General features: G+C 41.7%; 3 protein-coding genes across 3 annotated transcripts; all 3 read left to right on the plus strand.

Annotated features, from left to right (window-relative positions):
* Nucleotides 1–2,567: 2,567 nt before the first annotated feature.
* Nucleotides 2,568–6,316, plus strand: LOC115790003 (extracellular calcium-sensing receptor-like). Its single transcript, XM_030743635.1, has 8 exons — nucleotides 2,568–2,611; nucleotides 3,055–3,349; nucleotides 3,458–3,747; nucleotides 3,863–4,158; nucleotides 4,509–4,714; nucleotides 4,858–5,079; nucleotides 5,190–5,313; nucleotides 5,412–6,316. Exons 1-8 carry the CDS (start codon nucleotides 2,583–2,585, stop codon nucleotides 6,314–6,316), a joined length of 2,367 nt encoding a protein of 788 aa, XP_030599495.1. The 5' UTR covers nucleotides 2,568–2,582.
* A 4,606-nt stretch (nucleotides 6,317–10,922) lies between these two features.
* On the plus strand, nucleotides 10,923–14,944 carry LOC115790450 (extracellular calcium-sensing receptor). The gene is made up of 2 exons (XM_030744265.1): nucleotides 10,923–10,995; nucleotides 14,136–14,944. Exons 1-2 carry the CDS (start codon nucleotides 10,923–10,925, stop codon nucleotides 14,942–14,944), a joined length of 882 nt encoding a protein of 293 aa, XP_030600125.1.
* Nucleotides 14,945–40,352: 25,408 nt separating this feature from the next.
* LOC115789996 (extracellular calcium-sensing receptor-like) lies at nucleotides 40,353–44,171 on the plus strand. The gene is made up of 8 exons (XM_030743627.1): nucleotides 40,353–40,501; nucleotides 40,940–41,234; nucleotides 41,339–41,628; nucleotides 41,768–42,063; nucleotides 42,377–42,585; nucleotides 42,727–42,948; nucleotides 43,044–43,167; nucleotides 43,267–44,171. The coding sequence occupies exons 1-8, from the start codon at nucleotides 40,395–40,397 to the stop codon at nucleotides 44,169–44,171; spliced, it is 2,448 nt and encodes an 815-aa protein (XP_030599487.1). The 5' UTR covers nucleotides 40,353–40,394.
* The last annotated feature ends 15,238 nt before the right edge of the window (nucleotides 44,172–59,409 follow it).

The following is a 59,409-nucleotide window of genomic DNA, read 5'->3' on the forward strand; positions in this document are numbered from 1 at the left end:
GTCACCTCTGCGTAGCTCATGTCGCCTAGCAACGTGAGTGCGAAGCACAGCTGTGTAAAAGCAGCTGTTAAACGGAGAACGAACTTTTTCTCCTTTTTGTGGTTTAATTTTAAGTCTTTAATGCAAAATAAGCTGTTAAAACAAGCATAACACATTTCAACATCAAGGAATACAGCTGAGAGAATGATTGATTTCCAACTATAACAAGTGAGACATTAATGTTGAATTAAACTATCCAGGTATGATGCTTAACTTTAATTTCAGGAGTTTGCTTATCTAAGGAGCACTTCCACCCTTCATTGGTCTGTGTAGTAGACTGGTGGGAAAATAAACAAGATTTTGAAGTTTAAGCTTATGTATATTGATTCATTCATCAACCAAACTTAAATTAATATTTCTCATGTCAAATATTGAAATGTGATTAAAATGCGATTAATTTCGATTAATTAATTACAAAGCTTGTAATTAATTCGATTGATTTTTTTAATCGAGTCCTACCCCTAGTTTAAATGTAATGCTATAATTCCACAGCAACTGGTGGAGAAGCTGAGGATACTGGACACGGACACTGGCATCTGCAACTTTGTCTTCAGCGTCCTCATGCAGCGGCAGCAGACATTCAGGGTGGGGAAAAGAACATCCAGCTCCATCATGGTAAGCACAGGGTCCTCTCAGGGCTGCGTACTGAGTGCCCACCTGTTCAACCTGCACTGCCACCCACCATATCATGTATCCAGACCTAAGTATGCAGATGATATGACTGTGGTGGGCTCTATTAAGAACAATGAAAAGGCAACATACAGAATGGAGGTGGATCAACTAATGTTGCGGTGCAGGTCCTACAACCAATTCCTTAACTTCAAAATGCAAAGGAGATAGCGATTTCAGAAAACCCAGCAGACAGGCCTACAGTCCTCTGACCATCAATGGGGCTGCTGTGGAGAGCGTAAACAGTGTCAAGTTTCTCGGAGTTCACCTGGCAGACGACTTGCTCTTGACCACCAATACTGCTGCCATCATCACAAGGTCCAACAACGGTTCCACCCACTTAGGAGACTCAGGATGGCAGGTCTCCCCAACCTCCACTTGACCACCTTCTACAGTTGGTCAAGTGGATCTACAGCCTTATCTCATGGTTTGGCAGCTGTAAGACCTTTGAGAAACATCAGCTGCATAGGTTGATGAAGATGGCCAAAAGGATCATAGATGCCCCCCTCCCCTCGCTGCTGAACATCTGCAGTGAGTGCTGCAGCCGTAGGGTGTCAGGTATCCTAAAAGACCTTTATGACCCATCTTACAGCCTGTTCTCTCTGCTACCATCTGGGAGAAGGTTCAGAGAATCAGGTGTAGATCCAGCAGATTTTTTAACAGCTTCTTTCCACAGGCTGTGAAAGCACTAAATAAACTGTGACCAGGGACCGTCACTGAACATTTGCAATTCTTGTTTTGCACAAATTTAATTGTGCAGTACAGCATATGAACTTCAACACTCTCACAACTCAGTGTGAATGCTGCTGAGTGCTGGCCTTATTGCTGTTTTGATGTCTTAGTACATTTATGTTTAAGTGAGATTGTTTTTAACTTTATTTGAACTTATTTGTACTGCTTCGTTCCAGGCAAAACACCATTTCATTTCTGTTGTACCTTGCAACTGCAGAAATGACAATAAAGAAATTGATTTTGAATTAAACAGAAATGGCTAGTGTTGCATTTTGCATGTCTATTGTTATTACATAGAAACTACTGTTTCCAAGAAATGAACCAAAGCACCAAACACATATGATTACACTATTACCTTCAAAGGAAGAAAATATTTAAGGTAGGATTAATTATGTCATTGTAATGATGTAAAACTGTCCTAATATGTGAAATCATTAACCTATATTACAGTTTATTATTAGGTTAATAGCAGATGATTGTCACTAAATGAAAAATGTTTATTTTCAAATGGTGCCAGAAAGTACTATTTTATTGTACACAGGTTATCATGTTGTTACCAAATTATTATAATGAGTGTTTTTTCCTCATAGGCACTGTTAACTCTACCTCATACGCAGCATTACATTTCTTTTCCAGTTTATGATCCCTAGTTATTAACCCAAAATTGATAACAAGCTATTACTTGAGTGTTTCCTTGGTAATTATCATGTTATGATATTATGCAATTGATATTATGCAAAAGTAGAATTAGTGCTGTCCTCATGTCCTAGTGAAGACATAAAAAAGAAAAAAACAAACCTTTGTTTAAAGCCATATATAAACCACTAAAATTAAACGTATGTCCATATGCACACACCTGATCTCAGACAGGGATGGCGATAGGAGCTTCTGTAATTAGTCAGGTATTGGCTGTGTGTTTCGTTCACCTGAACTCAGTTGTTGCCTTGACGGTGTGTGTAGATGGTCTGAGCGAAGCAATTAGACCTACAGGGGCTCGGGCTGGTTCTATGGCATCATCTGTGACCTGTAAGCTGCAGGGAAGCACACGTGTACCTGCGTTCTCAAAGGATGGAGACTATGTTATCGGTGGTGCTTTTGACTTTCATGTCTACATGCACACAGTTTACAATAACTACACGAGCATGCCTGAGCCAGTGAAATGTAAAGGAAGGTCAGTAAGTGGAAGAAGAGGGTAATGAAAGCATGTTGTACTGTGTAAGAATAAAAATGTCTTCATATGTATGATGCTACATTGCTTTTGTGCAGTGCTGAAAAGATCAAGAAAAGTATGCAAATAGTAGTTGGTAATTATACTATTTAAAGTAATTTCATGGTGTTTTAAAAACAGTAATGATACAGTGCATCATTTTTATATATATGAAATAGGAAATGAAAAAATTTTATCTATATTTTGTCACTGATTTCTCATAATAATCTTTTTGGGAATTTAACTAGTCAGAAAGTCTTTTGATGTACATTTGATCCACAGATAAACTGTAGTCATTATTTAACCATGGTTTAAACCTTGAAGTCTTCCTCACTATGTTTTCTTTTGAAACTAAACCTGACCTAAATCTGTAGCCTAAATTCTAACAGTGACACAACTGTCTGCAGCATTATCAGCAGTGAGCTGCACTTCTCACGTGCAATGGTCTTTGCCATAGAAGAGATTAACAACAGCACAGAGCTGCTGCCTGGAATCAGGCTAGGTTATAAGATCTATGACTCATGTGCATCAGTGCCTGTGGCAGTGCATGTGGCATTTCAGTTTCTGAATACCTTTGACTCTGTGTTGTCTACCGGTAACAACTGCTCACAGTCTGGTATGGTGATGGCTGTTGTTGGTGACTCTGGGTCTACGACTTCAATCAGCATGTCACGAGTCATCAGTTCCTTTAATATTCCTCAAGTAAATATTTTGCATTTCTGGTAAACTTTACATTTGAACCATGAATGTGCATAATATTTGATTTTGCAGTTCTTTCAGAGTTACACTGTTTGATTTCTTTTGATTTAGGTGAGCCACTTTGCCACATGTGCATGCTTGTCTGACAAACAGCAGTATCCAAGTTTTTTCAGAACAATCCCCAGTGACCAGTTCCAGGCTGAAGCACTAGCCAAGCTGGTAAAACACTTTGGCTGGACTTGGATAGGTGCTGTTAGGTCAGATTCGGATTATGGAAACAATGGCATGGCATCATTTCTAGAAGCAGCACAGAAAGAGGGGATCTGCGTGGAATACACTGTATCTTTTTATCGGACGGATCCACAGAGCAAGATTCAGAAAGTAGCAGATGTTATCCGCAGGTTTCTTTATCACACATATTTATTATGTAAAGATTAGTCTACTGTTGGCAAAATAAACCTTTCATGATGGGATGATGTAAAGAAATAATTCTAATGCACAGTTTTGTCTCTCAAGATCTACAGCTGTGGTTGTTGTGGCGTTTGCAGCTTTAGGGGACATGACAATCCTGTTGGAGGAGTTGTCACATGAGCCTTCCCCACCTCGGCAGTGGATAGGCAGTGAGGCATGGGTAACCACCACAGAACTGACACGGTTCGGTTTCTGTGCTGGGGCCATTGGATTTGGGATTCAGACATCTGTAATCCCAGGTCTCAGAGACTTCCTGTTGAGTCTCTCTCCCTCTCAAGTGGCTGCTTCTGAAATACTTTCTGAGTTCTGGGAGGATGCATTCAAATGCACACTGAAACACAGTAAGGACATTTTCTTGATTTTTAAATTATCTTGTTAATCCTCTGGTGTTACAAAGTTCACTGCTGCTTCATGAGCTGACCCATGTTCATTCAAAAACTACTGATAATGAGCAAATATGAAGTGAACTCAGGTGTCTGCATTGTTTTCTCACTTGCTATGATAACTATTCAGGTCAAGTTCATGCGACTTAGTTCAGGTGTTATAGATTTTATATAATTCTATATTTTTACGTTTTTACAAATATGAGTCATGGTGCTAATATAATTTGCTGAATTTGTCAAACAGATGTCTGAACTCTAGTCTAACTTTCAGTGTTGAAACCATCTGCTCTGTCTTTTTGTATTTTTAGGTGCTGATACAGACAAGAAGATGTGTAATGGAACTGAAGACGTACAGAATCTCCAAAGTCAGTACACTGACACATCTCAGCTCAGAATTACTAACATGGTGTACAAGGCTGTGTATGCAATAGCACACGCCATCCATAATGCCGTGTGTCAGGGGACAAATGCCACAGCAAAGTGTGACAAACTAACCAAGTTAGAGTCCAAACAGGTCAGTTGAAATTAATAAGTGTGCCAATATCTTTTGTTGCCTCTTATATACATTTAAAAAAATGTAAAAAAAAATTATTTCAGTAACACAAAACTGCATATTTTTCTTCTTCTCTCCCTTTCTGTCTTAATTCATTTTCATAGGTTTTAACTCAGCTGAAAAAAGTGAATTTTTCCCAAAATGGTTATGATGTGTCATTTAATGCTGCTGGAGATCCTGTGGCTATTTATGAGCTGGTTAACTGGCAGAAAAGTGAGAGTGGCATCACTGAGATAGTAACTGTAGGAATGTATGATATATCACTGCCAGTGGGCCAGGAGTTCAGGATTAACAGAAACATAACCTGGATGGAGGGTATCACGAAAGTAATGACTCAAAGGACAGGAATCTTACTAAGTAAACTTTAGTAAATAAGATTTTTACAGGTGTATAGTCAATATTTACATCTACTATGCTGCATTAATGTCTTTGACAGGTGCCCGTGTCAGTGTGCACAGGCAGTTGTCCTCCAGGAACTCGTAAAGTGCTGCAGAAAGGAAAACCCATCTGCTGCTATGACTGCATACCATGTCCTGAGGGAGAGATTAGTAATACTACAGGTAAAATGACATGATTTTCATGTCAGTAAAATGTTTTCATTGTACATATGTGCCGTTCTGAAGAACTTACATTTCTTAATTCATTTATTTTCATTTAGACTCACCTGATTGTTTACCCTGCCACAAAGAATTCTGGCCTAATGCAAAGAGAGACACGTGTATTCCTAAGCCTGTGGAGTTTCTTTCCTTTCAAGACATCCTAGGAATCATCCTAGCTACATTCTCAGTTCTTGGTGCCTGTCTGGCCATCATAACTGCGGCTATATTCTTTCATCACAGGACAACTCCAGTTGTCAGGGCGAACAATTCTGAGCTGAGCTTCCTGCTGCTCATCTCTCTGACTCTGTGTTTCTTATGTTCATTAACTTTCATTGGAGCACCATCTGAGTGGTCCTGCATGCTGCGTCACACTGCATTTGGCATCACCTTTGTTCTCTGTATCTCCTGTGTACTTGGGAAAACTATGGTGGTTTTAATGGCTTTCAAAGCAACACTTCCAGGTAGTAATGTGATGAAATGGTTTGGTCCTCCACAGCAAAGAATGACTGTTGTGTCTTTCACCTTTATTCAAGTTTTAATATGTAGTATTTGGTTGGTACTTAGCCCTCCCTTCCCAATAAAAAATCTAACCACATACAAGGAGAAAATCATACTGGAATGTGCTTTAGGCTCTCAAATTGGCTTTTGGGCTGTACTCGGGTACATAGGCCTGCTTGCTTCATTTTGCTTTGTTTTAGCTGTCTTAGCTCGCAAATTACCTGATAATTTTAATGAAGCCAAGCTTATCACCTTCAGCATGCTGATATTCTGTGCAGTCTGGATCACTTTTGTCCCAGCATATGTCAGCTCTCCTGGGAAATTCACTGTGGTTGTAGAAATTTTTGCCATTCTGGCGTCAAGCTTTGGATTAATGCTGTGTATATTTGCTCCAAAGTGCTTTATCATATTGTTTAATCCTAAGAAGAACACAAAGAAATATTTAATGAGCAAAAATCAATCCTAGTTTATCAGAGCTTTAGACATGATCAATATTCCAACAACACACTGAAATCTTACATGTTCAGTGTCAATAATATATTTTTTAAGATCTTAAATATTTACAGCTTTTTTCTTGAGAAAATTACCTAATATATGTACCTGTTGTAGAGTCATTTCTCAGTGTTTTGATACATTTGCTTCTAATATTTCCATTTGCATGGAACATGTTGCCCTGAAGTGCAAATCTAAGTTTAATGTGAAGTGAGTAAGGTCTGTCATAGCTTACTCTTATACACTTGTCTGGAACAACTGTAATCCTTTAGTCATGCAATGTTCTACCTTGAAACCTTTCATTCATGTGGATGGTGCTTTGAGTGATAATGATGTAAATCAGAAGCAAGTACACAGCAGTGACCTCCTGTGAGGATTGTCGAATCTCACCAACCAGAGAAATGCACCCACACCACCAGAAATCTCTTCAGTAACATTTGAGGAACACAACAAAAAGGTTGATGTGGTACTGTATTAATCTGGCCTACACAATCCCAGCATTTCCAGTTAATCAAAGTAAATTCATATGTAGTGCATCAGGCTGAGAAATTATATATGCTTTCTTGTACATTTTAATAACTGTTGCCATGTTTTCCTTGAAAAACTGTATATCAGCAAATTTTCATTTTTAAATCAATTCATTTGCCTTCAACAGAACTCTGAACTTTATATGTTCTATAATAACATTATGATATATTTCTTGAATATTGGTTTGTAAAGAATAATTCCTGAATATTTATTTCCTGTATGATCCTTTGAAAACTCCTGTACTTTCTAGTTTTCACTAGTGGAAGAAAGGGTCGCTTCTGTGTGCCTTCATGCCAGGGAATGGGTTCTGACTGTTGTTTGTGCATATACAGAAAATAACAGTTCTGAGTACCCAGACTAATTCTGAGTGCTCGAGTGTGCTCTGTTTGGTGACTCCATCATCCTACTGGAAGACTGCGATGTTTACGAGGGCAATGATTGTGAGAAACGAAAGGGTGCGATTGGGAGGAACAGTCTGCCTGTTCTGAACCCGAGTGGTGTTCAGCTCAATCCTAGTTTATCAGAACTTTGTGCAAACCACAGTTTGTCCATGATGAACACCATGTTCTACCATTAGGATATCCATAAGGGCACATGGCATCAGGACACTCTAGGTTGCAGGTCAATGATCAATGTTGTAATCGTATCACCAGATCTGGGGTCATATGTTCTGGACACTTGGGTGAAGAGAGGAGCTAAGCTGTCAACCATCACCATCTAGCGTTGAGTTCGATCAGGTGGTGGGGGAGGATGCTTGACAGACCTGGTGCACCTAAACATATAGTGAGGGTGCAATGGAAATGCCTGGACTGGCCCCAATTTGCGAGAGCTTCAACTGAACCTTGACCTCCCACCTCCAGCAGAACTTTAACAGCATTCTGAGGGAGGTTGTAGGCATTGAGTCTAAATGGACCATGTTCTGCACCTCCATTGTTGAGGCTACTGCATGGAGCTGTGGCTGCAAAGTGGTTGGTGCTTGTCATAGGAGACAATGGAGGTGAGGGCAGCCATCAAGCTGAAGAAGGAGTCCTATCAGGCTTGGTTAGCCTGTGGGACTGCAAAGGAAGCTGATGGGTTTTGGCATGCCAAGTGGAACGCAGCTCAGCTGGTGGCTGAAGCAAAAACACGGCTGTGGGAGGAATTCGGTGAGGCCATAAAAGAAGACTTTCTAGCTGCCTCAAAGCAATTCTGGTAAACCATCAGGCAACTCAGGAGGGGAAAGCGATGCTCTGGACCAGCTCTTTATCCTCGGAAGGATATTCGAGTGTGTGTGATTGTTCATCCAGTCTAGATGTGTTTGTGGACCTGGAGAATGCATTTGACCGTGTCCCTCGGGCATCCTGTTGGGGGTGCTGTGGGAGTATGGGGTGTCTGGTCTATTGTTACAGGCCATTCAGTCCCTGTAAGGCTTCTGTCATGGTGGCCTCTCATCTCTGTTTTTTGTGGATAATGTGGTCCTGTTGGCTTCATCAGGTGGTGGTCTTCAGCTTGCTCTAGAGTGGTTCTCAGCTGAGTGTGAAGCAGCAGGTATGAGAATTAGCACCTTTAAGTCTGAGGCCATGATCGTAAGCCGGAAAAGGGTGGGGTGCCCACTGTGGGTCAGGGACAAGTTACTGCCCCAAGTGGAGGAGCGGGAGATTGATTGGGGTTGCAGCTGCAGTGATGTGGACCATGCACCCATCCGCCATGGTAAAGAGGGAGCTGAGCGTGAAATAATGAGATTGTGGATACAAGCAGTAGAAATGAGCTTCCTCCTAAGGGTGGCTGACCCTTAGGCTGAGGAGTACAGTGATCCGGAAGGTGCTCAGAATGAAGCCGCTACTGTTCAACATCAAAAGGAGCCAGTTGTGGTTTTCCGGGCATCTGACTAGGATGCCACCTGGGTGCCTTTTGTGTAAAAAGGCACACCTAAGATGTAATAATGTGTATAAAGTGTTTGGTGAAACTCCCTCAAGTGTGCAGTCTCAGGAAGCTGTCTGAGTATTAGTGTTGTAGTCAAGACCACCTAACCCGAGACCGAGACAAGACCAAGACCAGAGGGTATTGAGACCGAGACAAGGCCAAGACTTTTAGGGCCCAAGACCAGTCGAGACCAAGACCGAGGGAGGGCGAGACCGAGACAAGACCAAGACTTTTAGGGCCCAAGACCAGTCGAGACCAAGACCGAGGGAGGGCGAGACTGAGACAAGACCAAGACCAGTGCCTGACGCTACATGGCCCAATAAAATGTGAAACATGATCAAAATCACTTCTCAAATTGATCTGAAAGATCCACATTCCCATAAAATCATCTTGATATTAAACACTCACAGCTCAAATAAATATAACCATCTTTATTTACTACTCCTGGGTGACTTCCATCATTTATCACAGAATGTAAAACAATTATTCATAGTTCATCACAATAGTCTTAACTTTTCTCTGCCTTTCATAAACAATGCATAAAGTTGTGTTGTTTTTAAACCAACAATCTTTGTAAAAATGGGTGCTTTTTCAAAACCACATAGCTATCGACAGTAAGAACTAAAGCCTTTAATCTTATACAGATTAAAGCTGCAGGATGTAACTTTTATAAAAAATCTGGTTTTTACATATTTGTTAAAACTGTCACCATGGAGCTCCTCCACCTCCTCCTTGAACTGCTCCCAGTCAAAAACAATCAATCAGAGCCAGGAGGAGGGTCTTAGCACTGTCAATCACTCCTCGTGTATGCTGCTCAATGTAGTTGTGTGCGATACTTCAAGATTTGGTATCGATCCTATGCCAAGTAAACTCAGGGCCATTATCACCGATACTGATACCAATACTTTTTAATAATTATGAAGAATTTCCATGACGTTTAACTGGTTTGAGATTTTTTTCCTTTGGATCATTAATTAGTTAAAACCCAGGTTTGAACTGGGCAAAGTTTATATGTAAGTAGAAAATACTTTATCAAAATAAAAGTTATTGTTCTGAAACAATAGAATATTAACAAAACAATTTTCCCCATACATTGATGTCTGGATTTTTTTTTTTCATAAATTAAGTGTACAAAATCATCACTCAAGAACAAATGCAAACTTTTTTCCAGGTAGATCGTTCAGAAAGTATTACAATAAAATTTAATAAAAAATGTCCATTCACTAATTTTCTACAAATTTAAATTTAAATTTGATTTAAATGTTTCATAGCAAAATCCTTTTTTTTCCCCAAATAAAATATGTTATAACAAAACACTCTGGGGAGGGGAGGAGCAAAGTGTGCCTGCTCTGTGCTGTGACAGGAGCAACACTTAGACAGTTAGCTCGCATCTTTGATGAAAACACAGCACTACATACAGGAGAGAAACTGAAGCCAAAGTATCGATCTCATTACACTGATATTGATCAATACCAATACCAATGCTGGCATCCATATTATTGATATTAGGATCAATCTGCCCACCACTAGCTCAATGTACTAATGGCGGAGAAACAACTTAGAATAGAATAGAATAGAATGCCTTTATTGTCATTATACAGGATGTACAATGAGATTGGAGGGCTACTCCTGTTCAGTGCCATGCAACAGAAAATCAAACTCACCAAAATAAAAATAAAATATAATCTAGTATAATCAAGAAATATACAGAAAAGAAACAATGTATAAAATATACAAAAAATAGAACATATAAAAAATATAAAAAAATACATTGGTGCATCTGTACATTGTAAGAAAAGTAAATAAGTGTATACATATAATAATGAAGATGATGAATATTGCACTTGGTGAATGAATATTGCACTAGTGAATGAATACTGGATATTACACAATATAGGAATGTTAGATATTGTTCAGTATGAATAATATAATATTGCACAGAGATGTGGGTGTTGCACAGTTACGGTGGGTGAGTGTGAGAGTTCAGGGTGGTGATTGCTCTGGCGAAGAAACTGTTCTTGAGTCTGTTTGTTCTGGCTTTGATGCACCTGTAGCGCCTGCCAGAGGGCAGCAGGTCAAACAGGTCAAAGCCAGGGTGTGAGCTGTCCTTGATGATGTTCCTGGCTCTGCTGATGCAGCGGGAGGTGTAGATGTCCATCAGGGTGTCACGGCTGTGTGCGGGCAAGGCAGGGAGGACCCCAGTGCAGGACACGGCGAGAGCAGGTTCGGAGGGAGGTTTATTGGATAACTCAAACAATTACAAAACAGAAAACTCAAAAGCAGACACTAGGAACTCGAAGACAAAACACACAGGCCAAAACTGACGAGGACCCGAACAAGGAACAGAGGGAAAACAAAGGGCTTAAATATACAGAAGGGGATTAGGGCAAGTGGAAACAGCAGGGGACGACAGGTGAACCAAATGAACCTAATGACAAGGGGAAGCAAAACTAAACACAAAGCACAGGAAACAGACCGTCAAAATAAAACAGGAACTGAGTAAACATAACAGACGCAGACCTAACACTGAAAACTTAAGGGAACATACACAAAAACAAGGGAGACTAAACAGCATACTCAAAACAATATATAAGAAACACAACCTGAAAAATACAACAAAAGAAAGCTACACAAAAGAAAACTCAAAACGCTGGGCCACCGGCCCAGGATCATGACACAGGGAGGGGAGAGGACAGCCAACGATTCTTTGTGCTGTCTTGACTACCCTCTGAAGCCTGACCCTGTCTGCCTCAATGCAGCTGCCGTACCATACTGTGATACAGTATGTCAGCAGGCTCTCAATGGATGAGCGATAGAAGGTCAGCAGCAGGTTTGAGTCCAAGTTGTTCTTCCTGAGGACCCTCAGGAAGTGAAGTCGCTGCTGAGCCTTCTTGATAACAGCCGTGATGTTATCTGACCAAGAGAGATCAGCAGAGATGAGGACACCAAGAAACCTGAAGGTGTGGACCCTCTCCACACGCTCGCCGTTGATGTAGACGGGAGCTGGGTCAGTCCTGTGCTTCGTGAAGCCGCTGATGATCTCTTTGGTTTTCATGGTGTTCAGTGCCAGGTTGTTCTCTGAACACCAGGCACTTACTTACTTCTCTGCCGTTACCATTGGTGGTGGCCATGGTAACTTTAGGGTTCTAGCAAGAAATATTTCTCACCCCAGCGCTAACGCTAACGCTAATTAGTAAGCTAAGGCTAACCTCTAAATGCCGCTCCAACTTGTTAATTGAGTGATGGGGCCTAAGATGTAACTGGAAAGCAGTAATCAGTAATGATTGTTCTGTTTGTCTTCTTGGATGGGTGTTCTGTTAACTGTAATTTCCCCATTGTGGGATCAATAAAGTATCATCATTATCATCATCATCAGTTTTTTTGGACGTGTAGTTACATTTCTTGAGGTGCATGTCAGGTTTGGTTCAGAGAGGATTTTCAGTTATGCACAAAGGATCAATGCAGAACTCTAAATCAGGCCTTATTAGATCGATAGAATGAACATTTTTGCATATAATCCAGAAAAGTTACATTTATATATCACGCATTTAATGTGTCCCAGAGTGCCCTTCCACTGTGTAACTGAATGACTGTTAGTGCTAATGGCAGCCCCCCTTTCCCCAGTACACTTTAGTTATAGGTCTGTTCTGGTGGCTACAGCTGACGTAAAGAAAAAATAACAGCTGACATCCTCTGCGCATCACACGCACACACATTCAAACATGCGCACTCACAGCACAGAGAAGTGGGGACGTGGAGAAACATCTCAGCGATCCACTCGTGTTAAAGGATCATTTTTAGTTTTTTTTTTGTTCTTTTCCAAATGACGGAAATCTGTTACAGCGATGGAGAACTAATGTGGAGGAAATGCTCCGCCTACACGGAGACACCTGAGCTGCATAGTTGAAACGAAACATCAAAGCAACAAATTTGTGTCGAGGATTTTTAATAATCAAATTGCGTTAAAAACTTGCATTAAATTTTTAGCTTGTGTATCAAAATACATGATGGTTGGTATTTACCTTTCATGCTGGGATTTTTTAGTTGAATTGGAAGCCTGAAATTTTCCTTTGATCTTCATTTTCCCTCTTACTTCTCTTCATGTTCATGCCGGTTATTTCGATTTATGCAGCACACGCATGACCATAGTGAGATCAAACGTACACATTGTGAATGAAACTGTCCGTGCTCTGTGGCAGATTGCAAACTGCGGTGAAATGATACAGGCGTAAGCAACGATAATAGCAGCGACCTAGCCGGGGCGGAGTCTGCAAGGTGCGCTCCTTTGAGAGGCAGAGGAGCGCAATCTTTGTTGGATTTGAATCAGTACATTTTGCATCCAATAAAAGCAAAGATGTTAACAAATAAATTGGACAGTAATCTGGCAATTTAGTGATATTTCCACAGCTGTGGTCTTGACTGGTCTTGAAATAAAATCCCAAGTCCGCAAGGTCCGAGTCCATGACAAGACCGAGACCAAATGTGGTCGAGTCCATGACAAGACCGAGACCATCAAAAAGCGGTCTCGATACCAAGACCGATCTCGAGTACTACAACACTACTGAGTATTATTGTTACTTCTTGCAAGAATAAAAACTTGGGTCAGCTGAAAACATTCTTACAATTGTAACCCTGCTTTTTATTTAATTATATCTTTAGTTAATCACATCCTTAGTTCTTCATGCATATCCATATTGACCACTGAACTATGCCTTTTTTTTTTTTTTTAAATAAATCAAATGTTTGTTCGACTTTTGTAAAACTTTGCGTAAATATATGTATTTGTGCATATATGTATTTGTGCATATATGTGTACATGGGTGTTCTTGTGGGAGTGCGTGGGGTTGTATGTTTGGCTGGACCTGGGTCTGGGCCTGTGCCTTGCCTCCTGGCCGCTCCTTGCTGGTTGCCTCTTCCCCCCCTGCCCCCCTGGGGTGTGGGTACCTCCGGGTTCCTGGGTGGGGCTGGATGTTCTGGCGTGGGTGGTGACCTGCTCCCCTGAGGGCTGCGGCGCGGGGCTACGTTGGCCTCTTCGGTATGGGGGGGGGCTCTGTGGGGGCTCGGGCGGTCCTCGGGTGCCGGGGCCCTGGGGCCCTGCTGCCGGCCTGTGCAGGGGGCTGGCCGCTGGGGGGGGCTGGGTTCTCGTTGCCTCGGGTTCTCTGGTGCCCTTGCTCCTTGACGGGGGGGCTCCGTCCGAGACCTCCCTCCCCTGTCTGCTGGGGTGGGTGTGCGGATGTCTTTGGAATGAGTGGCCGCGGGTCTTCGTAGGTCTTGGTGGGCTGCTGGCGGCCTGGGCTTCCTGGGGCTCTCTTTGCCTGCCTCTAGCTTCTGATGGGCAGGGCTGTGGCGTTCTGCGTTTCAAGACCTCCTAGGAATCATCCTAAGTACATTCTCAGTTCTCGGTGCCAGTCTGACCATTATAGCTCTGATCGTTTTCTTTCGTCACAGAACATCTCCAGTTGTCAGGGCCAACAACTCTGAGCTGAGCTTCTTGTTGCTCATCTCCCTGACTCTGTGTTTCTTATGTTCATTAACTTTCATTGGAGCACCATCTGAGTGGTCATGCAGGCTGCGTCACACTGCATTTGGTATCACTTTTGTTCTCTGTATCTCCTGTGTACTTGGGAAAACTATAGTGGTTTTAATAGCTTTTAAAGCTACACGTCCAGGTAGCAATGTGACAAAATGGTTTGGTCCTCCACAGCAAAGAATGACTGTTTTGTCTTTCACCCTTATGCAAGTTTTAATATGTACTATTTGGTTGGTATGTAGCCCCCCATTCCCTGTGAAAAATCTATCCACATATAAGGACAAAATCATACTGGAATGTGCATTAGGGTCTGCTATTGGCTTCTGGGCTGTACTGGGGTACATAGGCCTGCTTGCTGCCTTTTGCTTTGTTTTAGCTGTTTTAGCCCGCAAATTACCTGATAATTTTAATGAAGCCAAGCTTATCACCTTCAGTATGCTGATATTCTGTGCGGTCTGGATCACTTTTATCCCAGCATATGTCAGTTCCCCTGGGAAATTCACTGTGGTTGTAGAGATTTTTGCAATTCTGGCCTCCAGCTTTGGATTAATGCTGTGTATGTTTGCTCCGAAGTGCTTTATCCTATTGTTCAAGCCAGAGAAGAACACCAAGAAATATTTAATGAAAAAGAATCAATCATAGTATATCAGAGGTTTAGAAATGCTTAATATTCCAAAAGCAAACTCAATCCACGCACCTTTAATACACATACATTCTTTTTTCAGATCTCAGTTAAATAAAATATTTACAACTTTTCACTGTTAAACATGATCCAATTTAATGTAGATTCTGATTTTAGATTTATGCATTATTTGCTACTGTAATTGTTCATGTATGAATGTTTGATTCAAAGTGAAACACATCTATTAATAATACACTATATTGACAAAGGTGTTCGCTTGTCTGCCTTCACACGCACACGAACACATGACATCCCATTATTAATCCATAGAGTTTAATATGATTGCCCTCTTCTGAGAAGGCTTTCCACAAAGTTTAGGAATGTGTTAATGGGAATTTTTGAACATTCTTTCAGAAGCACATTTGTGAGTTCAGACACTGATGTTGGATGAGTCCTGGCTCTTAGTCTCTGCTGTAATTCATCCCAAAGGTGTTCTTTCGGGTTGAGATCAGGGCTCTGTGCAGTTCAGTCAAGTTCTTGCACACCAAATTTGCTCATCCATGTCTTTATGGACCTTGTTATGTGCACTGTTATGTTGGAACAGAAAGGGGTCATTCCCAAACTGTTCCCACAAGGTCTTCAGTCGGCGCTTCAGAGACGTCAACTTCTTCTTCAGGAGCTTCGGGCCCCTCAGTTCCCTCGGCACGTTCAGTACCAGTCCCCTCAGTCCCCTCATTCGGATCAGAGCCCAAAGCAGTTTTGGTCCCCTCAATCAGCCCTTTAGCTTTGGTCCCTTTAGTCCTTTCAGGCCCTCATCCGCATCAGAGTCAGCTTCGGCTTCAGTTCTGCCCGTAGATTCTGCAGTCCCCTCAGCTTCTGCAATCCCACTCCTTTCAGTCCCTTCAGCCCCCTCAGTTTCTTCAGCTTCCGTCTCCTCAGCCCCAGTCCCTTTAGCTTTGCTCCCCTCAGCCCCAGTTCTTTTAGCTTCGGTCCTCTCCGCCCCAGCTTCGACTTCAGTTCCCTCCGTAGCTTCAGTCCCCTTAACATCAGCTTCAGCTTCAGTTCCCTCCATAGCTTCAGTCAGTCCAGCAGCTTTGATCCCCTCTGCTTCAGTCAGTCCAGTCCCTTTGAGCCCCTCTGCTTCAGTCAGTTCAGTCCCTTTAGTTCCATCAGTCCCTTTAGTCCCTTTGGTCCCCTCATCTGCTTCAGAGTCAGCTTCAGCTTCAGTTCTCCCCGTAGCTTCTGCAGTCCCCTCAGCTTCTGCAGACCCGCTCATTTCAGTCCCTTCAGTAGCTTCAGTCCTTCTCCCATCAGCTTCGGGCCCTTTGGCCCCCTCTGCTTCTGTCCCTGTAGTTCCCTCAGCCACCTCAGAGTCACCCCTGCCAGAACCTGCATTTAAGGTGCCCACACAGCAGCCCCACTCGTCGAAGGAGATGGCTGTGCTCCCTTGCTCAGCAGCACGAACCTTTCGAGTATCCTGGCTCTTTCGAGTATCCTGTGACTCAACAGCCCCAGTCGTTAGAGGAGACGGCTGCACACCATGCTGCACATCGTGAGCCTTCCAAGTATCCTGAGCCTTCCGAGTATCCTGAGCCGTCCAAGTACCCTGAGCCTGCCCACCTTTGTTACCGCTGCCGCTGGGACCACAGTCGGCCTCCTGCCCACCTTCGTCGCCGTCGCCACTGGGACTGCAGCCAGCCTCCAGAACTGTTTTGTTTGTGCCATGGACTTTTACGGACTCCTATGCTGCCTCTTCCCTGCAGCTGGAACTATGTTCGACATCCTGAACTGTTTGGCTACCTGTGTTGCCTCATCTCCTGTTTTTCTTTTGGACTGTTTTTTATGGCCTTATGCTGTTGCCTTTTGTTTTGTCCCCTTGAGCTGGCGAGCCCTAGTGTTTTGAACTGTGTTGCTCTTTTGTTTTGTTTTGCTCAGTGCATCATGGAAACCCTCCAGCAGCTTCCATAATGACACAATATATCTGTTATTTAATGAGCAAATCCATGCAAAATTACAGACATTTTTTTGCATCATTGTACACTTAGATATGTATGTACAGCAATAAACTAGAATTTACCAGTTTTAGCTTTAAAATAAACATAAACATATTTTGTGTTAAAAAAGGGTACAAATCGTGTAAATTCGCAGGTACGCGTTTTTCATGTTATCTTACCTTATACCTGTTAATTCCCTGTCTTTTTTTTAAATTGTATTGATATTTCACATAAGGCTCCAGCCTTAAGCCACCAGTCGGGGCTTTATGGCAGAGTGGCCCGACAGAAGCCTCTCCTCAGTGCAAGACATATGAAAGCCTGCATAGAGTTTGCCAAAAAACACATGAAGGACTCCCAGACTATGAGAAATAAGATTCTCTGGTCTTATGAGATGAGGATTGAACTTTTTGGCATTAATTCTAAGTGGTATGCGTGGAGAAAACCAAGCACTGCTCATCACCTGCCCAATACAAACCCAACAGTGAAACTTGGTGGTGGCAGCATCATGCTATGGGGGTGTTTTTAAGCAAGGAAGAATGGCAGAGGATCCCCAAATCCAGGCGTGAAAAACTTGTTGCATCATTCCCAAGAAGACTCATGGCTGTACTAGCTCAAAAGGGTGCTTCTACTCAATACTGAGCAAAGGGTCTGAATACTTATGACCATGGGATATTTCAGTTTTTCTTTTTTAATCAATTTGCAAAAAGTTCTACATTTCTGGGGTGCTGAGTGTACATTAATGAGAAATAAAATGAACTTTTTTGATTTTAGCAAATGGCTGCAGTGAAACAAAGAGTGAAAATTTTGAAGGGGTCTGAATACATTCCTTACCCACTGTACATTGAGGGATCACCTTTATCCTGAGAATAAACTTTTAAAGAGGTGTTGTTGAATAGTTTAGTATGAAAATTATGTGAATCATATGCCATGGCCTTCATAGTCACCAGTTCCAAACCCAGCTGAACACCTAAAACTATGTGGGAAATTCTGGACCGACATAACAGATGGTATTTGTTTGATTAGCATTTCAGAGACTTATAGAATCAATTCCAGGAAACACCTAAGAAACATGTCTTTGTCACCTGCCTGTACCGTGCATGTTGCTGTTTTGGTTCTGGTCTGTAATTTTTCTCCTAAATGATGAGCTCTTGTGAGCCTACTTGGGCAGATAATGTTGTTTGTGTACAACATAATAACGAAACACAAATTAAACATGTGAATTAATGTTTACTCTTTGGTAATTTACATTTCTTTGCTCTAAGAAGGCTGATTCAAAGAATGTCAGTAAGTCTAAGGCTGATTAAAGCCCATTTTAGATGTTTATTGATTCCACAATTTACTGTTACTGTAACACAGAACACTTTATTAAAGTGCACAAAACGGGAACACATAAAAGCAGCACTGCAGGATAAACAATCAGTGCATATACAAAATCAATTATGTAGAGACTAAAGCTTTACATTCAGGTCATTTTATTGGAAAAACAAACAAATTAAAGGTTGAAACACTAATTTCTTACATTATACACATATATGGTATGATATATTGTCCTGAGTCTTTTTAAACATCCTCAAGCTGGTCAGCCACAGAGGTGAAGTGTTTGTAGCTATTAAAATGCTTAAAATGCTTTTCAGATCTGTTGATGAGACATCGTTTTTAGAGAGCAGAAACTTTTTTTAAATATATTTTTTATGTCCCTGGGTTGCCTGGTGGCAGATTCTGCAAACTGGGAAGTTTTGCACCTGTGACACCTTTGCTCCTACCTCTGAGGGGTGATCACTAAGCTTTACACTTATACTGTGTTGCTCTTGCCCAGACTGGAGGCCTACTTCTAGTGTCTAGTGTGCTAATGGAGGGTGTTATGGTCACTGTGGAAGAAACTGATGTAAGAGGGCCGGTATTTCCAGGAACCATCTGACTGCATGGTTTTATTGGCAGTACAGAGGGCTCAGCAGTCTCAGATATTACTGTGGAAGCAGCCAGTGAAGGTAGAGGTCTGGTGATGGTAGAGGTTGTCTGGGCTTTTCTAACTGGTGGTGATAGCACAGGTGGAAGAGGTGACTAAGGCTGTGAGATAGGCATCATCAAGTCTCTCCTTCCCTTTAACACATTGGTACCTGCTGTGCTGGGTGTGGGCATGTATTTCAACAAGGGTAGCCCACATTGTTTGCAACAAGCCAGTGAAACGGTGGACTTTCATACTGTCCAAATGGCACCACTAGCTTTCCCAGGCATTGCTGTCATTAAGGCAGATGTGGGACGTAACGAAGTACAAGTACTTACTTACGTTACTGTACTTAAGTAGATTTTTCAGGTATCTGTACTTTACTTGAGTATTTATTTTTCTGAGTACTTTTACTTTTACTCCCTACATTTTTACACAAGTATCTGTACTTTCTACTTCTTAAATTTTCAAAACAGACTCGTTACTTTTTAAAACGTCAGAGAGAAGTTTGCGTTTCCGGTCAGTGCGTTGTCAAATGATCTGAGCCTAAACGGAGGAATAATAACAGATAAGAGACAATCGTACTGGCGTATACTCCATCAACAGGGCTTATCGGGTACAAAGGGATTAAATTCGCAAACCCATATAATTAATGTATCATTTATAGTGCTATAATCAGGGGTTACAGTGGGCTGGACTGAGTTCGTAAGTTGTGCTCGCAGGACATAAACAGCTTAGCTCGCGCTACTGAAGAGGAGCGAAAATAAAGGGAGTAAATTGTGGCAGGTAAATGCAACATTTCTAAATGCTCAACAAATATCAGCAAACACACAAAGTGTCTGCAGTTTGTCACACAGTGTGTCTGCTAGCTAAAAGAAGAGCTGCTGTATTTCCAGGGAGAGCAAAGAGAGAAGTTCACTCAGAGATGGAGAAAGAGGACAGGAGAGGAAGAAGAGAGGTTAGATTTAAAGGTAAGGAGTGCAAAACAAACTGAAGTATGCTGACTTTGTGCAATGCAAAGATTATATGAAAATACTGCAGTTTAGTACGTAATAAACAGGTCAGCTTGTTGTACTGTATTTACAGTAAAGCTCTGTGTTGGTGCACAGAGGCTGTGTTCATGGTCAGAGTTACAGGTTACATCAGTGCAGCAGAGATGAGTTTGAATCAAAGCTGCTGATGCTGAAATTCATTCACTGAATCCAACATTTATACAGCCTGTATGCTGTCAGTGTAGGGGATGAAGATAAGCTCAGATAGCTGGGAAATACTGGGTTACATCTTTGTGAATTCATCCACGCAGAGCAGTAAACCTCAGAGCAGCAGCAGCAGGTCAGCTGATCACAGCCTGCACACCAACATCATTTACTAGAGCTCACAATAGAAAGTTGTGATTCTTCTTCCCATGCAGAGCCACTACACTGATCTTAGGGTTCCTCCACCTTCTGAATCCCACTGTAACCCCTGAGTATCCTCATGTTTGTGTTTAGGTGGCGGCACAGTCACCCTCTACTATGGAGGACACAGAGACTAGAGCTGTGTTTAAATTCCCTTTCACAGTTTGTGTCCTACATAACAGATTCAAGCTGAGTACATTCATTAGAATTCAAATTTAGATTTGGAATAATGTTTGTATTCTCATGTATTATTTTATATTATTACAATAATATATAATGAGGTTCGGTTAGCTTTACACAAAAATAGCTGGTAGAAACGTCCTCCAAAGAGCTACTTTTACTTTCTTACTTTGAGTACATTTCAGAACCTGTACTTTTTTACTTTTACTTAAGTAAAGAAGTTGAGCCAGTACTTCAACTTTTACCAAAGTATATTTTAACTCAAGTACTTGTACTTCTACTTACTGTAAGTACAGAATGTCAGTACTTTTGCCACCTCTGCATGAAGGCAAGTGGACACCCTCTGCTCCAAGAAGCCTCTCTGCGTGAGTCAAGGCAGTGAACTGGTTCAGCAGCTCCTGTGGAGGTTTAGGGAACACCAGAGTTCTCACCCAGTAGTGGGGTGCCTCTTTGGTTGCCAAAAGTAAGGCCTGCTGATGATGACCTGGGCCATCTGGGTTTACACACAGATTAATAGAGTCACCATCATCAGTTGTAGCCACTGAAACACAGACAGACTAGTGTTGTAGTCAAGACCACAAGCCCAAGACCAGAGTGTATAGAGACCAAGACAAGACCAAGACCAGTGCCTGATGCTACATGACCCAATAAAATGTGAAACATTATCAAAATCACTTCTCAAATTGATCTGAAAGATCCACATTTCCATAAAATATCCTGATATTAAACACTCACAGCTCAAATAAATATAACCATCTTTATTTAATACTCCTGGGTGACTTCCATCATTTATCACAGAATGTAAAACAATTATTCGTAGTTCATCACAATAGTCTTAACTTTTCTCTGCCTTTCATAAACAATACATAAAGTTATGTTGTTTTTAAACCAACAATCTTTGTAAAAATGGGTGCTTTTTCAAAACCACTTAGCTAAATGTGTAAAACTGAAAAAATGGCAAACACTTATCGACAGTAAGAACTAAAGCCTTTAATCTTATACAGATTAAAGCTGCAGTATGTAACTTTTATAAAAAAATCAGGTTTTTACATATTTGTTAAAACTGTCACCATGTCACAACAGTATGAGACTGATAATCTGAGAAAAAAAATGGAGCTCCTCCACCTCCACCTCCTCCCTGAACCGCTCCCAGTCAAAAACAACCATTCAGAGCCAGGAGGAGGGTCTTAGCACTGTCAATCACTCTTCGTGTATGCTGCTCAATGTGGTTGTGTGCGATAATTCAAGATTTGGTATCAATCCTATGCCAAGTAAACACAGGGCCATTATCATCGATACTGATACCAATTCTTTTTAATAATTATGAAGAATTTCCATGAAGTTTAACTGGTTTGAGATTTTTTTCCCTTGGAGCATTAATGAGTTAAAACCTAGGATAGAATTGTGCAAAGTTTATATGTAAGTAGAAAATACTTTATCAAAATAAAAGTTATTGTTCTGAAACAATAGAACATTAACAAAACAATTTTCCCCATATATTGATGTCTGGATTTTTTATTTTTTTTTCATAAATTAAGTGTACAAAATCATCACTCAAGAACAAATGCAAACTTTTTTCCAGGTAGATCGTTCAGAAAGCATAATAAAAAAATTTAATAAAAAATGTCCCTTCACTAATTTTCTACAAATTTAAATTTAAATTTGCTTTAAATGTTTCATAGCAAACTGTGGTGAAATGATAGAGGCGTAAGCAGCAATAATAGCAGCGACCTAGCCAGGGCGGAGTCTGCGAGATGCACTCCTTTGAGAGGCAGAGGAGCGCAATCTTTGTTGGATTTGAATCAGGATGTTTTGCATCCAATAAAAGCAAAGTGGTTAACAAATAAATTGGACAGTATTCTGGTAATTTAGTGATATTTCCAGAGCTGTGGTCTTGACTGGTCTTGAAATAGAATCCCGAGTCCGCAATGTCCGAGTCCATGACAAGACCAAGACCAAGACCAAATGCGGTCAATTCCATGACAAGACCGAGACCATCAAAAAGCGGTCTCGAGACCAAGACCAATCTCAAGTACTACAACACTAAGACAGACAGAAATACACACTTCATTGAGCTCCAAGGCCAAATTAATTCAATTCAATTCAATTCAATTTTATTTGTATAGCGCCAAATCACAACAAACAGTCGCCTCAAGGCGCTTTGTATTGTGGGTAAAGACCCTACAATAATAATTACAACTTAATAAACACAATGAATGAAAAAACTGTAACCCAGAGGGAGTTGCTGGTATTCATGCACTGTGAATAAAACCACAACTTACAATGTACATGAATTAAACAGGGACCGAAACCACAAAGATGCTGTGTTCAAATGGATGATTTTTACCAGTTATTTAAATGCTTATTGTAGTTACAGATTAGATGTTACTGAGCACATCTTTCGTAACCATAAAGTAATGGGTTAAATGAGCCATTTAGCTTCACCTATTAACACAAAAGTAACAGATAAAGACAGAATGTTTTGTACCTCTATCATTAGTGGACTTAACGGCTGCTTTGCCTTTGTTTTGGTGTGACGAAATTTCCGCCTCAACAGACCATTGGTAGTCACCATTGGGGTTCTGCGATCCAATTGGTAGTCTACAGTCAGAGTCTATGGTGACTGTAGACTCTGGGCCAATGAGAAGGCGTAACTGTTTACAGTCACCGTTGACAGTTGTGCTACCATAGATACGACCTCTGCGGCGCAGCTGCACCAACATGTCCTCCTTGCTATGCCCCGGTCCCTCAGTGAGGGTCTCCATGAAGTTGAATGGGCTGAGTTGGTGCTTTCTTAACGACCTAACCAGCAGAGCGCTCTCACCCACCACCCTTATGTTAGGGCAGCAGACAGTGAGGAGCAGGAGGAAGTAGGAGAGGTTTACGTTCAACCCACAGCAGTCCGAAGATGTCCACGGCGACCAAAATATTGCTGCTATCAGTGCGATATGCCTGGTCATGTAGCATGTGACTGCCCAGCACTGTGGAGTGGTCTAGTGAGGGGACCACCACTCCAGCTGACTGCCCCCCTCCAAGGACAATGCACACTGGTTGGCTGGCTAGGTCACCTCAAAGGACTGTACCTGCATTGCAGTATTGATAGCCAACCTTGCCAGGCTCTGGTAGACACAGGATCCACCATTTCCCTCATGTGACCTGATGTCCTCCCAGGCATACTCAACCCACTCACAGGGTGGTGATCACCAGCCAACACCCAGTTGATGACAGTGACTGGTGAGAGGACTGGCATGAGGGGGAGGAAATCACTGCAAATCCAGATGAGAGGTATGGAACTGGTGCACAAGTTTTGGCTCACCAACATCCAGGACCAGTGCCTCACTGGCCTGGATCTGTTGACCCGCTGGGGGGCCTGTGTAGACGTGTCAAAGCCAGCCATCACCCTTTGTCGGGTTTTTTTGCGGCTCTCTCCCCCTGTTGCACTTACCAGGCGGAGGGGAGACCAATGGAAGCAAATGCACCTTGAGAAAAGCTCCACACTTCACAGAAACTCACTGGAGATGAGCAGGTTTCGTTTCCAGGATTTATTGAAGCACAAAGTTAAACAAAGTTCGAGATAGCAAAAAGTTAAACAAAATACAAGATAGCAAAAGTTAAACAAAATGCAAGAAAGCAAAAAGCCTCCCGAGAGTGAGTGCCTTGGTGCTGTTATAAGGTGGTAGAAAAGCAAAGAAATAAACGTCCAGAGTTTAACAGAGTATAAAAAACAGAAGCCCTCTCGGGAGTGAGAGCCTGCAGCCGCTGCAAACACGGGTGAGAGGAAGAGCAAAGAAGAGAGCTCCCTCCCAAGTTTGCCATGCCCTTATATAGCCCAATCTCACACCTCCTGCAGCTGTTATCAGGGGAGGGGACATATTAAGATGCTCCTTTAAGCAACAGTTCTATGAATTGATCTCAGGGGGGCTAGCAAAAACCCATCTTTCCCACGTTCCGGAGTCCAGGTGCGCCTCCTCCCCTCCCCTCGGGATTCACTCCGGCTACTCGCCCCCCCTCCCCTCGGGAGAAGCTGGGTCAAAAGTGCACTGGGTAAAAGGTGAAGCTCCTCACAAAGGTGGGGGCTAGCATTACTTAATGGAAAAATCCCAGGTTGCCTGCAGAGCAGGCCTCAGCATTTTTACCTGTCTACAGCATGCAGAGCTTCAGTGTGTGAGTGACAATATAGGTGACAAATAATACATAATGTGACCATTAATTAGAGTGTGTGATTAATATATATATAACAATACATGATATAAAAATATTGATAGAAAATACTGATGTCATCAAGATAAAAATACACGACATTTCCCCCTTTGATGCCTACTGGTATCAACACAATGTATTTTTATCAATTCAAGAGTAAATATTTGTTTAAACAAGGTGAACATTGCAAAAACACTGCGTGAGCTGTTTTTTTTTATATAAACATTTGCAAGCTTCAAACTAAATCTTCTCACTCACATGGTGTGCTCGTCAACTCTGGATGCTAGAATAACAAACAAACTGATCTTACCAACACAGCATCCTCACTTACAGGGCACACCACACAGGTCAGAGGCACCTACACTTATGGGCACAAAAGATAAGGCACTCGAGATATAGTATATATGTGAAAACACAACAATAGCGGCAATAGCAAAGACAATTTCAGTGTTAGACAGACTTCATAACATTGTCAGCATCTTTTAGACGATCATTCAGTCCTCATGATGTTGTAGCATCTTCTTCAGGCTTCTGTGAGGACCACTTCCTCCATTCCACCTGTTCCCCCTTCGTTGCTCTAAGCAAATCGTTGATGATCTTCAATTTCGATTCTCACCAGTGAGCTTCTAAATCTCACTGGCTTGCTCTCCATCGACGACCCTGGCCGTAGCCCACTTACTGGTGACAAAATCAGTGCCACTGTTGAGCTCTGGTGCTTCATCCTTTAGCTGACTTGTTTCACAGACTTGGTTGCTTGAAGATGCGTTTAGCACTTCTGAACTGGAGGATCTCTCAGATTCCCCCTAGTTAGCGTTGTTCCCGGTGTACCTCGTGCCACGGGTGTTAGGAGGCACTGGCTATCTGCTGTCATCAGAACTCCCACTGGCTGGGGCAGCAGCTCCCAGGAGTCACGTAGGTGATGTCATCATGTCGTGAAGGCCCCTCAAACGACTCGATTCCAGTCCAGGTGGCGTCCTCAGCCCACAACGCGTTCTTGTCGAGATGGTTCCTTCTGCTTCCAGAAGATCTAAGAAGATCTGGGTCCGTGCTGGATACCTGCTCTGCTGAGTCTCCTCTCTCCTTTAGCCATTCCACGACAGGGCTAGCCTTCGCTGGTCACGGATCTCAGCAAGATTTTCTCCAATACGAGGCCAGGCTCGGCAGCCTCTTGGCTGGGGGAGGCTGAATGGGACTGTCAGAACCTTATCTTCCATTCAGGTTTTGTTGTTACTGCTTATAGCATAAAACATAAGATTAATAATATCCATAACATGCAATGTTAGATCTTCTTGAAGTAAAGCACTCCCTTTTCTCCCTTCCTTCTTATTAAGTTGTTTTTATATTTACACTTCTCTTCATTTTTATGCTTTTATAATGAGTAACAGAAAGGATGGCATCTACAGTTGTTATCTTACCTGGGGAGTCCTTGCCATCACACGGTAGTGTATTTCATAAGGCAGAAGTCTATTTTGCATTGTCATGTACAATATTTCATGCAGTTACCCCTTGTAGTTAATCATTTTGGTTGTCATATAATCTTTTATCTTTCAAATTTAACATAGGTTAGAATAATACTTTGACCCAAAGCAAGCCTTGTTTGCTTTACAGATGGACTTCTAAAGCAGATACGCATCCATTATATTTGTCTGATAGGAGTTTCTTCTGTTCATTTAGGACAGTATCTATCATCTGTATCCCCAAACAATTATGGGGTTCCCCAGGGTTCTCTATTGGGGTCACACTCTCTTTTCTTTATATTTGCTTCCTTTGGGTTCCACTTTTGAAAGGCACATCATTGCCTCTCATTGTTTGGCAGATGAACTACAAATATACTTACCTTTATAATCTGACTGCTTCTGCTTCTATGCAGACACTAGTAAACTGTCTTAGGGATATGTACTCATGGCCTGGAGACAAACCCTCTTAAGTCGAATAAAAACAAAACAGAAATTATTTTATTTGGACCACCCCACCTTGGTTGGGTATGAGAGCGCTATTGACTATTTAGCCTCCTATTATCACTCTGTTATGTGGAACCTTGGTGATTTTTGATGGTGTTCTAAAACTCAACAAACACACCAACCCTGTTGTTAAGAAGAGCTTTTCCAATTAGTTAAAAATGAAGACCTTTTTCCCACAACATGACTTAGAGAGAGTAATTTATACTTTTGTTACTTCTTGTTTCAACCTAGTTATAATTCTTTATATGTTGGATGTGATCAGGTGTTACTTAGTTATTTAACTGAACTTTTGAAACCCTATATTCCTTTCAAAGCCCTGCGGTCCACAAACCAAGTGCTCCTCAGTTTGCTTCAAGGCTGAAAAGCAGAGGCAACAGAGCCTTTACAGTGGTGACATCTGATCTCTGGAGTGATTTACCCTTTCCCATGAGAGCAGCCCAAATTCTTATTCTTTTAAAAATTTAAAAATGTTATATTTGCTTACATACAGATTTATTTGAGTTTAGTACCCTGGGTTTTACTGTGCTAACACAGCTTTTTCTTTTTTTTCTGATTGATTCTTAGTATATATTTATTTATTGTTGGTTTAGTGACTGATCAACTGAGCATGTTTTATATAAACTATACTGCACTTAGCTCACTTGAGATTGTTTTAATATTCTATAACATAAATTTTAAATTAACTTGATGCACCCAAGCATATTATCATATTTAGACAAGAAAGACCTCACTTTCTGCATTATGTTACCTATGTGGAGCGGTATTAATACTATTATTATTGCTAATGACATAGCAAATCATCAGCCTCACTTTCTAATGTCCTCCAACAATTATTCCCCCTTGAGGCTGATGAGTGCTTGACCATAACTTCCTACCTTGGCTCCACTGTCTGTTCTCCAGCTTCACGTTGACCCCCTCTGTATTCAGATTACTTATGTCCAGTGAAGTGTCACCCTTTAGTTCTCCTCCTCCTGGAAAGACAAAGTTAGCTCTGACCAGGCTATGCCCTCGATCACACCTTTGACATCTCCTGGCCATTTGATTTTAAAATAATGGCCACTGTACTGGGAAGCTGTAAAGCATCAATTAACTGCAACACAGCCTCTCCATATACTAGAGGATTGCCTTTAGCTCTGTGAAATCCTCTCTATTTCTAAATATTAGCATTAGCATGACAAACCTCATTAACCTAGGCTGAATCAATGTACAAATTAAGTCTTACCTGTAGCCAGTGTACAAGCTGCTGTTAAAGCTTTTTTGATCTGAGATCAGCGATGAACTCAGCAGATCAACCTTCTGAGCTTCTAGAGTAGAAAAACTTATACCTGCAGAATTAAGTTAAACAACTGTGCAGCCCACATTACAGCCACACTCATCCCTAAAGCAAGAACCATCCAAAAGCAGTATTAAATCAGCTGTAATAAATTCATTATGCACATTAATTTTCTCAGCTCCTGAATTTGTCAGTCTGTGGCACAATCATGAGGAGTTCATTTTGGAAACAGGGTTAACATTATTACATCTTTAATAGTTCAGGGGCAGATAATCTTACCTCCTACCCCGTAGTCTTATTTGGGTGATAACAAACCTCGGGCAAAAAAACAAAACACACAATTGATGTGGCATACAAAGAGTTACAGGATGACCTGGAGTTAAAATCCTAGTTTCTGAAAAACAAAGTCTGCTGCCATCAAACCTTGATAGCAAGGTGAGAAGCCAGCTTTCATGTTATCCAATTTTATATTGTAATAAGGCAGGAACCGCTTACCTACTGGGGGATCCTGCGTAAGGGCAGCTCTTACCTAGCCCCTGCTATTAGCCACATATAAATGGAAAGGTTTCAAGTAATCTGATTACCCAATGCCAGGTCAGATTGCGTGTCCTGCTTCAGTGCATCAGATGTTGCTTCAGCTCCCACCGACCACTGCAACTAGGGATCAGAGTTAGTTTGTCCTGCTGCTTTATTGAAGCAGCAGAGATGCAGTTTTAAACACATAGTCACAAATCCACCGTCTGCTGAATCCTGTCATTCCCAAACATGTCAACATTCACCAACCGTTTGCGGTTGTCGGTTTTAATCACAGTTTCTAATTGAGAGAGAACAATTAGCGTCCTCTGTCCACCAAACTGTCTTCCTAGATATTCAGTGGTTTGTTAGCAGAATTGCAAGAATTCTTCTCATTTTGTTATTTTAGAGGACGACAAATCAGCTGCATGCTGTGAGTCAGTACTGAGAATATTCAGATACTTCAAGTCTTACACTAAAATTTGGTTTAAGATGTTAGGGCTGTTAATCACAATTATCACAGAATGTACTAAGTACTAAACATAAATACCACTTAATATCTGGTGCACTGTTAGAAAGCAAAGATATGGATCAGGAACCACAGGTGTATCAGAATCTGCAATTGCATCAGTATGTAACTGTCTGAATTTGGTTTTAGTGTATGAGCCTTAAAAGCACTCCAGCCTTCAATAGCTCATCAATATTAAGCCTGATAGCTCCAATGGCATGTGACTTAAATGAACTTTGCCTAATTTAATAAGGTAATTTGACCTCAGGTTTCAGCTCAACTGTATCAGGCTGGACAAATTTGAGCCTTCCCTCATTTCAAGGATTCAAGGATTTTTATTTGCCATCTGTGCATGGACCAAGGTCCAGACACCTTGGAATTTTTGTGCAGGGCTCTCTCATAGTCAGCCAAGTATACTGCGTTGTTTCACTCAGTTGAGATGGAACCTGTTTCAACAACTACTTATGTTCAATGATAATTGAATTTGATCTACACATGTTTATCTAATAAACTATCCATTCACACTTCAATCATACTTGGTGGTGGTAAGTGTTTTGTCCTTAGAAATGTGCATGCATTTATTGTGTAGTTAGATTCCCTCTAAAATAAGCTTTGTCTTGTTAAACATCAGTGCAGTACATGAGAGTATGTCCACGAGCAATCAGCAAAGAGATGTGGCCCAGCATTTGACACTTGTTACCAGTTTTTCAGTCCATCAGGTGCAGCAGCCACACCCTGTGGAGCAAAGTAGATGTAGTCACCAGTAAAAATGAACTGATCAACAAAAGAACATTTTTCTTTTTACGTTCCCGTATTGATCAGCTCATCAAAGCACAGTCCATAGTCTTTGGACTCCAGTTTCTCATCAAACAGTAAATGTAGAGCAATCCAGGCTCCTCAGCTCCTCAGTCTCCTCCTTTGCATTCGTACCCAGAGCTCCCACATTTCATCCATCGTTCATTTAACATGGAGTCTTCAGTCACTGGCTGCAACCAAACCACCTCAGGTTGAACCCAGACACAGTCTCTGTGTCTGTTGGCACATCATCACTCTGTGTGCTTCCTCAGTTGACAGTTTGCATACAGTTCATCACTGTTGCACATGATTTTGCTTCTAAAGAACACAGAATGTCTTTTCTCATAAGACTTATTGAAATGTCAGCTTACTTGACAAATTAAAGGATACGTCAGGTTGCTCCTTTTCCTCTTCTGGCCTCTCTGGACCTCCTTATGGCCAACAGGCTGTTGGTCCAGCCCAAGAGGTCATGTGGCAGTCTCTCTGGAGGTGACCTGTGAAGTTACCTCTAAGCAGGTGTTTCTCTGTTGAGTAGGCTGAGTGAGTCCAAGCAGCGGTCCTGGCTGTGACAGTTCTCTCCTTCCTCCACGCCAGGTCACTCTGCCTCTCATCTGCTTCTAGTTTCTCCCTCTCAGGTGTACAAGTCCAGATTGTCACCTTGATTAACATGCATGTGTACAACAGGCACAGCAGATTCAGTTAGAGTGTTAGGAACAGTTGATGCAGGGAATCCACTCGTTACCTGTGTAGTGCTGACAGCAGGAGGAGCAGGCTGGGTGGACGAGAAGAAGCTGCAAGACTCTGAGCAGTGTTAGCAGTCAGCACTGCAGCCTGAGCCTCAGTGTGCAGTTATCAGAGGTGTTTAGCCTTCTTCTTCCTCTGATTGGTCAGCTCTCAGTCTCTCCTCCGTTGGAATGTACGCAGCCCTTTTGTTGGACTCTCCTCCTCTCTCAGGATTTCTCCTATCTTAGAAGAGCTCTGCCATCAGGATACTGCTGCCTGAAAAACTCCACTATACAGTGTGTTTCATCTCCAGTTTCACATCATCAGGCAGGTTAGTCTGGAATACTCTGCTCAGCTCACTGGGATGTCTCCCAAAGAGCTTAAATGTCTCAAAGTGCAGAGCAGCTCCTGCAGCATTTTCTCCAAAGGAAATGATGACTTACTTGGTTTTTTGTGATGTTGAAAACAGTCCATCAGCCAGTCTCACCATGCCCATAAGCATCCATGGCTCATGGGTAGACACACCTCACCCCCTTCACGGTGGAGCACATAGACACATTGCGCTCCCCCTCCTCCCATTCAGGAGGTAAGAGTTCTTGTGTGTCTGGACGTCACTTTGCTGGCTGTCCGTCTGGTGTATTATCTTCCAGCCTCTGCTCCTGCCTCCTTTGCAGGAAGGCCATCCTCTTCCTTGTCCAGCTGTTGTTATTGTTGTTGTTTAGGAAGGTTGCTGTGGAGACCTGCAGCGTCATCTGTAAATCATCTCTGGACACAATGTTAGTAGAAGAGAACAGATTGCATTCTGCTCATGTACTCTGCTCTTTATCTTCATGGTTTTTTGTTTAAAGGTCCACTTCTTGTGTGACGTCACTCACTGCAGTTTGCTCAGAGGACATGCTTCTCAAAAATGATCTTCAAGCACTTAAAAAATAAAGTGGAGGCATTTTCTGCCACAATGGGGCAGAGAAAGACACTTCAGGAATTTTCCTTTTTTTTTTTGTTTCACCTCCACTTTATTACATCATTTTTGTTTACCATAAATTTTGCTTTGATCTATTTCCCCTCTATCATAACCCCAAAACCACTTTCTATCAGTAAACACATTCTCATCTATATGTCACTCAGCAACATGCCATGTTAAAAGATACCAGGTGAAAGTCAGAGATGGAAGTCCATCATTGTCATTGTGCATACACCACACTCCTGGTTGGAGGTGGATATTACCATTTTATTACCGTGTGCATGGGGCTGTGGATCCCCCCCTGTTTTAGAGGATCTCCATGGGTTCCTGCTCCACACTCGCTCTCTGAGAATAACACAGTGTCCACTGTGAACCAATAGCTGTCTCTTCTGGCTATAATTTTTACTCAAAGAGTAATCTCTCAGCACCATCAAATCTATTTAATTCATTTGTTATTTATTTTAAATGTGTTTATTTAATAATTTGGTAAACTTACAGATTTACTTCTATAACTATGTTTGGAACCAGGCAGATATACAGCAGAGAGGTCATTGCAACTCAATTTACCCCCTTCTTCTAAACCCTCTGGTATTCAAAGAATGTGCTGAGGTGAAGACATCATCTGCACTGAGAACACACACACAAATATCAAACAATATTTCCCGAGGACCAACTTACAGATTTTTCTTTTTCTAGGAACTCCTTTTGACTTCATCTTGAATTATGTTTTAAATTAAGGTTCTTGTGAGTTGTCAAAGCTTCAGGTTGATCAGCTGGGTGTCCTGCAGTCTCTCAGACCTGTTACACAGCTGTGTTTCTAATAATCAGATTATATTTTGTTTCTAAAATTCCTTTATCTCCTCAGAGGCTCAGCTGTTATTTCATCCTCTCTAATCTATTCTCACCACTCCTCTACCTCACTCACACCTACTACATTTATATTTTCACTTAAATCTATTTATTTTAGGCTCAGTTTGTGTCCAAGCTATATTATTATCATTACTATTTTATTATTATTTATTATTCAGACTATTGTTATAATAGCTATTTTATTTCTCTCTTAATTCTCTCTTCTTTCCTTTTCTCCCAAATATTTTAACGTTTATTTCCCCTTATTCTTCCAAGTTTAGGATTCATTCTTACCCATTCTCTTAAGCTTTTTAATTTTATTTGACTCTTTTTCTAGTTAATGTTACTTCTATTATTAGCTTTAATCAATCCAATTATTCTATCAGAGGTTTTTCACTTTTGAATGGGTTATTCTTTTATTCAAATGTATTTAAACTGTTTCTGTTTTCCCCTTTTGGTCTCTAATTTAACACTTCTAGCCCCTCCAGATTATCTACTTTTAAACTTTTTACACTCTTCAATATTAACTTTAAACCTCAATGATTAATTTTCCTAGTTTGCACTTATTTCCCACAATTTTATGCAAACTTTAATTCACCAATTGTATAGAAAAGCAGACAAGCTCTGCTTTTAATATACACACCAACAGATGTATGCTGCTGCAGGCTGAGGCCTTGCAGCCCGCAGCAGGTCCATCTTCACAGATCACTCCTCCACTACACTGACCACCAGCTCATGAACACATCTATTAATTTATTTGATCTACACTCCGATTATTTCCCAGTTATTTTATTGTTACCATTACATAATGTTATCTATTATTCTACTACAGCTGTTAGAGATTTTATTTACTTTCCCACTATCTTCTAGTTTTCCCCAAGTATTTCCTCCCTTATTTCTACCAATTTCTCCCAATTGTGTCACTTGTTCTCACTGACCTATTTTCTAATCTGCTTCTTTTCAGCTGTTCTTTTGACCAATATCAAATTTAACATTGTTTGAATGACTTCTGGCTCCGGCAGGAGCTTTGTTTTGTTCACAGGGCTATTTTTATTTGAGCTCCTCCCGATTATCCAGTCTTTAACCTATTACTGGTTATAAAGTTACTATTAACCCCAATTCATAAATTCCTTATTCACATATACACAACTTTTTTTCTTTTAGAGCAGAGAGAGAACTGCCCAGTGACAGCTCTCTCTCTCTCTCCCAAACTCCCTGCCTGCTCACACACACACACATCCCAGGCTCTCCCACACACACACACACATACCAGGCAGGCAGACACACACACACAGGTCCGCAGCCAAGGCCTTTGCAGCTTGCAGCAGCCTCTCTCCTCCTTCTCCCACAGCCGGTTATATTCTTGAAGCACAATTTACAGCAATAACAAGGATAAATGAGTTATACTTTTCAAAAGCAGAATATACAGCAGGGAATAACTACAAGCCCATGCAATATGTACAAAATATTACTTAAACACAACTTAACCAAATGGCACCACTCATCCAGTGCCTGACGTCATAATCACCAGCCGAGTCTCGATGCCTTATTATCAAAGGTTTCCCCCTTCAGAGAGCTACCCCTAAGAGCTTATCTCCGACTCGCCCCTGGTTGTCGACCCCGACCTTGCAACCCCCGCTCGTCAGAGCCCGAACCTTTAGCGGAGTCTGACGAAACGTGCGGTAACCGCCGTGCGACTTTTTGCTAGCTTCCTTTTTTTTTCATACAGTGAATCCTCCAGGCCGAATCTTCAGTGCATTGTTACCGCAAAGGTCTCAAAATATTAATCATGGGACCCCCAATAGCTTACTTCCGATACACGACCTGGGCAATATCTCCCGCGGCAGATAGCAGCCTGAGCTCGTCCGGCCCAAGATAAAGGTTTGGACCGGATAATTCTCAGCGGTAAATCTCCGCGAGGACCTATCACTTTATTCTCTTCAGCGCTTCTCAATAAATACCACAGAACAGATACGACAAGACGAACAGGCAAGACAAACACCATTCACAGCTGCGATCTCACACACAACACGCATTCAGAGTTCAGCCATGCAATAAAAACCCCAGACACAACATCTGCTCAATCCAGGAGTCTCCTTTTATCCAAATTAGACCATTTTAACTCAAAATAGCCGACCACAAAACCCTTAAATTTTACAAATTCTTTATCCAGAGCAAGACAGCTGTTTTATTTTGAAAGTGTAACCAGGAACTTGGGCGGAAGTCTCACTGTCACACGGACGACACCAATGATGCAGAAAACTGCTTTACTTACTTTTGCGCGCTTTTGGTGTTCTCCGTAGCAACGTGAGGTTCCGTCCAAACCCTAGGTACCTCTCCAGCTGTTCTTATCTCGGAGTCCTGCCGCGGTCGCCAAGATGTCGGGTTTTTTTGCGGCTCTCTCCCCCTGTTGCTCTTACCAGGCGGAGGGGAGACCAATGGAAGCAAATGCACCTTGAGAAAAGCTCCACACTTCACAGAAACTCACTGGAGATGAGCAGGTTTCGTTTCCAGGATTTATTGAAGCACAAAGTTAAACAAAGTTCGAGATAGCAAAAAGTTAAACAAAATACAAGATAGCAAAAGTTAAACAAAATGCAAGAAAGCAAAAAGCCTCCCGAGAGTGAGTGCCTTGGTGCTGTTATAAGGTGGTAGAAAAGCAAAGAAATAAACGTCCAGAGTTTAACAGAGTATAAAAAACAGAAGCCCTCTCGGGAGTGAGAGCCTGCAGCCGCTGCAAACACGGGTGAGAGGAAGAGCAAAGAAGAGAGCTCCCTCCCAAGTTTGCCATGCCCTTATATAGCCCAATCTCACACCTCCTGCAGCTGTTATCAGGGGAGGGGACATATTAAGATGCTCCTTTAAGCAACAGTTCTATGAATTGATCTCAGGGGGGCTAGCAAAAACCCATCTTTCCCACGTTCCGGAGTCCAGGTGCGCCTCCTCCCCTCCCCTCGGGATTCACTCCGGCTACTCGCCCCCCCTCCCCTCGGGAGAAGCTGGGTCAAAAGTGCACTGGGTAAAAGGTGAAGCTCCTCACAAAGGTGGGGGCTAGCATTACTTAATGGAAAAATCCCAGGTTGCCTGCAGAGCAGGCCTCAGCATTTTTACCTGTCTACAGCATGCAGAGCTTCAGTGTGTGAGTGACAATATAGGTGACAAATAATACATAATGTGACCATTAATTAGAGTGTGTGATTAATATATATATAACAATACATGATATAAAAATATTGATAGAAAATACTGATGTCATCAAGATAAAAATACACGACACCTTGGTATGGAGACTTTGGCCCTCCAGCGTGGTCAGAAAAAGAAAAAGGAGAGGACTAAAGACAAGCAAGCAAGTCATCAGGCAGCTGCTCTTCAACAGACACCGGGCCCTGGTATCACACCAATTATTGCCAGTGGCCCTGCACCACCACTGCTAGCCTCAGCCCCAATGGCTGTGTCTGCCAGCCCTCCCTCAGTTGAGACAATCAAACCTGTACATGACCTATCGCAATGCAGCAGTGCCAGCCTGACTCCTGACCAGCACCACCAGTTAAAGTGCTTCCTGGACAACAACATAGACATCTTTGCTGCCAGTGACAAAGATTGCAGGTGGACTGGGCTGGTCCAACACACCATGGGCTCTGCTCTGTTCAGGCCATTCGCCTACGCCCACACCGGCTGCCCCTCACGAAATGACAGGTGGCAGAGGATATGATCCAGAAGATGGTTACTGCTGGAGTGACTGAACCCTCTGACAGCTGTGGGCATTTACAGTTGTCTCAGTGAGGAAGAAGGATCGCAGCTGGCAGTTCTGTGTGGATTATCGCTGCCTCAATGCTATCACCAAGAAAGACTCTTATCCACTCCCACGGATAGGTGATGCGCTTGATCACATTGCAGGTACCTGCTGGTTCAGCTCCCTTGACCTGCTCAGCGGCTACTGGCAAGTAGAGCTTGGCCCTAAAGCAAGACCAAAAACTGTCTTCACCCTTGGGCAAGTGCTGTGGCAGTTCAAAGTTGTGCCATTCGGACTCTGCAATGCTCCAGCAACATCTGAAAGACTGATGGAGAGAGTGCCTTGTAGAAGTGCCTTCCTTGTAGCCGCTGTGTTGTGTACCTGGACGACCTGCTGGTGCACGCCACTGACTTTGACAAAGCACTGTCCAACCTGAGTGAGATCTTCACTGCTATTCGACAAGCTGGGCTGAGGTTGAACCCGGCAAAGTGTCAGCTGCTGGTCAGGGAAACCACCTTCCTGGGCTCATCAAAGAGTTTGCCACCATTGCTAGTCCTTTCCACTGGTTGACCGACAAGAACCAACCCTTCATCTGGGATGACACCTGTGCTAAGGCCTTTGACCAACTCAAAGAGGCTCTCACAAAAACCCCTGTCTTTGCCTATCCTAATCCTCAACGGCTCTTCATTGTGGACACTGAAGCCAGCAATGTAGGGGTTGGAGTGGTCCTCTCCGAGCCGTGTGGAGATCGTGAGCTATTTCAGCCATGCCCTGAGTCGAGCCAGGAAAAACTACTGTGTTACTCAATGTGAGCTGTTGGCTGTACTACTGGCTGTAAAGCACTTCTGCCCCTACTTGCACCGCAGCCACTTGACCTGGCTCCTAAACTTTCAGCATCTGGAAGGCCAAGTGGCCCGCTGGTTGGAGGTACTCCAGGGTCATGACTTCGAAATTCAGCATCGGCCAACAGCATGGCAATGCTGATGCACTCTCTAGACATCCCTGTGCACCAGTTGAGTGTTGTTACTGCCAGCGGCAAGAAGAGCAGGGCTAATCAGCATTGACTGTAGCTGCTGTTCAAGCCACCCCTAGCGAAGAAGGGTGGCTCCCTCTGACCCTGCAACAGCTGGGGCAACAGCAGGAGGCTGACGCAACATTGGCTTAAGTGAGGAGCTGACTGGAGATGGAATGGATCTCAAGTGGGCGGGGGTGTCGGTAAAAGGGCCTGAGGTGAAGGCTTAAAAATCTCAATGGGGCAACCCAGAGATTTGTGATGGCCTCATGTACCAGAGATGGCAGGCCCCAGGTCGGGGTAAAGACATCTTACAGCTCCTGGTACCCCATTCGCTACTCCCCCAGGTGCTCAAGCCCATCCATGGATCAGCGGAGGCAAGACAGTATGGTAATGCTAAGACTCTCCATCACCGTATGAGGAAGTTCTATTGGCCTGGCTCTCGACGAGATGTGGAGTACACTGCTGTGACACCTGTGTGGGCTAGAAGGGACCAATTCAGTGTTCCCATGCTCCACTGCAGCAGTATTTGGTGGGGGCCCCAATGGAATGGGTAGGAGTGGACATTCTGTGGCCTTTCCCTGTCACCGACTCAGGCCAGACCTAGCTTGATGTGAGTGCTAAATGAATATACAGTGGACTGTAGTTAGATAAAAGATGAATAAATACTGCAGGCTGAATGGCTTATTTATTGGTCTCACACACACACACACACAATCTTGCTGTGTTATGTTGTAATGTATGCATGTGTGTGTCTCTGTCATGAAATGTACTTAATAATGAGGGCAATAAGCCCCAACAACACCCCCTGGGATCTAGAGGTAAATAGGAACCCAAGGAACCGAGGCCATCCACAGCCCACAGGGGCTCAGAAGACCTGTGGCCACACATCCCGATGATAACCGCACGGAAACACCAGAGGAGGAAGGAGAGAGACCCTAGACAGAGCTCCCATGGCCAAAGAGCAAGAGCCCCAGAGAGCCAAAGGCAATGAGCAGCCGAGAACGTGTCTTGAGGCCCTGGCACCCCATGCCAAAGCCCCCCCCCCTTCCTTTTTCAGGCAACAACCCCCAAGGGAGCGGGCCAATAGCCACACCAAGACAGTCAGCCATGCACCCTGTGACCCATAGTCATCCCAGGGGAGGCAGAAACGATCAGTGGAGAGCGGTAGGGAGGGGTAAATCCCGCCCTCTGCAACTATGTCCCACAGGGGCCAAAGCTCAGTAAGCCTCAGACCCAGGACCAACTGTACACATGCACACACACATGCCAAATCACACAGGCCATATACTCATATACACAAACACACACATAGTAACACATTACTCTAATCTAACTACTTTTTTCGGTAACAAGTAGTAACTGAAACCTAAAACTAACTAAAACCAGATTACATAGGTAGCCAGAACAGACGCCAAAACACAGAGGATTTCCGATAATGAACAATAATAATAAACATTACACTAATAAACCCAAAGGCTGTAAACTTAGAACTCTGAACAACAAAACTCACAAGCTATTGTATAACCCCAAACTGGACATAACAACTAAGATTCAAAATACAGAGAACTTACATGAAGATGGAAAATATGACAAATAAATCAAGTAGGCACCAAAGAGAGAATGCTAGATAAACATGAATTTAAACAGTCCAGAACTCAACACCCAGAGCTTTAACAGGCATTAACCATGCCTCTAAAATTACAGCATTATAGTCCACTCAGTTATACACTAATAGTATAACTATACAAAAAAATGCTAGTTATAGCAGCTTGTAACTGCTTTCCCACAATGTTCATAAATTCCTGTTCTGACAAGTCAACAAAATATAGTTTTATAAGTGAAGAACATCAACAATATGAGTGAGATTAATAATCGCCAGTTAGATAATGGCAAACATACCAGCACAAGAACTTGTAGAAGTATCAAACATTAAATGTGAAAAGATACACTGAATTTCAAATCAGGGGTATCAAAAGAAATACCTGTTTATTAAATTTCCAGAAAACAATCAAGGAATATGTTGTCAATTTATCACATCTCTGGAGGTTTATCAGGGCCAAGGTTTTGTTGGCTTTAAATTATGTGAAGCCGGGATTAATAGAGCACACAGAACTTCAAATAAAAGGGGTTCTTTATTCTGAAAAAGAACGATTTTCTCTGGAGTGAAAAATAAAAGAAAACAGTTCAAGCTATGGAGCAAAAATAGTCTCTTATACCGTGAATGTTCGTATAATACTAGTATAAAACTCCTAAAAAGCAACTGCTCCAACAAAATGGCACATAAATAGCATTATTAGCACTCAACAGAGTTGTTGCAAGGCAGCTAAAACACTTGAAAAAAGTACATAACAATCGGCGGTCGCACTTCTAAAAGAAGACAAACAGAAAAACATGACGTCAGCAACATCATTTCAGCCTTGTACATTAAAAAAATACAGTTCAGACATTAATTACCAAAGATCTGGATTCTCCACTCATGTGGTCATAAAGTTGTCTTCTTCAACCAGTCTTGGCTCAAAACAAAATGTCCTCCTCTTCTGTTTTCCTCAGTTAGCATGCCAGGGTACTTAACCAAGAGGTTTTTTTCAACTTCCCGTACTTTTTGACCTCTGTGTCACAATAGCACCACTTACTGACAAAAGCAAGAATTACAACCAGTACATGAAATAAAAGCAAAACTGGGTTTACAAAACATGTTTTACAGGTACCCATTTTTCACCTGGTTACATATGCTTTACTATCATCAGTTTAATCAAATTAAATTAATCTATACTGTCCAGGTAAGAATTTAACACACGGTCTATTGTGTATTTTAAGTCCATGTTTTGTTTGAAAATGCAAATATAAATCAGCAAATCTCCACTCTTAAGATTTATCTTTTTGCTTTTATATTGCACATCAGTAAATTTCATTATAGTATTATAATATATTTCTTGAGTATTCTTTTTTAAGTAACTGTAGTGAAACAACAAATCTTACAATATATTATTGTTTTAATCAATCCATTAGGTGTACATCTGATATTAAAACAAGAAAACATATTCAAATGGGGAAATCATTTACAAGAGGAGAACAGAGACAAGGCCACATTACATAGAACATAAAGACTTAATCAAAGGCCACTGGGTAAGGGCATGTCCTCTTGAAGAGGTAGAACAAACGCCTTTGTCTGAAGACATATAAAAACCAGTTAAACACACTTTGGCCGGATAAAGACACCAGACATCAGGGATGGAGATAGAAGTGTTTTTTATTGGTTTGGTATTGGATGTGTGTTTGGTTCACCTGAAATCAGCTGTTGCCTTGGGTGTGTCTCTAGATGGTATGAATCAGAGGACTACAGGTACAGGGGCTCCAGTTGGTGCTGTGGTTTCAGCCATAAATTGTAAGCCACAGGGTAGCACTCGTCTACCCACATTCTCAATGGATGGAGACTTCATTATTGGTGGTATTTTCTCCATTCACAACTATGTGCAAACAGTTAACAATGACTACACCACCATGCCTGTGCCAGTAAGATGCAGAGGCAGGTCAGTAAGACAGTGGGTTCAAAAAGAATGTTGGACTTAGTAGGAATAGAAATATTTTGACATTTAAGATGTTCAGAGGTGTTCCATTGCTTTTATGCTGTGCTGAAAAAAAAAATTGTTTTTGTATAAAGTGCTAAGAAAGTATATGTAATAATACTAATTAATCTATAATCATTGTTTATTCTTTTCAAAAACAAAATTATATAGTGTTAAATAAATATTTTATAAAAAAGAGGATATTAAATTACTTTATATTTTTCATGTGTAATTTTGTAATGATTTCTCATACTAACCCTGTCTACTAAATTTAATTGCTCAGGAAACCCTTTCATGTGCATTCATTAGATCTTCCTTAGCGTGTGTGTTTTCTCTTGTAATTTAACCTGCCCAAGTTTTTGTAGCCTAAATTCTAACAATGACATAACTGTCTGTCTGCAGCATGGAATCTCGTGAGCTGCGCTTCACACGTGCAATGATCTTTGCCATTGAAGAGATTAACAACAGCTCGGAGCTGCTGCCTGGAATCAGGCTCGGGTATCAGATCTATGACTCATGTGCATCAGTGACTGTGGCAGTGCATGTAGCATTTCAGCTTTTGAATAGCTTGAACTCTGTGTTTTACACTGGCAATAATTGCTCCCAATCTGGTATGGTGATGGCTGTTGTTGGTGAGTCTGGGTCTACACCATCCATCAGCATCTCACGAGTCATCAGTTCCTTTAACATTCCTCAAGTAAATATATGGAATTTCTGGAAAATCTTGGGTTGAACATATAGATGTGCAGGATTTTTGATTGTGTTATCCTTAAAGGGGTTTTGTTTTCTCTTTTCCTTTAGGTGAGCCACTTTGCCACATGTGCATGCTTGTCTGACAAGCAGCAGTACCCAAATTTTTTCAGAACAATCCCCAGTGACCAGTTCCAAGCTCGAGCATTAGCCAAGCTGATAAAACACTTTGGCTGGACTTGGATAGGTGCTGTTCGGTCAGATTCAGATTATGGGAATAATGGCATGGCATCTTTTCTAGAAGCAGCACAGAAAGAGGGGATCTGTGTGGAATACTCTGTATCTTTCTATCGGACTCACCCACAGAGCAGAATCCAGAGAGTAGCAGATATTATCCGCAGGTTTTTTCTTTATAAATATTAATTGTGTGGAGTTTACAGCCTTAAAAATAAATGTTTTATACTGTCATATACCACAATAAGTCACATTTTGCATAATTAAAAAGATAAAAGCTTCTAATATACCATGTTTTCTCTCAAGGTCTACAGCTATGGTTGTTGTGGCATTTGCAGCTATAGGGGACATGGCAATCCTGTTGGAGGAGCTTTCACGTGAGCCTTTCCCACCCCGCCAATGGATAGGCAGTGAGTCATGGGTGACCAGCCCAGAATTAACAAGGTTCAGTTTCTGTGCTGGAGCTGTCGGATTTGGGATTCAGAAGTCTGTAATTCCAGGTCTCAGAGAGTTCCTGCTGAATCTCTCTCTATCTCAAATAGCTGCCTCTGCAATGCTTACTGAGTTCTGGGAGGATGCATTCAACTGCACACTGAAAAAAAGTAATAAAGATTTCTTGATTTTAAAATGATACTGTTAACCTTCTGGTCAGCTGCTGCTTTTTGAGCCAACCCATTTTTTTCTCCAAACCTATTGATAATAATGAAATATGAGGTGAACAAAGGTTGCATCTCTGAAAATATTGATATTACACATGATATGACTTTCCAGGTTGAGTTCAAGTGACTTAGATTTTATCTCTCCCCTTTTTTTTTTAACCCTTTTCCAAATGTCAGTCATTGTGCTAACATAATTTGGATTATTTTAATTAGTTTTAATGGTGAAAATATGTATGATGCCTTTTTGTGTCTATAGGTGTTGCTGCTTCTGACCAAAAGGTGTGTGATGGAAATGAAGACATACAGAATCTCCAAAGCCCATACACTGACACGTCTCAGTTAAGAATTACTAACATGGTGTATAAGGCTGTGTACACAATAGCACACGCCATCCATAATGCAGTGTGCCAGAGAACAAATGTCACAGTTCAGTGTGACAAACTTACCAGGTTAGAGTCTGAACAGGTTAGTCAAAAAAAAAAAAAAGTCAGTACCAATGTCTTTCATTGCCTCTAATATAATGAATGTAAATCAAGTATTAATATTAGTTATTATAGAAATGCATACATTTTTCCCTCTTCCTCCCTTTCTGTTTCATCTTTACAGGTTTTAACTCAGCTGAAGAAAGTAAATTTTTCCAAAAATGGTTATGCTCTGTCATTTAATGATAATGGTGATCCTGTGGCTATTTATGAGCTGGTTAACTGGCAAAAAACTGAGAGTGGAATCATTAAGATGGTTACTGTAGGGCTCTATGATGCATCACTGCCAGTGGGCCAGGAGTTCCAGATTGATAGAAGCATAACATGGATGGAGGGTAGCATGGAAGTAATGACAATCTAAATTAAACTTTTGAGAACTGAATTACTACAACTGCATAACATATATTTGCATTGATTATGCTACCTTTATATCTTTGACAGGTGCCGGTGTCGGTTTGCACTGGCAGTTGTCCTCCAGGAACTCGTAAAGTGCTGCAGAAAGGAAAACCCATCTGCTGCTATGACTGTATACTGTGTCCTGAAGGAGAGATCAGTAATACAACAGGTAAAATAAAATGATTTCCATGCATACAAAATGTTTTTCTGGCCAGTATCTGAAACACTGAATACATTACAACTAGAGACATTTTTTTCTTTCATACAGATTCAGCTGACTGTTTACCCTGCCACAAGGAATTCTGGCCTAATGAAAAAAGAGACACTTGTATCCCTAAGCCTGTAGAGTTTCTTTCCTTTCAAGACATCCTAGGAATCATCCTGGCTACATTTGCAGTTTTTGGTGCCTGTCTGGCCATCATAACTGTGGCTGTATTCTTTCGTCACAGAACATCTCCGATTGTCAGAGCGAACAACTCCGAGCTAAGTTTCTTGCTGCTCATCTCCCTGACTCTGTGTTTCTTATGTTCATTAACTTTCATTGGAGCACCATCTGAGTGGTCCTGCATGCTGCGTCACACTTCATTTGGTATCACTTTTGTTCTCTGTATCTCCTGTGTACTTGGGAAAACTATGGTGGTTTTAATGGCTTTTAAAGCTACACTTCCAGGTAGTAATGTGATGAAATGGTTTGGTCCTCCACAGCAGAGAATGACTGTCTTATCCTTTACAATTGTTCAAGTTTTAATATGTACTATTTGGTTGGTACTTAGCCCTCCATTCCCAATAAAAAATCTAACCACATACAAGGAGAAAATCATACTGGAATGTGCATTAGGGTCTGCTATTGGCTTCTGGGCTGTGCTGGGGTACATAGGCCTGCTTGCTGCCTTTTGCTTTGTTTTAGCTGTCTTAGCACGCAAATTACCTGATAATTTTAATGAAGCCAAACTCATCACCTTCAGTATGCTGATATTCTGTGCAGTGTGGATCACCTTTATCCCAGCATATGTCAGCTCTCCTGGAAAATTCACTGTGGTTGTGGAGATATTTGCCATTCTAGCCTCCAGCTTTGGACTAATGATGTGTATATTTGCTCCAAAATGTTTTATCATATTGTTTAAGCCTGAGAAGAACACCAAGAGAAATTTAATGAACAAAAACCAATCATAGTATATCATCAGTTTAGACATGTATAATATTGCATCAGCAGGTCCAGATTGTACACATTCTGTGCATATGATATTCTTAAATTTTAGTTCTTAATTAAATCAAATAATTATAACTTAATTGATATTACTTTTAAATTTAAATTGTAAATTTTATTCAGAAGTATTTACTACTTAATTAAAAAAACAAAAACAAAAAAAACGTATATTTTTTCAAAATGCCAAGAGTTATGTTCAAATGTCTTCCTGAAAGGAGAAGAATTTCAGATTGTACATGAAGTTAAATATCTTGGTATTTTATGATAGATACCACGTTATCATTCAAGAATTGTGTTAAAAATATATCCAAGGCTATTAATTTCAATTTACACTATATTACGCAAATTAGATTACCACTGCCAGAAAACCAGCTAGAATGTTTCTCTATTCTGATTTGTTTCCTCATATAGAATATGAAAACCAATAGAATCTTTATTTAAAAAGGTTTTAAGTGTAAGATAGAAAGCCTTTTGTCCATTGTTTTATACTTCAGAAATATAATATCTTAAGTTTTTAATTTTTTTTTTTTAATTTAAATGTAAAATTTTACATGGGCTTGCTCCACCTTCATTGGTTGAGTTTATCATGTTAAAATGAAATATTAGTGGAAAATTAACCACAGCCTCTACTAGAGGTGATTGTGCAATACCCTTTATAATTACAGCACTTAGTAAACAGTTGTTATCAGTTAGTAAGGGTAGTGAGATTTGGAATAATATTCCAGCTGCAATAAGAGAATCTACTACTTTTAACAGATTTAAAACTCATCTTAAACAATGGCTAAAGAGGAATCATATTTGTAATCATTAATTCTATTTCAACATGTTGCTTTATATTTGTTGTTTTGTGTCTTCTTATTGTATTGTGGGTTTTCATGGGTTATTTTATTTACATTGTATATTGCCTGATGGTGTTTTGTTTTTGTTTTGTTTCTCCTTGTTTATATCTAACCTGCCATGGAATATATATATAAAAATTGCCTTTTGGCTAATCTTGGCATATTTACATTGAAATGTTCATCATTGTGCATTGTTCCTTTTAAATAAATAAATTCAAATTCAAAATCAGTGCACTCGGTCCACCACAAATTTGCACAGTAACATTTAAAGGAACCAAAGGCTGCTGTGGCATTAAACCAGCCTACAAATTCCAGTATTACAATCCTCATTACAGTCCTCTCAGGCATGTTATATACTTAAGGCTGTAACCAGGATTTATGATGCATAGTGAGTTCCAGCAGAGGTGCAGTGTTATTAGTGTGATTGGTCACACAGATCCCCACATGCATGCCTATGTTTGAGTTAATTGTTTCTATTTCACCACAGTGTCAATTTTACATACATCACACAAGTATAAGTGAGCAAAAGTGATCAAAAATCACACTGAATTTAGGAAACTTTTATAAAGTAATTTGTCTGACCGTCTTTCATACATATTGCGTACAGCTTTCTCTTCTTTGGCTGTCTTCTCTCCACTGTAAAAACGGCAACTTGATTAATATTGAATTAATACACATTTTATTGTTCGCCTAACTTTTTATAACTGAATTAGTCGAGACAACAAGTAATACTACATACTACAGTAATATTACAAGTAATATTCTAAAAATCTTGGAAGATAGATAATGAATTAAAACACAAATTTAAGTTGAGGCAATTATTCCCCTATGCACAGTTGAACCAACAAGTTATAGTGTGCTCTTACAATCCTGGGATATAAATCATCAATGAATATATAAATTCAAGTTGAGCAGCTGAAGTTGCTGTTTTTGGGTGCAGATGTCTGAGGGTGGCTGCCCCAGATTTTGGTGTCATGTTTGATCTGCTCTACACTCTCAGCACTGAGCATCCAGAGAACTGCAGATACACATTTAAGGCCATCCAGAAAGTTTTGTTGGACTTGGAGAAAAAGCTGACCTTGAATGTAGGTGCTGAAATCCAAAATGTTCTTTTAACTTTTTTTGTTTGTTTGTTTGTTTGTTTATTTGTTCGAATTTTGTAAAGACTAAGTATGAGCTCAGTGATTGTTGACCTGCAGCCAAATTAGTCTTTGTTCCAGTATATCAGATCAGAGCTACTCAGTTAGATTTAGGTTAGTTTAGTAAAGTTTTAGGTTAAAGTAAACTCTTTCACAGATGAAAACCATGTATTACTGAAGTTTTCTTTTTAAGCAAAAACCCCAAAGACAAATTTCTTACATATTGAACATACTTAATGGGCAGCCTCTCCCATCTGTAAACCATCAGTACTGTCTGACTCACACTGCATGAAAAGTGGGGTTTTCGACAGTTTCTTGTATGTAATATTGACGCGCGCCTTGAGTTTTAGGGCTCTCAGCAGGAGGCTTTGGTCAGAACAGTAAACTGTATGGAAACTGCCGCAGACTCTGTGTCAGTGCTCCCTCAGCTCCCCCCTCTCCTCAGGTCTAGGGCAGGTTCTCATATGTAAAGGAGGTTTCTGTGAGTCATACAAATGCAAATCAAGTACTCACCAGTGGTCACCAATACTCACCAGTGGTCTACCCCTCCCAACAGTTGTAACCAACATATTTTTATTTCTACAGCGAAACATTCAAACAAGACTAAACTCACAAGAAATCATTCTAATTTACAAATTTGAATTATCTAGTTGGAAATATATTTTTGGAAGTTTTCAGCTTTTGTCCCTTTTTCCAATAAGGCTGTGAGCTTCTGTCTGTGAGCTTCTGTCTGTGAGCCTTTGTCATGGAGTTTTTTGTGAACCCTGAACTTTAGTGGACTGAGGGAGATAAACAAAGGCTATATCTTGATTTTGGTGACACCACAAGCATTATTTTCATTGAAAAGCATACTCAGTTTTCAGTCTATTTCACTGTAACAAAAAGTCTGTCACACCATCATCCTCTCCTGTGCAGTGGCTTCCCAGCTAGCATTGAACATTCAGACAACATCCCATGAACGCTGCTATAAACGTTCAGTGAATGTTCACATGCATTAATGACATTAAAGACTACCAAGGCAGATGGAATACGAAAATGTATAAACTTTTATTTTGCTATACATAGATGTACATAAGAGATATCAGCAAAACCTTCATGAGAAAAATGTAAATGTAAAAAGGTAAATAAAAAAAAAAATAAGGAAAATTTTAATGCAACAGTCACCTTCTCAGTTGTCCTGCTTAAACAGACAGTGGATGTGTGAACAACACATCTTCCAGCTCATAGGGGGTCATTTTGACTGTTGGGTTTTCTCTGTATTATTGTAGGGTCTTTACCCACAATGCAAAGTGCCTTGAGGCGACTGTTTGTTGTGATTTGCTGCTATATAAATAAAATTGAATTCACTTGAAATGAAATGAATTTAATTTCCGTGTGGCAGCTTCCTCGCCTGTGATTGGACAATACAGATCATGTGCGGGATCACGCTGAAGGTCTGTAGGACCAATCAGTGCCTTCCTTCTCTTCCGTTCAAACTGAATGGCGGTTTTTGTCTACGCTGCTTTCCCCTTACGATAATGGAGGACGTCGTCTATATTTCAACACCCCAGAAGCTCCCGGTGAAAGCGGGCCTCTCTACCGGCCAGCCTCAACCAGCCCCGCTGCAGACGAGAAGACGCTGCTGGCTGCAGTGAGTGGGTTATCGACTCAGTTACTCAAGTTTGTACGAGCGCGACTGAAAGACAACATGGCGTCTATTGTGTAGAGACTCGATGCTCTAACAAAGCCTCACCTACAGAAGGACTCGAGGAAAAGACGGCAGCACGATCCGAAAACTGCGGTAGGACTTGGTCGTTTCTAAAACAAAAATACTAAGAGTGGCAGAATGGTCACAGTAAGCTGACAGACGTATTGTGATTTGGTTTCTTATTTTATTTCATCTTACAGGAAGCAGTTCGCGGCCTGCACAACTCTGAATCCAATAAAAGCCGGTATGATCCTCTGCAGAGGTAAGAATCAGAAACAAAGCAGCAGTATTCAATGTGTGGAGGAGAGAAGAACTTCAAATGTTTTTACTCTTATTTATTTTCACGTTTTTTTCCACAGACTGTTCGCCTCACAACATGAGTGGGTTTCTAATGCGTGGACAGTGATATAAGTAAGTATCCATTGGTGTTGTATGTTTGTGTGTGTGTTTTTTTGCCTGAATATTGTTTATGTATGCACTGTGTTAATTTACAATGTACAAAAATGTTTTTCAGCTTCTTGAAAAACCTACAGACGGTTCGCCTGAACTTCCGCTACAGTCAGCCTCACGGTCCGGAAAAGGCGACAGCCATTAAAAACTCTGCCCGGTGTCGTGTAAGAAGGAAGCCGGTAAGACGTATTGGATTGTTTTGTTGGTCTGCTGTATTTGTGTAGTTAGCTTGGAAATGCAGTTTTATTTTTGGAAAATATTACTTATTGTTTTTTTAACTTTATATAAAATCTGGCTTCTTTTGAACAACCCAAAATGTATATAAAAAGCAGTGGCAGCCGTGCATTTCACACCTAGGCCTTCAGTAGTGATCCGCCTGAATCACTCCACCCTCAATAACTATTTTATGGCAATAAAAACATCTTTTTATGCAGAAATGCAGTAGAAAGAGCTGTTGCATCGCAGATTGAGAGCTCATGTAGCCAGAATAAAAGCATTTACCGAAGAAACAAACCCAAGGTGCACAAGTCTGCTTTTACTGCCGCTGCAGCTGCGACACATATAAAAATGCATTTATAACAACCTCATAAAATTATTATTGAGAGAAACATTTTAGTCATCGTGACCCCGAAATGAAAGTTCCTGCTTGCCCCCCCCCCCCCCCAAAAAAAAGACAATCTAACAGTCTCTTTAAGATTTCCCTATTATTCTTCACCTTTACGTCGTGGAGCTCCGCTTCCCTGCGCACTTGCTCGCTCAGCTGATCCGCTCTGGTGTCCCCGAATGTTTTGCTTGTAAGTGTCTGGCAGTGCTTTGGTGTCTCGTTGCTGCCTTGGTTAGGCAAGTCAAATTTACAAACCCAGTGTGGCTCCAAACACCATGTCGATCAGTGGCAAACAACAAGCACTCCCAGCAATACAATTTGCAGTGTTCCTCGGGGCCTGTGAGCCAGTGGTACCGCTCGTAATAAGTGGACTGAAAGTGGTGGACACATCCTTTTCCCGGTTGTGACAGGCTTGCTAGCTTCGGAGTTGCCCGACCTTTCTTAATGATGTCCAGCTTTTCTTGAAAAGCCCGTCTTGGCTTTGACAATAAATCTGAAACCAAATCCATTTCTTCTCCTCCTTCAGCCATTGTGGGTTTACAAAACAGCTATAAAATCAACACAACCATATTTTTACTTGTGCAGCTGGCTATAGATGCAGTTTGCTAGCTCTGGCTAGTACACTGACTATCCAATCAAAATGTATGAATATGCTGACGTTACCATCACCTTTTAATAAAAAGGTGATGCAGTGCAGGTGAAAATAATTAACATTGAATGTTTACTTTCAGCAGCTGTAACATTTTGGGACCTAAAAGATAAAAAGTGTATAATCATTTTAAAGGTGCCTCAAGTGTTAATGACCAAAATCACTAAAGTACTTTTATCAGTGTTAAATTTTTTCAAATTACTTGTTCATTTGTCTTTTATTCACAGGATGCAGGAGTTGGTACTTTGTCACATAACGATTGTTTCTGATGACAAAGATGCACTGATTAATTTTTTTTTTTTTTGTATTCAGGGTCTTATCTGCTATGTGTACATTCAAAGTCAAGAGACTCAAACTTTCAGTGTAGTTTCCTGATTTTTCACAATATTTCATTTAGTTTCATAATGACTTAATGTGTGCTCTGTGTCAACAGCTGCTGGAGGCGAGGACGAGTGACCTGGCAGTGAAGGAGGTTGCCTTCTGGGACGGTGTCACCACTGACCTCATGTTGGATGAGGAGGATGGCGTCTCAGAGGGCGTGTCGGGCTGGATTAAGACCCCCAAGCTTCCCCAGCCAGGAGCTCAGTGACCTCTGAGCCAAACTGCAAGACAGACTAGAAGCTCACCCTAAATACAACACTGTGCACCGTAAGTGTTTGTATGCTGGACCATGCTCTGAGAGAAAGCCACCACCACATGGCCCAGAAGTAGCAAAGCATTATATGTCATAATGTTTTTGTTTTCTTTATATATATAGATTATATGATGTGTGTGTATGTGCATATTGCTTTATAAATAAAACAAAAAAAAATATTCAAACTTGTGCCTCACAATTTGTTTCTCTTAATTCTTTTTAGTTGAGGTTATTAGCATGGCATGAGTGGAATGCTAATGCTCCATGTCCACCTGGCAGCAGGCAGGCCACACGCCGAGGAGAGCCCAAATGCTGCTTTGACTGTTTGCCCTGTGCAGATGGAGAGATCAGCAATCAGACTGGTAGCCTAAATATGTTTTATTTAAAACAAAATGGATTAAAATACAAATAACAATCTACTTTAAGTATTATGTAAGGTATTAAAGTCACTAAATTCACAGAAATGTTGCACAGTTGAAAGATCATCAAGATATGTTGATATGCATGGAGTTCCTGACTGTTTACACACGTTGCTCTATTTTTTGTTTTTTTTTTCAAAGGTTCCACCGAGTGCACAAAATGTCCTGAGTACTACTGGTCAGACAAAGAAAAAGTGAAATGTATTGCAGGATCGGAAGAATTCCTCTCTTTCTATGACACCATGGGTATCATCCTGGTTGTACTCACACTGCTGGGTTTCATCCTGACAACCATCATCACCATTGTCTTTCACAGTTTCCGCTATACACCCATCGTGAAGGCCAACAACTCCGAAATCAGTTTCTTGCTTCTCCTGTCACTCAAGCTCTGTTTCCTGTGTTCTCTGGTGTTCATTGGTCAGCCATCTTGGTGGACATGTAGGCTCCGCCAGGCAGCATTTGGGATCAGCTTTGTCTTGTGTCTGTCCTGCCTACTTGTTAAGACCATTGTGGTCCTCCTGGCCTTCCGGACAAACGTACCTGGTTCCAGGGGTCGGAAGCTGTTTGGTTCATCTCAGCAGAGGATTCTGATCATCTGTACTACAGCTCCTCAGGTAGGAGGGACTGTCATTGAGTTAAACATCAGTTTGTGTATTTTTCGTGTTGTTCTATCATCCTATTCTGCCCTCAGATTTTTGTCTGTACTGGCTGTGTGTTGGGAGCACCTCCCTTTCCATTCAGGAACCCAAATTACCAAGCTTCAACTGGAAAAGTGAGTATGAGGTAGTCCTGCCGTTTATTTACTTGTTTTGATATTGTCATCACAAATGTCCCAACACACACACACACACACACACACACACACACACACACACACACACACACACACACACACACACACACACACACACACACGCACACACACACACACACACACACACACAGGGACTTTAATGTAGATGTAAGAAACGAACCAAACACAATCACTTAAAACCTCTCTGAATTCACACTAGTTGTTGAACACTGTCAGATTGTTGTGGAGTGTAAAGAGCCATGGCCTCCTGGATTTTACCTGCTCCTTGGTTACATTGGCCTGCTGGCCTTTGCCTGCCTCCTCCTGGCATTCATTGGACGAAAGCTACCGGATACATTCAACGAAGCGAAGTTCATCACCTTCAGCATGCTGATTTTCTGGGCCGTGTGGATTTCTTTCATCCCAGCTTATGTCAGCTCTCCTGGGAAATTCTCTGTGGCAGTGGAAATATTTGCTATTTTAGCCTCAAGTTTTGGATTGTTACTGTGTATTTTTGTGCCCAAATGTTACATCATTTTACTGCACCCTGAGAGGAACATTAAGAAGGGCATGACTGGAAAATATCCAAGATGAATGTTTATATTCTACAGGTTTTTTAGAGTAATTCATAAAATGGTCATATTTGAATATGTAGCTAAATAAAATACCACATGAGAAATGTTTCTCTGGTTCTGGATACTCTATTTCTTTTTAGGTCATTTTTTAAAAATATATGAATACAAGTATGAAGTACAGATACAGAGGCCATTAAAATAACATGAATACATTTATCACAAAAACAACAGCACCCTACTGTCATTAACCATGTTATGTATGAACTGTTTTAATCAAGAAAAAACATATAACTGTTTTCATAAATAGCACAATTCTATATTAATGTAGAAATAATGCTTTATAAATGATGAAACATTTACTAATACCTTACTAATGCCTAAATGTGTATAGTACTGTAAACTGTTGCTTATTTTCCTTAAGATTTGTCTTTTGAACAAAAGCCTGACCATGCAATCCATACAGAACACACGTGTTATCAAAACATTTTTTTTCTTTTTCATTTTTGGCCACAGCTTTTATCCTCAGTAGAGAGACAGAAAATGGGGCAAGACACGCGTGCACACTGGCGACAGGCCGGGACTTAAACCTGCGCCGCCCGCACCGCACCACACCGCAACGCGGCTTATGTATGCAGTCTCTGGCTTCACCACTATACCACCTGGGCGCCCCATCACAACAAATTTTTAAACAGTTTAATCAATGTTTACCTCAGTTTTGTTGATATACTTGTCTAGTGTGTATAGTTCTAAACCCAGTGTCAGTCTCAAACTGAGGTTTATAGGATTTTTATATCGACCGTATATTTCTTCAAAATCCAATCAAATCCAACACCCCCACAATACGTTGAGGTGCGCCGGGTCTGTCCATCATCCTCCTCCGACACCTGATCCAACTCACCACCAGGTGGTGATCAGTTGACAGCTCAGCTCCTCTCTTCACCTAAGTGTCCAGAACATACGGCCGCAGATCTGATGATACGATTACAAAATCAATCATCGACTTGCACCCTAGGGTGTCCTGGTGCCACATGCACTATGTTCAAACATGGTGTTCATTATGGACAAACTGTGCTTTGCACAGAAGTCCAATAACAAAACACCATTCGGGTTCAGATCAGGCAGGCCGTTCCTCCCAGTCACGCCCCTCCAGGTCTCACTTTCATTGCCCACATGAGTGTTGAAGTCTCCCAGCAGGACGATGGAGTCACTGGATGGAGAACCCTCAAGCACCCCAGCCCGCCCTGTCATTCAGCACATAAGTGCAAACAACACTCAGGACCCGTTCCCCAGTCCAAAGGCTCAGGGGAACAACCCTCTTGTCTGCCAGTGAAAACTCTAATGTATAGGCAGCAAACCAAGGGGATACAAGAAATCTCACCCCAGGTCGCTGCTTCTCGCTGAGGGCAACTCCAGACTGGAACAGAGTCCAGACCATGCGTTGAGGTGAGCCCGACTATATCTAGCCAGTATCTCTGAGCCTCACGCACTAGCTCAGGCTTCTTCCCCACCAGAGGCATGACGTTTCCACGTCCCAATAGCCACTCTCGATAGCTGGAAATAGGTCCGCCAGGGCCTCTGCCCTTGGCCACCGCCAAATACACACTGCACCCAACCCCTACAACACCTCCTGCCAGTGGTGGGCCTACAGGAGGGTGGGCCCACGTCATCTCTTCAGGCTGCGCCCAGCCGGGCACCACAGGCTAATGCCCGGCCACCAGACGCTCTCCCTCAAGCGCCCTCCCCAAGCCTGGCTACAGGGTGGGGCCCCGGTAACCCTATCCCAGGCAGGGTAAACAGTTCCCTTGATGACTTATTTATAGGGGTCTTCTGAATCACTCTTGAATCGGTTTGCCTTGGGAGACCCTACCAGAGGGACAAGCCCCCAGACAACATAGCTCCTGGGATTACTGGGACACAAAACCAGTCCACCACGATAAGGTGGCAATTCGCAGATGAGAATATAGGATCAATGACTGGTTAAGTCTCCACACTCACCTCCACATTCCGGCCTTCCTTATCTCTTCCAGTCTCCAAACCCACTTTCCCCCTCTCCACTTCCTCTTTTTTAGGCCAACAGGAACACAGTTTCCACTGGCACCATACTAGGGTGCCTGAGGGAGATCCTGAGGTTCTTTATCAAGGTCCTGACTGATCCAGTATGGAAATCTCATTCTTGATGATCCGCATGTTTGATTTGGCAAAGATTTTACCGCAGATGCTCTTCCTAACACAACCCTTATTTATCTGGGCTTGGGACCAGCACAAGGAAAAAAATGGTTTTTGACCTCCTGTTGCCTGGGTTGATTTTATACCAGTCTAAAATGCTGAAATTCTCTAACAAGTTGCACAAATTGTAAATTTAGAACTGATTTAACAGTAATGTCTAATAGTACATGCTTTTCGGGAGACAGACACCCTCTCTATTTTTAAGATTAGGCTTAAAACTTTCCTTTTTGATCAAGCCTATAGTTAGGGCTGGATCAGGTGACCCTGAACCATCTCTTAGTTATGCTGCTATAGGCCTAGTCTGCTGAGGGGTTCACATAATGCACTGTTTCTTTTCATTCACCTTATTTACTTTGTTTATACTCCACTCTGCATTTAATCATTAATTGATATTAATCTCTGGCTCTCTTCCACAGCATGTCTTTTCTCTCCCCTCAGCTCAACCGGTCGCGGCAGATGACTGCCCCTCCCTGAGCCTGGTTCTGCTGGAGGTTTCTTCCTGTTAAAAGGGAGTTTTTCCTTTCCACTGTTGCCAAGTGCTTGCTCATAGGGGGTCGTTTTGACTGTTGGGTTTTCTCTGTATTATTGTAGGGTTTTACCCACAATACAAAGCGCCTTGAGGTGACTGTTTGTTGTGATTTGGCGCTATATAAATAAAATTGAATTGAATTGAATTGAATTTTTCTGTTTTTCATATTTCTTTTCTGCTTGATTGCATGCAATGCCCCTTCCCTTTTCTTGATGTTCAGGCAAGAATTACCATCATTTCCATTATGAATGGCAGTTAAAAATTCAATCACCTTTTTTACCACTGTAAACGCAAGTTATCAGACTGGTGCCTGTTGTCTCTGAGGCTGCCCATATGATGATACTTACAGACTGTAATAAATACTTTTAGTCAATTTATAAAAAAGAAAAAAGAAAAGCAAAAGGCCCACATCAGCTGTAGCACTTAGAACACATTTGAACCCTACAGCAATTGCTCACGTCATGACTTTTGCTCCACTGAGCACAAACTAACCCAGACTTTTTGACACTTGCTAAATGTGATATTACTTTAAAGATATAACATACTAAATACATTAACATTTACCAAGTACATATGTGAGCACCAGTGTTCATTCTTCTGTGAATGTGTAGTTATTAAATTTTCATACAACTTTACTAATATTGGTACAATTAGATTGATCAAACAAACTCAAACTCATAACCAATTAATAATTCAAATAGAAACATTAATATTAATTTTCTAAATTAATATCTATATATAAAAAATCCCAGCTTGGGTCTTCTTCTAGAGGCACCGGAGCTCCTGCTCCCAGGACTGCGCTCTTCTGCCCCCAGTGTTCCAATTACCATAGGCACAGTTTTACCTTCACCTTTCACATCTTTTCTAGCTCTTCTCTGAGCCCTTGGTATTTTTCGACCTTCTCGTGTTCTTTCTTCTTGATGTTGCTATCACTTGGTAGTGCAATGTATATCATTACGGCTTTCTTCTCTGTTTGTCCATCACTGCTACAGTGTATCACAAAAGTGAGTACACCGCTCACGTCTGCAGGTATTTAACTATATCTTTTCATGGGACAACATTGACAAAATGACACTTTGACACAATCAGAATCAGAATCAGAATCAGAATCAGAATCAGAAGGTTTTATTGCCATATGGGTGAACAGGTTCACAGCATTAGGAAATTGCTGCGGTACTTCGTGCTTACAGAAAAAAAAACAAATAAGTATAAAAAACTATAAGACAATATACAAGTATACAAATTGCAAATATACAGAGATATTAGAGCTATAACTATAGCACAATATTACAAAATTACAAAATATACAGTGCAGAGACTAATTAAAAGATAAAAGAATGTAGACTATATTCCACTAATATGTACATCAGTGCAATCAGACAGGTGCATAGACATAGGGTCATCAGCGTTTGTGGAGGGTGGTGGTAACAGTCTTAGGGTAATTGTTCATGAGTCCAACAGCAGAGGGGAAGAAACTGTTCTTATGGCGGGAGGTTCTGGTCCGTATGGACCGTAGCCTCCTGCCTGAGGGGAGAGGGTCAAAAAGTCTGACACAATGAAAAGTAGTCTGTGTGCAGCTTATATAACAGTGTTCATATAGAGCAACAATTCATCTTTTAAGATCCTCAGAAAGTTCTTTGCCATGAGGTGCCATGTTGGAACTTTCAGTGACCAGTATGAGAGAATGTGAGAGCTGTACTACAAAATTGAACACATCTGCTTCCTATGCACACCTGAGACCTAGTAACACTAACGAGTCACATGACATTTTGAAGGTGAAATGAAAAGCAGTGCTCAATTTGGACATTTACGGGTGCAGTCTCTTAGGGGTGGACTCACTTTTGTTACCGCTGGTTTAGACATTAATGGCTGTATATTGAGTTATTTTGAGGGAAGAATAAATTTAAACTGTTGTATAAGCTGCACACAAACTACTTTTCATTGTGTCAAAGTGTCATTTTGTCAGTGTTGTCCCATGAACAGATATACTTTAATATCTGCAGAAATGTGAGGGGTGTACTCACTTTTGTGATACACTGTATGTCCGGTTGGTGAGCCATCACAAGTTGGTCTGTCTGTATCTGGAAGTCCCACAGGATCTTAGCTCTGTTATTCTCGACCACCCTTGGGGGCATGTCCCTTTTAGACCTTGGGACTTCCATCTCAGACTCACCACAGATGTTCCTGTATAATATGCCAGCCACTTGGTTATAGCGTTCCATGTATGCCCTGCTTGCTAGCATCTTGCACCCCGCTGTTAAGTGCTGGATTGTCTCAGGTGCATCCCTGCACGGCTGGCACCTGGGGTCTTGCCTTGTGTTGCAGACCCCAGCATTTATCAATCTTGTGCTCAGAGCTTGTTTCTCTGCTGCCATGATTAGTGCCTCTGTGCTGTCTGTCAGTCCAGCTTTGTCCATCCTTTGGTAGGATTTTTCTATATCAGCCACTTCTTCTATCTGCCTGTGGTACATGCTGTGCAGAGGCCTGTCATTCTATGATGGTTCCTGTTTGTCCTCCTCTTCTTTCTTGGGTTTCTGCTGCCTGAGGTACTCACTAAACACCTGATCGTTTGTGGCCATCTTCCTGATTTAGTCACGGATTTTTTTTGTTTCATCCACGATAGTGGTTCTGACACTCACTAGTCGTTGGCCTCATCCCTTCTGCTTAGCGTACAGTCTCAGGGTGCTGGATTTGGGGTGAAATTCTCCATGCATGTAAGGAGCTTTCTGGTTTTTACATCACTGGCTTATATTTCCTCCTTTGGGTAGCTTATTATCCCAGCAGGGTATATGACAACTGGCAGGGCATACGTGTTGATTGCCCAGATCTTGTTCTTCTCATTCAACTGACTCTTTATGACTTTCCTTACTCTCTGCAGGTACTTGGAGGTTGCAGCTTTCCTAGTGGCCTCTTCATGGTTCCCATTTGCCTGTGGGATTCCAAGGTACTTGTAGCTGTCTTCAGTGTCTGCAATGTTGCCTTCTGGTAGTGCAATCTCCTCAGTTCTGACTACTGTCCCTCTCTTTGTTACCATCCAACTTAACTTCTCCAGGCCTGCTGGCCTTTGTCTGCCTCCTCCTGGCAGACAAAAGCTACCAGATAAATTCAGTGAAGCAAAGTTCATCACCTTCACCATGCTGATTTTCTGGGCCGTATAGATTTCTTTCATCCCAGCTTATATTACCTGTCATGGGAAATTCTCTGTGGCAGTGGAAATACACTGCTCAAAAAATAAAGGGAACACTTAAACAACACAATATAACTCCAAGTAAATCAAACTTCTGTGAAATCAAACTGTCCACTTAGGAAGCAACACTGATTGACAATCAATTTCACATGCTGTTGTGCAAATGGAATAGTCAACAGGTGGAAATTATTGGCAATTAGCAAGACACACTCAATAAAGGAGTGGTTCTGCAGGTGGGGACCACAGACCACTTCTCAGTACCTATGCTTTCTGGCTGATGTTTTGGTCACTTTTGTTGGTGGTGCTTTCACACTTGTGGTAGCATGAGACAGACTCTACAACCCACACAAATGGCTCAGGTAGTGCAGCTCATCCAGGATGGCACATCAATGCGAGCTGTGGCAAGAAGGTTTGCTGTGTCTGTCAACGTAGTGTCCAGAGGCTGGAGGCGCTACCAGGAGACAGGCCAGTACACCAGGAGACGTGGAGGAGGCTGTAGGAGGGCAACAACCCAGCAGCAGGACCACTACCTCTGCCTTTGTGCAAGGAGGAACAGGAGGAGCACTGCCAGAGCCCTGCAGAATGACCTCCAGCAGGCCACAAATGTGCATGTGTCTGCACAAACAGTTAGAAACCAACTCCATGAGGATGGTATGAGGGCCCGACGTCCACAGATGGGGGTTGTGCTCACAGCCCAACAGCGTGCAGGATGCTTGGCATTTGTCAGAGAACACCAGGATTGGCTAATTTGCCACTGGCGCCCTGTGCTCTTCACAGATGAAAGCAGGTTCACACTGAGCACACGTAACAGAGTCTGGAGACGCCGTGGAGAGCGATCTGCTGCCTGCAACATCCTTCAGCATGACTGGTTTGGCAGTGGGTCAGTAATGTTGTGGGGTGGCATTTCTTTGGAGGGCCGCACAACCCTCCATGTGCTCGCCAGAGATAGCATGATTGCCAATAGGTACCGAGATGAGATCCTCAGACCCCTTGCGAGACCATATGCTGGTGTGGTTGGCCCTGGGGCCCTCCTAATGCAGGACAACGTTAGACCTCATGTGGCTGGAGTGTGTCAGCAGTTCCTGCAGGACACCCAAGATAAGGCATTGAAGCTATGGACTGGCCTTTCTGTTCCCCAGACCTGAATCCGATTGAGCACATCTGGGACATCATTGTCTCGCTCCATCCACCAATGTCACATTGCACCACAGACTGTCCAGGAGTTGGCGGATGCTTTAGTCCAGGTCTGGAAGGAGATCCCTCAGGAGACCATCTGCCACCTCATCAGGAGCATGCCAAGGTGTTGTAGGGAGGTCATACAGGCACGTGGAGGCCACACACAATACTGAGCCTCATTTTGACTTGTTTTAAGGACATTACATCAAAGATGGACCAGCCTGTAGTGTGTTTTTCCACTTTAATTTTGTGTGTGACTCCAAATCCAGGCCTCCATTGGTTAATAAATTTGATTTC

The sequence above is a fragment of the Archocentrus centrarchus genome, chromosome 13 (genome assembly GCF_007364275.1).
Source record: "Archocentrus centrarchus isolate MPI-CPG fArcCen1 chromosome 13, fArcCen1, whole genome shotgun sequence".
Lineage (NCBI taxonomy): Eukaryota > Metazoa > Chordata > Actinopteri > Cichliformes > Cichlidae > Archocentrus > Archocentrus centrarchus.

Bases quoted from the DNA above. Each gene is read 5' to 3' on its own strand.
- LOC115790450 (XM_030744265.1), top strand. From the start codon at position 10,923: ATGTCCATCAGGGTGTCACGGCTGTGTGCGGGCAAGGCAGGGAGGACC. The intron at 10,996-14,135 runs GTTCGGAGGGAG...CTGCGTTTCAAG, and splicing joins GCAGGACACGGCGAGAGCAG to ACCTCCTAGGAATCATCCTA.
- LOC115789996 (XM_030743627.1), top strand. From the start codon at position 40,395: ATGGATGGAGACTTCATTATTGGTGGTATTTTCTCCATTCACAACTAT. The intron at 41,235-41,338 runs GTAAATATATGG...CTTTTCCTTTAG, and splicing joins GTTCCTTTAACATTCCTCAA to GTGAGCCACTTTGCCACATG. The intron at 42,586-42,726 runs GTTAGTCAAAAA...TCATCTTTACAG, and splicing joins CCAGGTTAGAGTCTGAACAG to GTTTTAACTCAGCTGAAGAA.
- LOC115790003 (XM_030743635.1), top strand. From the start codon at position 2,583: ATGCCTGAGCCAGTGAAATGTAAAGGAAG. The intron at 2,612-3,054 runs GTCAGTAAGTGG...AACTGTCTGCAG, and splicing joins CCAGTGAAATGTAAAGGAAG to CATTATCAGCAGTGAGCTGC. The intron at 5,080-5,189 runs GTAATGACTCAA...TGTCTTTGACAG, and splicing joins GGATGGAGGGTATCACGAAA to GTGCCCGTGTCAGTGTGCAC.